This window comes from Anabrus simplex, chromosome X, assembly GCF_040414725.1.
Source record: "Anabrus simplex isolate iqAnaSimp1 chromosome X, ASM4041472v1, whole genome shotgun sequence".
NCBI classification, from domain to species: domain Eukaryota; kingdom Metazoa; phylum Arthropoda; class Insecta; order Orthoptera; family Tettigoniidae; genus Anabrus; species Anabrus simplex.
Window position 1 is genome coordinate 14,648,671 of NC_090279.1, and position 72,089 is coordinate 14,720,759.

The 72,089-nt window shown below is 41.3% G+C and overlaps 1 protein-coding gene across 2 annotated transcripts; it reads left to right on the forward strand.

The window, feature by feature from the left end:
• Positions 1–2,121: 2,121 nt before the first annotated feature.
• On the forward strand, positions 2,122–47,606 carry LOC137503165 (hemolymph lipopolysaccharide-binding protein-like). Of its 2 annotated transcripts, XM_068230641.1 has the most exons (6): positions 2,130–2,176; positions 7,140–7,265; positions 23,399–23,534; positions 26,714–26,824; positions 30,490–30,714; positions 47,444–47,606. In XM_068230641.1, the coding sequence occupies exons 1-6, from the start codon at positions 2,162–2,164 to the stop codon at positions 47,587–47,589; spliced, it is 759 nt and encodes a 252-aa protein (XP_068086742.1). In that variant the 5' UTR covers positions 2,130–2,161; the 3' UTR covers positions 47,590–47,606. The 2 variants fall into 2 exon arrangements, with proteins under 2 accessions (XP_068086743.1, XP_068086742.1); XM_068230642.1 differs by lacking the exon at positions 26,714–26,824 and having other exon boundaries at positions 2,122–2,176.
• The last annotated feature ends 24,483 nt before the right edge of the window (positions 47,607–72,089 follow it).

A 72,089-nucleotide genomic window follows, 5' to 3' on the forward strand; every position in this document is an offset into this window, starting at 1 on the left:
TTCTTTCCTGACCTATAAGAAGTTCTGGGCTCTTTATTCATCATAACACAGGATGTTTGCCTAAACTAACATTGTATATAATTACAAATATACCGGAAACAAAGCACTATCCCGTTAAATACACTGAATTAAAAATATTCACACTATATATACACAGTAAAATGAACTTAGGGTACTGCTTTTCACTGGATAAATAATTTTATCACTCAGGAATAAGATTTCTCGTGCAAACTGTATACAAATTAAAATAGGAACAGGCTTCCACAACGCGACTAGTATAAATACTAAGTAAAAAATGTAAACATAGAAGGGAAAATATGCAGCCTTGAAAATGCACTTGTGTGGCTAAAATAAATCTACTCTTGTTTTGCAACACATTTTTAGTTCCTTTTGTTGGACTAGTAAATTATTTCTTATTTTAGTAATTATTTTGACTATGAAGTAAACAAATGAAAGGAGGCTGCGTAGCTGAGTGTCTGTCGTCCTCGGAGGGAAATGTTTCGCGCAATATTCAAAACTCCGAACAAACAACTCAACAAGAACGAAGGCTGTGGCGTCTCAGTAAAAAGAGAGCGTGGACCGGACATGAAATCCCACGCGCTCTCCCTTTAAATAGCCACTGGGAGGTTCAAAAATGGCGCTGGAAGGAAATTTATAACATTTTCTGAAGGAGGGAAGATGGAGCTATTTTTTAAACACAAAACTCAAAAAGTGATTTTTCGACACATATTCCACAAATTTCAGTCATAATCCCCCTTAAAGCCCAAGGTGTCAAGGTTCTGAATCTTGAATTTTTTCACAATCTTGTTTTGTGTTTGCTAGTTGTACCTGTAAAAATTGTTAAATTTTGAGTTCTGAAAATATAACCTTCAGTTTAAGTTCTAAATTCAATTCTTGACATTGTAGTTAGACTCATTCACCCCAGCACCTTCTTTAACCTCTTTCTGCTCCACGGGTATCCCCGTATCAATAATAATAATAATAATAATAATAATAATAATAATAATAATAATAATAAATCGAACCCTCCTCTGTTGCTGTGGTTGTTGTCATTTAAACGCGGCAGTCGCACCTCAAAAACCTCGCCGAGAATCTCGAAAATGACATCGTCGGGTGCATGGGTGATTTTTGTGCGAACAAAATTAATTTAAACCGCAAGACGAATACAACGATCTAACTGAAATATATGAAAATGCTGTCAAGATTTACACACGTACAGGAAGCTTAAGAAAGTATTCACGTCTGTCGTAGCAACTGATATCAAGATTACAACCCTAGGTCTTCCCGTTTGATGCGACTGACCATTGTAATCACAGGCCCTTCCGTTATACTTGTAATATTAGCTACTAAACTCCTCTTGTACCTCTTCCAGTTGATGTTCCATAAACAGGAAATCAAGTCTCCAACTTCTCGTGGAACATCGACTTGGTCGCCCTCGTACCTGAACAAAGACGCTGCTGGTTTAGGGTACCAATATTGTTGTGAGTCGCACTCTAGAACTCATTAACAAGGCCACAAAATTGTAAATTTGGGAAAGAATGTCGATATTGTATAATTGAGTGGGTGAAAACCATAACGGTATAAGTGACATTTTAAAAAAAATGAGTTAAGTGCAGGATGTAACTCCGGGAGGATGTATCCTTTCACCAGTGAAGAGATACAAGTGATAGCGGTAATATTCTGCGCTCTAGTGATGTGTGGTATAACTACAAATAGCATGCTTTATATGAGTGTTGAAGATGTTTAAATGCCTTTTTCTCTGAATGACCAAAATGCTACTTATACCGTTATGGTTTTCACCCATTCAATTTTCTATCTCCTTTTCAGCTCACTGGAGGCCCAGACAGTTATCGAACCAAACATAAAGTTAAACTAACTGCTACCTTATTATTGAATAAATGTAAGATTCGTGGTCACAAAATGCAAGAGATTTGTTAAAATCTGGTCTTTATGCATAGTTTTTTGTTACAGGCTCGCACAGATAGTTTTTTTGCGTGATAAATCTCCGCTCGGTTATCGGAATATGACGTCGAAGGTTGGAGAGGTCATCCAGTCGGCAAGCGAGCTGGCTGGATTCAGCATGCGGGACTTTCTTACAACTCAAGTCAATGAAATAAATAGCAAGCCAGAGCTAAAGATACCACTATCAGAACTCGTAAGGATGTCGCTTCTCTTGGTGAGTGTTTGTTTATTTCTCTGTAGCTGATAACAAGGGGTCAAGGGAGAGTTGATGTCAGGCTTGGAGTGGACATTTTATAATAATAATAATAATAATAATAATAATAATAATAATAATAATAATAATAATAATAATAATAATAATAATAATAATAATAATAATAATAAGAGGACGCATCGTGGCCATGATCGTTAAGGCGTTGAAATCTAAATGGACCTGACAACGTGGTTACCCGGTTCGAGTCCCGTTGGTCGAAAGAACGTTCACCATCAGAATGTTGGCCGGCAGGGTAGGGGAATTCCTGGTGTCCTACTTTCATCACTAGATAAGCCTTGATTAAATTCCAAACGTCTCTGCAGTGCTCATACGGAGTGAGAGCATATGACGCTGCTGCTGGTGATTCGACCGTCGGATGGAGACGTTAAGCCATGAGCAGTCCCCTTGCTGCTATTCGACAAGAGGAAGCGTAGGCTATGTGCCGGCACTGGGTCTCACCCTCTCCTCTCTAACTATCATATTTCATCTCATTAACTTTTCTGATAAGAAAGGGCATTCGGTCATAACAAAACCGCCTCGACAGATTCATCTCACCTCATACACGACCCCGTAGAGGAAACGGTACAAGGGTTGGACAAATAATAATAATAATAATAATAATAATAATAATAATAATAATAATAATAATAATAATAATAATAATAATAATAATAATAATATTAATAATAATAATAATAATAATAATAATAATAATAATAATAATAATGGCGAATGTCCTCCGAGCAGGCCTGGGGTAGGTCTTATAGGCGACCTGCATGTCTCTGTGGATGCGGCTCCTACTTAAGAAGACATCACAAATACACGGCCCCCGATTAACCAATTAAGGTTAAAATCCCGACACGGCAGCTAATCGAACCCGGTACTTATTGTACCAAACCATTTCACCACTTAAGGCAGAAATATCTCAATATAGTAGTGGAATTTTCACAGAATTTGAGTGGAATATTTGTGATTGATGAATGTTTAAACAAGGGAACGTGATGTAACACAAAGGTGTGCTGTCAGTGGTGGAGACAAGTCGACGGAGAGAAAAGAGAGACTTTCAGGAGCTCATTTGCAGCAGGCACCAAGCTATACAGTTAAGTGCGGTCAGTAGGCACCAAGCTATACAGTTAAGTGCGGTCAGTAGGCACCAAGCTATACAGTTAAGTGCGGTCTCTCCACACGAGCTGAAGAGAGGCTTTCAGGAGCTCATTTGCAGCAGGCACCAAGCTATACAGTTAAGTGCGGTCTCTCCACACGAGCTATAGAGAGGCTTTCAGGAGCTCATTTGCAGCAGGCACCAAGCTATACAGTTAAGTGCGGTCTCTCCACACGAGCTATAGAGAGGCTTTCAGGAGCTCATTTGCAGCAGGCACCAAGCTATACAGTTAAGTGCGGTCTCTCCACACGAGCTATAGAGAGGCTTTCAGGAGCTCATTTGCAGCAGGCACCAAGCTATACAGTTAAGTGCGGTCTCTCCACACGAGCTGTAGAGAGGCTTTCAGGAGCTCATTTGCAGCAGGCACCAGTTAAGTGCGGTCAGTAGGCACCAAGCTATACAGTTAAGTGCGGACAGTAGGCACCAAGCTATACAGTTAAGTGCGGTCTCTCCACGCGAGCTATAGAGGAACAATCCGTTATTAATAGTACATTATTCTATGCAAGTAGTTCCACTTTTATCCTCCCGTCTCTTTGGCCGGACTGTGTGCCTAAATATTTAAATCACACTGGATAGAAGTGCCGTACCCGTCATTGGACTCTGGATCTTAGTTTTGCTGTTGGCTGAACTACAGTCGAAGGTTCCCCTTAGCCAACACGTGCGGGGTCTCGCAGATCCCCTCTTTTCTCGATCTTCCCTTGTATAAACATTTGGAGGCGGGAGCCTAATGATATGACCGGAGTAGGAGAGCTGCACATTTCTATTCATCCTGGTTAATACAGTAGACCCGCATTTCAAACGCTCCTGATCTTCTGACGATGGCTTTCCTCACACCAAGATATACTGCACTTCGGCAGTCTATTTGTACAGCATTCTTTCCTCAATGAATATGCGTGTAAAGTGTACTAAGAGGCCACAGAACCAGGACTGTGATGGTGCTTAGGTCATGCAAGCATAAAACTTGAAAGTATATCCCTGATAATGTCCATGTATAGAGTATTGTGTGTGTAGTATGAGTGTCCGTGAGGTGACGCATTACAGCTCAGCTGTTTGTATCCTTACTCCCAAGTCTTCCCAGACCGAAGTTCCCAATATTTTCATTACACTATTCCTTGACAGAAGCCACCCAGAGCAAATCACGCTGCTCTCCTGTGGATCTTTTCATGTCGTTCTTGAGTCAAGTAATCTTGGTGAGACCGAGCTCGATAGATGTTGTCGCTTAAGTGCGGCCTGTATCCAGTAATCGGGAAATAGTGGGTTCGAACCCCACTGTCGGCAGCCCTGAAGATGGTTTTCCGTGGTTTCCCATTTTCACTCCAGGAAAATGCTGGGGCTGTACGTTAATTAAGGCCACGGCCGCCTCCTTCCCATTCCCAGGCCCTTCATCTCCCATCGTCGCCATAAGACATATCTGTGTCGGTGCGACGTAAAGCAAGTAGCAAAAAAAAAAAAAAAAAAAATTCCTGGTGAGTCTCTCACACGCTGAAAGGGTCTTACCAATAACTTATACGGCTCTGGTTTACATCCTTACTGCGACCCCTAAATACACCCATAACCATATGAAGAGATCTGTAAAGCTCACCTGGGTACTTGCAGTTATCCACATGTACTACTTTCACAGCGTCGACAGAGTAATTAATATACAAGGAAACACCGCCGTCCAGTAACACTGCCTTGCAGAATTCGCTCTTAATCATAATATGACGAGACAATGCTTCACCTGTTCCATTGCAATGGTCTTGCTTTCTTGAAATGTAGCCACCTATTCTAGTCCAATAGTCCTCTCTTACCTGTACCGCCCTGTTGATACGCCCTGCAATGGTAAATAGCGATGCAGTCCATTTGGCCTCCTGAATATAAAATATCTGCTCTATCTTGCTTGGGTCCTGCTAGTTGATCCTCACGGAAATGAATTTTCCTAAACAAAAATGTTCTTCTATCAGAACAGTTTGACATTTTGAAGATGTGTCCAATATAACCATAAAGAATACTTTCCTCAGCTTCCGCTTATCACATTTCATGCCGGGGATACTATAGACTCTGAATTAATTCGGTACAGCTCCTTCATGCAAACTGCCAAGTAACTGGGGAAGTGCTCAGAGATAAATAGGTAGTTATGTCCAACTTCGTCACATTTAGAGAATATGTACGGTAGAATACTAGAGAAAAGTCGTAGGTATTTTATGTTCACCGTATCGTGGCCTCGTAAAGTTGTATATGCTGTCACCTGTGTGAAATACCTTGAAATGTCAGATATCCTAGTAGTTTGTCTTTCTGGGACAAATGTCCCTATTGCTCCCTGTTGTTGAAAGGACATTATCAACCTGAAGGGAGCTTGGGTGAGCTATCGCCAGTCAGTTTTCTTTCAATCATTCAGTAGTTCAACAATTTAATCAGCCTATCAATTTATACAACATCAAATAGATTGTCGAATCGAAATGTATAAAAATAAATCCTTCCAGAAAGAGCAGCTGTTTCTCTATTTAAAGAGTGAATTTTTGAGCCAAGGTTTCTTGTACTGATTGACTTTCGTGTGTATCATCTGATGGCGGATTAAGGGAGAGGAAGCGACTCAGTACCCTGAACATGAGCTAATTAACAACGTATGGCAGAACTTTAACTATGTGAATCTCGGGAGAGATTTCGATGTTTTTAGTAAGCACGCGACAGTTAGGGTGTCCGCATTTCTGTGAAATGTATGTAGGGCTTTCTCTGGTGTTTGGTTTCCTTAATATAGAGAGGGAAACCAGGTAATACTAAACTCGTTGGTAAAATACCCCTTCTGCGTTAAGGGTCTGTGATGTCAGGCAATCGTAAATAATGTATTATACTGCCCCGAAAACAGGCGTATTCTAAAATCATTGTGAACTACAATCGAGGGTTCGAGCCCAGTCTGGTGTAAAACTAGAAACCACGGTTCCTGCCGATTCGGTTTACCTTTTGCAAAACCATTTACGAATTGGATATCAGAGTTCGAGCCCCGACCAATGTAATGTGCTCTGGAAGCTGCGGCTTCTCTACGTGAATTATGAGTTTTCCATTTGTAAAGACTAGCATGGGTCATCAGACTGTGACAGACGCGAGTCCTCTCCCCAGATATGTTGTTAAATATCAGAGCTTTCGAGATCCTAATTGTACATTTCTCGAGCGTTGAAATTCCATTTCTTGGTTCACGTTCAAAGAGTTAGAAAGGAAAGAAAAAACAATTCCGAATATATTGTATTGGTAAATATTACCTGTGCACCTCACGCTCTCTGCCCCGTGCAAGTAACTGCAATCAGTGTTCAGTGAGAAACTACCACAGGACGAGTTCCCCGCACAATAGTTACTTGGACTAGATGGGACTGTAGTCTTACTCCAGTATATAAATGTAGGCCAAGACAGGGGGAAAATGTAACAAGGGACGTGGAATTGTCAGATAATTTGACATACGTATATTCCTTTAACAAAGTTCATTAAGCTCTCATGATTATAATTAAAAAGTAGTTTGGATCAAGTTCATAAATCTTTCTAGAATACATAAAACTGCACGGGGAAACAGACGATTACATTACATAGGTAAATACTGCGCGCTGTTTTGTTAACTGACCATCAAAGTTGTCAAACTGGGCTGACAACTAAGGTAATGTGTTTGTTTGACTGACGTTGGATAGATGGAACCAAAATCAGTGTTCTGCATTGAACTACCAACTTTTCTGTCACAACCTCCTTTAGAATGTCACTTCAGTCATAGTTAACTGTTGAACTCTGTACCTTTTCCAGGTTCTCTTGCTCCTGATGCTAGCAGCTTCACTGGCGAGCGCAGATCACTGTGCATCGTCCGTGGGCTCTAAGTTGGACGTGTCTGTGCATGGCCGCAAGAACGCCAGTGGACATTGGATGATAACGGTACCGTGTGTTCTCAATTGCAGAGTTGTTCTTCTGTGTTGGACGGATAATATTTTATGTTTATGTTATAAATACACGTGTTTTATTTCTTTATATTCAAAATGTTTGCATGCGCCATTTGAATTTAACACAACTTTTAAAGTACAGTAATACAGTTTGTGGAATTAATCTGATAGGTACTTGGTATCGAACCGCTGCCTTCGTGATGTACAGGTTGTTCTGTTAGTAGTATAATTGGATGGTTCTGGCGCCTCCTCCTCCTCCGGCTCTCGGGAGAGGCCTCCTCCTCCCGCGGGAAATTTGAATTTTGGCGGGAAATTTGAATTTTGGCGCGAGATTTGAATTTGTAAACAAAGCCACGTGCTTTTTGACAGCTGTCATCGACAACAACGCATCGCTAACCTCAGTACTGCCATCTTGACGGGCCTAAACCTCACTAGTGCCAACTTAACCTAACTAGCATGAGGTAAACAAACCCACGTGTTTTTTGACAGCCACGTGCTTTTTGACAGACAACAACGCATCGCTAACCTCAGTACTGCCATCTTGACGGACCTAAACCTCAGTAGTGCCAACTTAACCTCACTAGCATGAGGTAAACAAAGCCACGTGTTTTTGACAGCCACGTGCTTTTCGACAGATTTGTAAACAAAGCCACGTGCTTTTTGACAGCTGTCATCGACAACAACGCATCGCTAACCCCAGTACTGCCATCTTGACGGGCCTAAACCTCAGTAGTACCAACTTAACCTAACTAGCGCGAGATAAACAAAGCCACGTGCTTTTTGACAGCCACGTGCTTTTTTGACAGCTGTCATCCGCCATCTTTAAACCACAGAGCACTGTGCTGCCCTCTTGCGTCACCTGTCATCGGCAGTGCTGCCATCTTGACGGGCCTAAACCTTAGTGCTACCAACTTAACCTCACTAGCTGGAGATAAACAAATCCACGTGCTTTTTGACAGCCACGTGCTTTTTTGATAGCTGTCATCCACCATCTTTAATCCATAGAGCACAGTGCTGCCCTCTTTAGCTACTTACCTTTGAAATGTGGTGGCGGATAATTTGAAAAATGCTTTTCGACAAGTAGCCATCTTTAATCCAGAGAGAACAGTGCTGCCCTCTATGTGGTGGCGGCAAATTGAAAAATTCCACGTGCTCTTGTTTGAAAACAAACTCACGTGCTTTTTTGACAGCTGTCATCTGCCATCTTTAATCTATAGAGCACAGTGCTGCCCTCTTTAGTTTGAAACGTGGTGGCGGTAAATTCCACGTGCTCTTGTTTGGAAACAAAGCCATGTGCAGCTGTCATCCGCCATCTTTAATCAACAGAGCACCGTGCTGCTATCATGCGGGCAATTTCATCACCTGTCATCCGCCATCTTTAATCCACAGAACACCGTGCTGCCCTCTTTATGGCTACTACCTTAAGCATGTAGTAGCGGGCAATTTGAAAAGTTCTGTTAACTATCATCCACCATCTTTAATCAAGAGAGCACCGTGCTGCCATCTTTAGTTGAAATGTGGTGGCGGCAAATTCCACGTGCTCTTGTTTGGAAACAAAGCCATGTGCTTTTCTGACAGCTGTCATCCACCATCTTTAATCAACAGAGCACCGTGCTGCTATCATGCGGGCAATTTCATCACCTATCACCCGCCATCTTTAATCTACAGAACACCGTGCTGCCCTCTTTATGGCTACTACCTTAAGCATGTAGTAGCGGGCAATTTGAAAAGTTCTGTTAGCTATCATCTACCATCTTTAATCAAGAGAGCACCGTGCTTCCATCTTTAGCTAGATACCTTTGAAATGTGGTGGCGGCAAATTGAAAAATTCCACGTGCTCTTGTTTGGAAACAAACTCACGTGCTTTTTTGTCAGCTACCATCCGCCATCTTTAATCAACAGAGCATAGTGCTGCCCTCTTTAGTTTGAAATGTGGTGGCGGCAAATTCCACATGCTCTTGTTTGGTAAACATAGCTACGTGCTTTTTTGACAGCTATCATCCGCCATCTTTGAGCACCGTGCTGCCCTCTTTATCGCAGTAGATGTAAATTCGTCACCTGTCATACGCAGTGCTGCTATCTTTAGCTAGATACCTTTGAAATGTGGTGGTGGATAATTTAAAAAGAAAAATTCTACAGCAGTCCTCTCTCAACGCTAATTGCATAAGATGGCGGCTATACATGACTCCTTAAGGGTGCTTACGCAAGATGGCTGCTATACACAGGTTCTTATGAGACGCCCTTGGGATGCTTGCGCAAGATGGTGGTTATACAAGGCTCCTTATGAGACGCCCTAGTGATGCTTGTGCAAGATGGCGGTTGCTCTTATGAGGCGGCTTAAGGGTCCTTGCACAAGATGGCTAGAGACGCCCTAAGGATACTTGCGCAAGATGGCGGACACAAGATGGCGGCTATACACGTCTCCTTATGAGACGCCTTAAGGGTGCTTGCGCAAGATGGCTGCTGCTCTTAGCTTAGAGACTAACGTGTCGTGCTAGTTCGATTCATTAAATTTAGGGCTTAAATGCAAAATGTTAAATATCTCGAAAGCAGTGCATCGTAGAGCAAAACGGACAAAAAATTTTCTGCCCAATACCTCGGTTCGCAGTACGAGGATCAAGTAAAACATAGTCTAATGATGAGATCAACGGTTCGGTTCCTACTTAGGCCCTTTGGCATTCACTCTGTTTTAGCTTGTATTGAAGTAAGTCTTCGTAACATGATCAGGTCTAGCTATGGTAGAGAGTATAACGTGCCGTGCAGGTTCGATTCATTAAATTTGAGGCTTAAATGCAAAATGTTAAATATCTCGAAAACGGATAAAATTTTTCTACCTGATACCTAGGTTTGCAGTATCAGGAACATGAAAAAACATAGTCTAATGATGAGATCGACGGTTCGATCCTTACTTAGGCCCTTTGGCATTGGCAGCTATCTATTTCTACAAGATGGTGACTATACATAGCTTCTTATGAGACAGCTTAAGAGCGCTTGCACAAGATGGCTGCTGCTCTTATGAGACGCCCTAGGGGTGCTTGCGGGAGGTAGCAGCGACAAGACGGTGACTATACACAGCTGCTTATGATACGGCCTAGAGGTGCTCACACAAGATGGTGGCTGCTCTGATGAAGAAAGTTAGCTTTGCATCGTGCAGGTATCTTTACAGCACTAAACCTCATACCTTTGAAATGTGGTAGCAGGTAATTTGAAAAATTCGACGTGCTTTTTCTTCACAGCAGCTATCTTTAAACAATAGCGGCTATACAAAAGCTGTTAAGGCCTCCTCTTATGTCAAGGTATAGCTCTATCGAACAAGTTTAAACCTGCATCGGGATAGCTAGAGTAAGCATGTGCTGCAGTGATGACGTCATTATGCATGTTTAGACTTGCAAATCACTAAAGAAACATAACAAGACTAGAATCGAACACCGCACTCTATGCCGTTAACTTTATCATGTGATCGGAACATTGATTGAAGTGTTTAGAACACTAAATAAGTGATCAAGACTATAATAGAACACTGTACTCGATACAACATGTGTTTAGAACATGTCAGGGGATACCTTTGTTCTAAGAAGATTAGATTACCGCACATTCCTTGGCTAAAGGGCTAATGGGCTAAAGGGCTAATGGGCTAAAGGGCTAAAGGGCTAATGGGCTAAAGGGCTAGGGCGCCTCTCCTCTCTTTATCCGGGCTTGAGACCGGCTCTACAACTAGAGGCGGAGTTAACACCCTAAGGAAGGGAGAATGTTGGGAAATAATCTATACGAATATAGCTACTCGATCGACTATATACTACAGATGGATGACTTAGGAGAGGGTAAGCGCTTACTTAATAATACCAACACGACGTAATTCATGCTCTATTTCAAAAATATCTTCTTTGTACTGTGTGTAACCAGCATCATGATAGGCTCTTAGCAGTTGTAAACGTTTTACCAGTACGTTGGGGTCTTTACAGTAGCTTATATCTACATAGGGTAACAGAGGCTTGTTGTGAACTTTGAGTCTATATGCAGACAGTTGATGTGCAGGGACTTGTTTTGATATAATACGTGCTTCAGCAGTAGCGTTTCTAGGTACAAACATAACTTGTTTCGATAGCGATGAAGCGTTGAAATTTCCTTCTTCTTTACCTTGCATCTCTTCTTGAGATGTTTGCACTTCGACAGAACGTGTAGTAGGCTTAGGAAATGAAGTAAAATCATCAAGCTGTAATGGCAATGAATTTTCTTCTTCTTCTACTTTCCCTTTACTACTGTTTTGATCAACATCATTATCCTTATTATCATAATCATGATCTTGCCTCTCTTTATCTTGAAGTTTGTGCTCAGTAACAGAACTTGCAGCAGGCCTAGACAGCAAGGGAGAATTAAAAATCTCTCGCAGAGGTGTACTTTTTAAACATAAATCAGTGTTCGCTGGAATATGGTTGAGCTCTTTGTATTTTGTTCCCGATGAAGCTACATTACACGCGGCTTCATGACGTTGAGCGTTGTATGCGTTCTTGAACTCTCTTCTACAATGTTTGCATTGAAAAATCATCCTACATGATATCTCATGACGTCTCCTGTGATAGCTTCGGGAAAATGCTTTTCCACACTCTTCGCAAATATACCTAGAAATAGGTTTTTCCATGACGGACTTTTATCTTCTGCTAACAGATTCTTCTTTAAATCTACTCGACATTTGTTACTCTCTACTTCGATGATGCGAACAGCTTAGCGATTAATAGTAAACTAACACAAAAGCGTATAACCAAGGTAGCAACAGTAAGGTTTAAGCCCATCAAGATGGCAAGAGTGAAGTTAGCGACGTTCTGCTGTTGGATTTTAAATTCCGCGCTGTAACATGCATAAGGTGGCAGCCTTGAGGTTTACTGCCGTAAAGATGGCAGCAGTGAGGTTAGCGACGCTCTATTGTCCTTCAAAGTGAGGTTAGGGTTCGTCAAGAAGACAGCTGTCAAAAAAGCACGTCAAGAGCCCTTCCCGACGCCAACTGAACAAGGTGGCGCCCATACACATCATCTAATGAGACGACCTAGGGGCGCTTGCGCAAGGTGGCACATGTTCTTATGAGACGGCCTAGGGTTACGTGCGAAAGATGGCGGCTACACATAGCCTCTTATCAGACGGCTTAGGGGCGCTTGCGCAAGATGGTGCCTACACATAGATGGCTTAAGCGCTCTTGCGCAAGATGGCGGCTATACAGAAGCTCTTTTAGAGAAAGCTAGCTGACAGGCCTACTGCTCAAGATAGCGGATGTACAGAAGGTCTTATGAGACGGCCTAGCGGCGATTGCAAACGATTGCGGGTATACACCGGCTCTTAGGTCGAAAGATGATTGCCATGGGTGAATGCACAAGATGGGGGCTATACAGGGGCTATTATGGAGAAAGATTACGGCTATGGACCATTGCACAAGATGGCACACATGGGCTGCTATAAGAACGCCTAGTGCCATAGGAAATATATTGGTTACATTTAAACACCTAGCAGTCGATCAGATTATCGAATAAACAATGTAACTTGAAATTATGTTTGGGAATATACTAATTGAATCTGTTGGCATTGCTTATAAAAGCTTGTAGCTAATGCAGGAGCGATAAAGCCGAATAAATCGTGCTACACACATGATAGGGAATGGAACTCAGGGGCCACATCTTAATAGAAGGACAAAAGGGTAAAATGACTCTTCCTCCTCCTCCTCCTCCCCTTTCCTAGAGATAAAGGCCTAAATTGCTAATGGTCTGAAGGGCTAATGGGCTAAAGCGCTAATGATCTTATTAGAAGTGCAAAAATGTAAAAGAACACCTTCTCCTCGTAGGCATAAAGGTCTCAACTTCTAAAGGGCTAAGGGGCTAAAGGGCTAACGGCCTAAAGGGCTAATGGGATAAAGGGCAAACCGGCAAATGTTCTAAAGGGCAAAATTGCTTACATTTTTATAGTATTTAGGGAGCCTCTCCTCTCTTTATTAGGGCTTGAGTCCGGCTTTATAGCTAGAGCGGAGTTAACACCCTGAGGAGGGGAGAATGATGGAAAAGAGTCTGTACCAATATAGGTAATCGTTCTACTATATGCTACAGAAGGATGACGTAGATGAGAGTGAAGGTGAGGGATGGGAATGTAGGAAGGTGTTTAGGCTGTTGTGCTGTCGGGAGAGAGCTTGCAGGAAAGTTCTTCACTTTGAAGAGCTATTAGTCAATAATACCTGCACAACGTAATTCTTGTTGTATTTCAAAAATATTTTTATACTCTGAGTAACCAGCATCTTGACTGGCTCTTAGAAGTTGCAAACGTTTTACAACTACGTTGGGGTCCTTACAGTATCTTACGTCAACGTGGGGTGAGATAGGATTGTTGTTAATTTTGAGCCTATATGCAGACATTTGATGTGTAGGGACTTGCTTTAATGTAATTCGTGCTTCATCAGTAGCGCTTCCAGGTACAAAATTAACTTGTTTCCATAGCAAGAAACGTTGAAATTTTCTTCCACTCTATGTTGCATCTCTTTATTGGGATGTTTAAACTGCGACAGAACCTGAAGTAGACTTAGAAAATGAAGTAAAATCATAAAGCTCTAATGGCAATGAAATATTGAGATCTTCTCTTTCTTCTTCTCCTTTTCTTTTATTATCACTATTATTACCCTTATTTTCATAACTATGACATTGCCTCTCTTTATCTCGAAATGTGTGCTTAGTAACAGAACTTGAAGCATGCCAAGACAGCAACGGAGAATTAAAAATCTCACGCAGAGGTGTACTTTTTAAAAATTAATCAAAGTTTTCTTGACTACGGTTGAACTCTTTATATTTTCTTCTCGCTGAATCTACATTACACGCGGCTTCGTGACGTTGAACGTTCTATGCGTTCTTGAACTCTCTTCTACAATATTTACATTGGAAAATTGTCCTACGTGATATCTCCTGACGTTTCTTGTGTTAATCTCGGGAAATATTTTCCACACACTTTGCAAATATAGCTAGAAATAGGTTTTTCAACGAAGGACTTTAATTTTTTGCTAACAGATTCTTCATTGAAAGATACAAGTTAAATCTACTAGACACTTGTTACTCTATACTTCAATGATGCGAACAGCTTAACGATTACCAGTAACCTAACAGAAAAGCGTATAAGCAAGGTAGTAACAGTGAGGTTTAGCCCCGTCAAGATGGCAGCAGTGGGATTAGCGATGTTCTGTTGTTTAAAGTTCGGTGCCCATGTGGTTAAATATGGCAGCTGTTATCTTGACAGGTTCACAATTAAGTATTTAATTTATTTTCCACCTAGTCGATACAATGATTGCTTAAGGCAATTTTTAATGGTCAAAAGTGGCACGTGTTTCGTATATTATCAACATCTTCAGCCACATAACACTGTTTAGATGAAAAACAGTCCTTAAAATTTTAAGGACACTTCCTCTAAAGCATTACTTTGTCAATTTTATATATTTTTCATCTAAACAGTGTTATGTGGCTGAAGATGTTGATAATATACGAAACATGTACCACTTTTGACCATTAAAAATTGCCTTAAGCAATCATTGTATCGACTAGGTGGAAAATAAATTAAATACTTAATTGTGAATCTATTGAAGTGCGATACGGACCATGAAGCTGATTTTATGTAATCTTGACAGGTGTCAAAAAGCACGTGGATTTTATATTCCGCTCCACGACGTGCATAAGGTGGCAGCAATTAGGTTTAGCGCTATAAGGAGGGCAGCAGTGAGGTTTGCGATGCTATATTGTCCTTAAGAATGAGGTTTGGGTCCGTTAAGATGACAGCTCTTACCATGGCAGTTGTTACAAAAGCACGCGGCCAACACGTGAGTTTGTTTACACACAGGAGCACGTGGTCGCGACGTCACGGTCACGTGGTATGCTGCTCCTTCACCCGTAGTTCATAATCCGCGCGGATGTGGTTAGAACTTGTCAGAAAGCAGGTAGATTTTATATTTCGTACGCCTTCGTCGTTAAGATGTCAGCTGTTATCTTAGCATGTCCGATCTATGAGCACTACAAGCGCTACAAGTTCTGTTACTAAGCACACATTTCGAGATAAAGAGAGGCAAGTTCATGATTATGATAATAAGGATAATGATGCTGATAATAATGGAAAAGGAGAAGAAGAACTCAGTGTTTCATTACCATCAGACCGTATGGTTTTATTTCATTTTCTAAGTGTATTACACGTTCTGTCGCCGTGCAAACATCCCAAAAAGATGTCTGTCTGTTAGGTCACCAGCCCAGAGGCTGGTTGGATCCTCAAATAGCACTACCAAAAGTTATGCATTTATAAAGAAACCCCAAAAGCCAATGGCAGCACCATAATGAGGCGTACTAGGCAAGATGAGGAGTGAGGTGGTTTGCTATTGCTTTCCTCACTGGGTCAGAAAGTACTACTATTGCAGCACGACTGGCCCTGTGAGCAGCACCTTTCATAACACTCAGATGCACCCTAGCAGCTTCCATATTGTCACAGCCATGGATGTTGACTGGGACTTCGTAGGAAGCTACATTTTACTCTGGCCTGTGCCAAGAGATGGATGCAAAAGTACTGTATCCATAAAGAAATGACAGAAGGCTACCCAGAAAGATATGCAAAATAAAGTAGAAGAAAATTTCAACGCTTCATTGTTATCGAAAGATGTTAAGTTTGTACCTGGAAACGCTGCTGCTGAAGCACGTATTACATTAAAACAAGTCCCTACCCATCAAATGTGTGCGTATAGGCTCAAAGTTAACAACAATCCTACGTTAGCCCATGTAAGGACCCCAACCAACTCGTAAAATATTTGCAACTTCTAAGAGCCTATAAAGATGCTGACCTTGCATTGGAACCTGCATTGGTACACTACTAGACCTCGGGTGCTGACACATTTCTGGGAGGTGAACTGTCTTTGCTCCCCTACTGTCTCATTATCTACGTCAATTCTGATGTGATAAGTTTGAAGAAGGAACATTCAATATACTTAAATTAATGTTAAGTTATGCCTTTCAACAGTCACAATTATCCATGGAATGAATTTCAATCGCAACTTCTAGCATTCACTTAGCTCATTAAATTGATCAGCTGATGGGTTTGGCGCGCTTTCTACAGTACGACCTGTTTATTGCGAAGGCAGTGATCAAACCAAAACCTCATTTACATGTGCTAACCACTAACGGCTTTAGGAAGAGACAATAAATAGCAGTGAGGTATCCCATAGCAGAAGTAATTACATACATGTGTAGTGTATTCGCTGGGACTTGGGCAAGCGATTTAAATTATATCTGCCTTCTTCCTAATCGGCTTGCCCCAAGACAAGCAGTCTGCTTGTTCGCGACATGGTCACCGGATGCGCTAGGACTTAGTAGTTAGCAGAATTAATACTCACAGACTCTACTCTAAGGAGGCTGTGGATTTGGCCATTGATTTCAGTTAAGCAATCTCCGTATTGATTGTGCTTCTTTTGGGTTCGCCGACTGTTTGCGAAGTTTGTTAGTGTGTTTTATATATGTGATTGTGTTGTCCTCTGTGGCTCAGGTTTTATGACAATGTTTCCCATAAATTCTTAAGTTTAGCTGTGAAGAAGACGACAGCCACGTTGTTATAGTTTCTTGTTTGTCGTTGATTGTAAAATTTCGCCTTGAAAGGTATACTGTGTTAGTTAACACCACCTATGTGTCCTTTACACCAACTAAGGAACGGTAGCCATGTTTTGTTAGTATTCAAGCATCGTATATTTCCAGTTTTATTTTCAACGTTTAAGTTACTTGTTCTTTGTTATTGTGTGTGTCAGACAGAAGATAACGAACAATTGTCTGTCGTCTATGTAGGAAACCAGGTGACGCTAGATCCAATGTATTACTTTTTCTGTGAGATACGTCATTCGAGGATTCACGGATTATGTGCTGGCATCTCTGATGTGGAAGTTCAGGATCTTACTTGCACTACTGACTCAAGGTGTGGGCTGCGGGTTAGAATTCACCCACGGTAACCTCAGTCTGTCGTAAAAGGCGACTAAAAGGGGACCGAGTGGCCGTCGATATGTGACCCGCCTGAATGTCAACAGCCTCCTCCGCGGGTGGATGAACGAATTGAGGTTACGGCACTCTCTTGTCCTTGGAGTGAGAAATTGCCCCTAAAGGCGAATGACCTATACATATTGGTCAACGGCATGGAATGGAGAAGGCAACGGGAAACCACTCCATTAAGGATCCTAAGGATATCCCATGTAGAATGCAAACAATGGGAGCTGACATTAATGAGGAAACGTTGACTACTGATCATGGATTTCGGAACCCTAGATCTGGCAGGAGAGGTAAGAGCGCTTCTCAGGTCATTAGCAAGCGAAATCGCACTAAAACCGCCATGGAGATGGGAACATGGAATGTACGAACGCTATTGAAAGCTTGAAAACTGGATGAATTGAAAGACCAGATGAGGAAGTATGAGGTAGATGTATTAGATATACGTGAAGCAAGATGGAAAGGAAATGGAGACTTCTACAGTGATGAGATTACAGTAATTTAAGTTGCGCAGAGGAAAGAGGAAAGCATGGAGTGGCACTTATAATAAGAAGAAAATGGTCAAATAATATTTTTAGTACCTACCATGGCAGCGAGCGATTAAAGACGGCGAAAATTAATAGTGCACCTGAGGACTTGGTGATAATTCAGATATATTTTCCAACATCGGCTCATAATTTGGAAGAAGTGGAGACTATGTATGAGGTTACAGAAGTAATATTAAAACAAACTAAAGAAAAAGATAATGTCGCTATAATGGGCAATTTTAATGCAATAGTGGGATTCTGTACAGATTTGTTAAGGGATGCAGTACCACCGATGCAATCCATGCCACACGCCTCTTGATGGAAAAGCACAGAGAGGGACAGAAGAGTGTACACATGGAATTTCTAGACCTAGAAAAGGCTTTTGACCGTATCCCACACGAACTTATTTGGCGAGCTCTTCGCTGTCATGGCGTCCCTGAAGAGTATGTAAGCTGGGTGCAACTTCTGTATCGCAATTCCACTAGTGTTGTCCGGAGTCCTGCTGGAATCTCTCCGCCTTTCGATATCACTGTGGGTGTTCATCAAGGTTCTTCCCTTTCACCATTGCTATTCATCCTCTGCATGGATACGGCAACAGCTGACATACAGACTTCACATCCCTGGACCCTTCTTTATGCCGATGATGTGGTACTTGCACAAGAAACCCGTCCTGAACTCCAGCATCAGGTTCAAACGTGGAAGGACAGACTGGCTGAAAATGGACTGCACCTCAATATCCAGAAGACAGAATACCTGGAATGTGGCCCCCAAACCAGAGGTACCATAAGTATCAGTGAAGAAGACCTGCAGAAGACCATGCAATTTAAGTACTTAGGATCCGTCGTCACCTCAAACTGTGACACCACTCCTGATACTCGGATGAGGGTAAATGCAGCTTGGCTCAAGTGGAGACAGGTCACTGGAGTCCTCTGTGATAAAAAGATGCCTCAATATCTAAAGGCAAAAGTTTATAAGAGTGTGGCACGGCCAGCAGCGATCTATGGGACTGAATGTCGCCCCATGACGAAACAACAGGAGCAAATGTTGACAACCATGGAGATGAAGATGCTTCGATGGTCCATGGGGCTGACCCGATGTGACCACATAAGGAACACGGACGTCCGGCAAAGGTTTGGTGTCGCGCCCATCATAGACAAAGTGAGGGAAGCCCGTCTCCGCTGGTAGGGCCACGTCATGAGAAAACAGGACGACTCCGTTGCCAAAACAGCGCTCCACATCAACCCAGAGGGAACAAGACCACGAGGAAGACCGGCAAAGAGATGGACTGACAACATCAGGGCAGACATGCACAGTGTTGGCTTAACACCAGAAGATGTCAACGACAGACAGAAATGGAGGAGATGTAGCAAAGCAGCAGACCCTGCAAGTCGGGATTAATGCTAAGAAAGAGAGAGTGGGATTCCGTACAGGCAACAAGACAGTAGGAAATTTTGGTCTGGGGGAAGGAAATGCAAGAGGTGAAACTTCGGTAGATTCCTGCAGTAAAAATGATATGGTTATTACAAACACATTATTTGAAGTTCCTCTTAGAAGAGGTACACGTGGAAGTCGCCTGACAAAAGACGATTTCAGTTAAGGGCTTAAAGTCAGATTAGAACAAAATACGGAAGAGGAAAAGAGAAATGGACCAAAAGCTTTGCTGAAGAGATAGAAGAAAGTATGGAAAAGGGAAAACAGAATCAAATTTATAAGAAAATCAGTACCCTTCACTACAAAATTGGAACTAAATCTCCAGTAGTAAAAAATAAAGAAGGAATATTACTGGTAGACAACGATAAGATATGTGCTCGCTGAAAACAATACATGGAAGAACTGTACGGTGATTAGGACTTCAAGAATGAAAATAATCAAATTGAAGACATCAATGAGTGTGGAAGAGAAATGCAATGACCTCCAATCATGAGACATGAATTTTAACATGCCATTCGGGGCTTGAATGTAGGAAAACAATCGGTGTTGATGATATCCCTGGAGAATTACGGAAACATTTAGGTATCAACATAAAGACCAATTATTCAGAGTAATAACTGAATGCTACGAAAGATGAATCGTGGCAGAAGATTTCACACAATGCAGAGCCATTACTATACAGAAGATAGGAAGGGCAGGTGACCGCACCGGTTATAGGACACCTTCAATATTAACACATGGCTCCAAGATACACATTCATATGGTCAAGAGAAGAATAAACAGGAGGTAAGTATGTTGGAGAAGACCAATTTGGATTTAGAGAAGGCAGAGGAGCAAGAGAATCAATTCTGGCCTTACGCATGTTAGTGGAGAGAAGGATTGAAATTAATAGAACAACTTGTCTTACCTTCATTGACTTAGAAAATGCCTTTGACAATGTGAACTGGGAACTACTGTCTAGAACTATGAGCAAAATAGGACTGGACTGAAAGGATATAAGGGTGTTTAATCAACTGTATCTGAACCAAAGCACAAAAATAATCATCAAGCAGGCAGAAGAAAAGCCAGTATTATAAAAGGAGTTAGACTACACTGGCCGCAGAAAAATCTAACTGACTTGGAGGAAAATTTCTCCTCCAAGCCAGAGGACGAACCCTTTTCACTGCTAAGTTGGAATAAAATGAATGTAGAATCTAATAAAAGTGAAGAGGGAGAAGCTTTTCTTAAGAAACGGCTCTTTTCAGCGTTGAAGTTTGAGTTATTTAGTGAATTGTGGTGTTATAATTTGGAATAGGCCTAGTTATCATTCTAGTCCAGGTCATACTACTACTACTGCTACTACTACTACTACTAATAAATAAGCCTCTGCCTTAGGCCTAAGTGTGCAACTGCTCAATCAAAACAGCGCGTCATAGTAGAAATCGAACAGGTGGAATACTATGTTGAACCAGTGTGTTACGTATCAGCAGTATCAGAAAATGGATGAACCAAAGGAATAGCATGCTAAAGGAGAAAGATTTCAAACTATCCAGCTATTTCCAGCCGATATTCAGTCAGTCTGTTATACTCGGTTCACAGTAGTAATCCCATCTATCGGATATGAGTGGCAGCATAAGGGACAAAGAATATCACAAAAAACAATGGTCAATGAAATGATATTGCTGATCAATGTTATGCGCTTTCGACATTTAAGGCTTTCACATTTAGTTTTCTTCCGACTCTGAAATACCACTGTTATCACGGTCGGTACGGTAAAACTGAATGAAACATAAAAGATCGGAAATTGTACTCTCTATAATATTTGTTACGTAGTACTTTTCGACAGCACCAATAACACAGGTATTTAAAAATTAAATTTTAGGCACCTCCCCGTAGAATATATTTTCATCCAGCTTAGCCTCTAGTTTTTTTATTCCCAACTCTAAATACCGATTTTCATTAAATTCTGCTATCCCAATTTCTCGTGGCTCGACGTTGATATGGATTCAGTAACAAAAATACAAATTCATGAATATTTCTGTTATCACAGCTGGTACGGTAAAAATGTATGACAGAAATGATCGGAAATTTAATTCTATGAAACTTTAGTTATGTAGCATTTATCGATAGGACCAAAAATAATATAAATATTTCAGAATTAAGTTTTGGGCCAACCCCTAAACTATCATTACTTTCACTCAGCGTGAATAAAATTATTTATAGCCTAGATTGTAGTGACTCATCCACGGACTTCTCGTGATGCGTGTACATACATACATACATACATACATACATACATACATACATACATACATACATACATACATACATACATACATATATGCATTCCTACCTTCACGAACGTCAACAATGTGTGAAAGCTAATAATGTAATCGTTCCCTCGTGGCGTCACGTGAATAGAGGAGTCCCTCAAAGCTCTGTACTCGGACCTTCTCTTATCGCACTCTTTGTGAATGGCGTATCATCGAATTTAAGACATTGCAAATACTGCATGTACGCTGACGACCTTCAACTGTACACAGACTGTACAGCGCAAGACCTTCCGGAAAATATAGACCCACTAAACATTGACTTACAGACTGTTAGTGAATGGTCTGCTGCCAACGGCCTTCAAGTGAATCCTACAAAGTCACAAGTAATCCTTCTAGGCTATCAACATCAAATGGCAAGTATTAATAAACTTCCATTGCCGAGAGTAATCCTTCAGAATGTTGCAATTCCTTTTGTACCACAAGTGAAGAACCTCAGCGTTATCATGGACGAACGCATGATTTGGTCTGAACATATCTTACATATCTGCTCTTCATTCTTTATATAAATATTTATTTTCAATAAAACTGCCTGGATCCATAAGAAGTAGTCCAGCCAAGTCTTATCTATTACTACACAGCCTGGAGCCTTAAAAAGTAGTCCAGCCAGGTCATATCTACTGCTACAAAACCTGGATCCATAAGAATGAGTCCAGCCAAGTCGTATCTATTACTACACAGCATGGAGCCGTACCGGTATCAAGTAGTCCATCCAGACGTTATCTACTGCTAAACTGCCTGGAGCCTTAAGAAGTATTCCAGCCAGGTCCTATCTACTGCTACAAAGCCTGGAGACTTAAGAAGTAGACCAGCCAGATCATATCTACAGCTAAAAAGCCTGGAGCCATGTTAAGTATTCCAGCCAGGTCATATCTACAGCTAAAAAGCCTGGAGCCATGTTAAGTATTCCAGCCAGGTCATATCTACAGCTAAAAAGCCTGGAGCCATGTTAAGTATTCCAGCCAGGTCATATCTACTTCTACACTGGCTGGAACCGTAAGAAGTAGTCCAGCCTGATCATATCTACTGCTACACAGAGCCGTAAGAAGTAGTCCAGCCAGGTCATATCTACATCTACGCTGCTTCGAGCCATAAGCCAGGTGATATATAGTGCTACACTGCCTAGAACTGTAAGAAGTAGTCCAGCCAGGCTATATCTACTGCTAAACTGCCTGGAATGATAACAAGTACTCCCTGTATCTGTAATTTGCTGTTGATTTCCTCCACTCCTAACTTCTAAAATTGGTATTTCCTGTGTTAAGGAGATATTATCGAGGACTTAGAGTACGTCTTCAGTCTTCTTGGTGAGCTTAAATATTTCACAGCTACGCAGAGCAACCGAACACCAAATGTTATTTAATGTTTAAAAGTTAATTCTCGACATAGTTACGAGTTACCTCGCAACATTGGTCATTGAAGCTGGACATGCGACTTCAGAAGCGTCGTTTGATAAAGTTGGACATGTTGTCAAATTTTACAGCAGGAGGATGATGCCCAGAAAAACCGAAAACTCGTGCTTTATAAACACACGAACAATATACTGAATGAAATGACTCTGCGATTTTCAGAGTAATGTCTAAGAATAAGGAACAAACAACATGTCTCCAATTACCACTCTATGCTACGGCGAAACGTCGAATAAAACACCAATCATCGTTGTGTGATGTCGTAGATGAGCATAATGGCATTTCTTGTGGCGTGCAAAAAAATAAAAAATAATCACGAGTGTGATGAGGCAGGATTGTTCCAAATGCGTGCTCCATATCGACCTTGGAATTACAGTGGATTGTCAACTAACTGTAGGCTATAATTTTCTATGTCTAAGGTTTGCAATCTTCGTTACAGGTTGATACGCGGCGATTCACATCGACGGAGAACCAATGGGAATTAGCCGTGAATGTCCACCAAGAAAGAAGATCATGTGATAGCAGTGAAATTGAGCAGCTTGTTTCGGTGACTACTGTACATCGACCAGTACACGGTAAGACCAAGTGTTGTAATGAAACTCTCATACACACTCGGTATCCCTTAACTCAAAGAAGTAGGACCCCAGTGTTTGTGGGCGGTTATCAGCTAGGGGGCGCGCTTGTGTCAGTCTCCTACCTGTTCGATATAGGAGACTGGACAACGCGTTCTGATATTCCGGAGAGGATTGGAACTAATTACAGGGAGCGAAGAATAATAGAAACTGTAGTGGTCAGAATAATGGAAGCAACAATCCGCCAGCGAGCGGGTAGGCGTGTAGTCTGCCTCTCCTACATCTTAATGTGTATATAGCGCAGGCAATAGTAGTCATTGTTCTGGAGGAAATCAAAGAAATACTAAATAAGAGCAGTGGAATGTAGTAGATAAAGTAAGGTGAAGCGGGTGATATTGGACTAGGGATTGTAGTGATTAAGGAGGTGGAGGAATTTGGGGAACTAGGAAGTAGAACAACCAATGACAGGAGAAGCTAGCAGGACGAAACCATCTACTCACCATGAATATACCATTCAGGCAGTCGTTTATGGAAGTATTTGTCTGAAACGAGAGACTGCATGGTATAGCAACATGCTAAGCAGAGAAAGTGAGTAGAGGCCTTTAAAATGTGGGGTTACAGAAGAATGCTTAAGGTAAGTAATGGAAACTCGTGTCCTTGCCTTGAGGGCGTGCAGTTTTTACCAGCCGCACTCTCAATGGAGGTGAGCATATTTAACTATATACCTGTCGTCCTGCAAACATTAAGTTTCTCAAAGCAGTGGGTATAAAAGTGTGGGCACACTTGAATTGCAAGTAATTGCGCTAACCGTTACACTATGGAGCTTAAGACGAGATTGGACGATCATAGCAAAAACGAAGAGCAGGTGACTGGACAGCGATATGGGATAAGCTTAGGGTTTCGACGGAGAACAGGAACAATGTACAGGGTGCGATGAGAGGGGAAGTTCCGAAAGACAGGTACGCTAACTTTTTCAGGGGAAGGAAACTGAGGGAAAAGGGATCAAGACAAGGGGAATTTTCACTAGAGTATCCGTGAGGCACCGCTGGTAAAACACAGAGGGAAAGAGGGGGATTTGAAAATGTTACAGGTAGTAGGGAGATCAGGGAAAAGGGAAACGTAGAGTAGAGGGCGTGAAAGAGGATCAAGAGAAGGAGAAAATGGAGGATGAAGTAGGATCTGCGAACATCAAAGAAGATTAGGGAGAGTAGTAAGGGAGGGGATCTAATGAGGTGGATGGGGTCGATGCTCTGGTCATTGAGGACTCTATAGTTAGGCTCAGGAGAAGTGCGTGGAGGAAAGGGAACCGAGGTAGGAGAGTTAGGTTAAGTCAGAAGTTGACGAAAGAGTAGTGTAAGGATTGTGTGGTAGTTTCAATGCTGGTACGAACAACGTACGACAAGCAGGAATAACTACCGACATAGAGTGGGATCTTGTTATGAAGCTGAAGGGAGATAGGATTATGATTATTTGGATACTTTCTAGGAGGGATATTGAGTGAAGGGGTACTTATGATGAAACTAAGGAGTAGGTATGTGTGAGACTGGGAGTGAGATTTGTAGTTCATGTGTGTGTGTAAGTGATGCGGAAATTTCTTTCGGAATTGGAGTGTTTATTGTTCAGATCGGATGCAACGGATACGAGAGGGAGTATTTATACGGATGAAAGAAGAATGTGTTATCTATTAAAAAGTTAAACTTGAAAAACGTGTTCAGAAAGCGATATATTCAGGGTGTAGGCCTACTGACATGGTTGGCTTGATGCAGACGAGGAAATATTTAATGAGATGTGGATAACGACAGAGAGTATAATGTGATTGTAGCAAAAATGTTAGTATGTACATTAATTGCAATTCACAGACAGAGGTGGACCTCCATTGGTCTCTTGGTGTAGCGTGTCCTTCAGTTTCCTGTCTGTTGTGGCTCTTGCCTTTCTTTTGGCGACAGTTTCGTTCGTTTTTTTTCCTTTGTGGTTAAAAATGAGCGAGGAGTGTTGCTCTGAAGGAGAGCTGGAAGGAACAAACTGGCATATTGTTATCCCTTCGTCCCTGAACTTCTCTACCAGAAGTTTGAAATGAGCAGAGACCTTCTTCTCATCTCCTGTAAGACCACTCTACTGGAATTAAACCTGTTGAGTAAGATTTATGATTTCCTTTCACTTTAAGCTGTCCCTGACTTTCAAACAACGAGGAAGGTTTTAATATGGTACTCGGGCTGTATCAAACATTTTAAATTCCTTTGAAGGTTGAAAATCTAAGAATGTTTCCTGTTTTTAGCATTTTGAGTATCCGTAAGTTGTGGGAGATCCTTACATCTCACTGCTCGGTGAATGCTGGGATGGTACCTATTTGTCAGGGTTCCCTCACCAAGTGTCAGATCATACGGTGATCGTCTCACTGCTGCAGGACAGCAAGAGCAGGCCACATGTTGTTAGCTGTGTTCCAAACAGAATGGTTCACACGTAACTCTCCTACGGGAGTTTCCAGTGAAGACTTCCAATACACGCCACCACCAGCGAACCATGTCCTATAGTTACAGACATTTCCTCAGCTCAGAACTCGGAAATTTATGTTCACATTTTCTTTCAGGTCAGACCGAATATTAAATTTTTGATTTTATACTCATAACTTATTTACGTGGCATCAGTTATAACTGAGACGATTTAGAGCTTGCTGTAAAACCAAGGTTACTGTCGGTAAAACTGACAGCTGGAATGAATGCCCTGAGTGAAGGAGACCTAAGATGTAATATTCCCGTTGCTTTATAGCCAAGCTTTGAAAATACAGCAATATGTAGTGATATCAACTGAAATTACCTTCATTAGTAATCAAAATAAACCTTATAGGTTTTAAGCTTGTCATTCTGTGTAGAAGGATCTAAGTTAAAATGTAACCTTCTTTCACCTTCAAGAATGATAAAACAAACCAAATACACCGATCTGGAGCAGCATTATCATAAAGAGTAATGTTCCACACGATAACAACAAACATCTAAAAGACGGGAGAAGCACATACTTTTACCAAAACTTGGTACAGAGCTGTTTTTATACATAACTGTATTTTGAAGCAGACATTGCTGTGACCGTGAAATAATTATGTCCGGATTTTACTTACAGAGACTATGATAGATTTTCGGGATTTTTGTTTACCAGAAATTAATTATTTCGTGCGTTTTTTGTTCCAGGTACTTCTACGAATACTACACCAGCTATAGATACTACATCCAAACCTACTACTACTACACCCACTAAAACTACAACAACTACTACTAAAGCAAAGTCATGCCCTCATTCAGGTGAGTTAAGCAGATTATCCGTGAATGGTGTAAGAGGGACCTACGCTGTCCTTGTAGTAAAGAGAATATGATAAACATGTTGTAGGAAGAGAAATGAGAGTGAAGGCGAGATCCGGTGAGTGTTCCATAGCTGAGCGACGTATCGTAGCCCCACACGCGAACCGGTGTTGCTATCACGTGGAAACAACTGTAGGATTGTATTATACAGGACATGGGTTCGAAATCCCCCAAGGTGATTCCGTGGCTCCTTAGTTCTGCACGACACAAATATCAGGGTGTGTACATTTAGTACCTTTACACGTTTATGGCACTTTCCTAGGGTGACGTTATCTGAGTTTGTGTCATGTTGTGTGGGAGGAAAGCAAACAAGAAACTACCCCATAGGAACCACCAGGGATCCACACTTCCTTACTTCTAGTTTCCAAGTGAAATGCAATACGTCCACAACCTAGCAAACAGCCCCATGATGTGCTGAACTCTGGATGTAGGCTTGTCTCTCTCCTCAGCTTCTAGATGATGTACTTCACATATTTATTTACGAGCACTCGAACAGCAGATTGCAATGGAATACTCCGAGACTCAGTTCACATAACGGTGCTGAATGGTTATGGTAAGTGATGGGAACTGGTGTCCTTGCAGGTCTTTCCAGCAGCACTCCCAATGGAGGTGAGCATATTTAACTAAATATCGGCAGTCCTGCCAACATTACATTTCTCAAAGCAGTGGGAAGAAAGCATGGGCACACTTGAACCGCTACACTACGGAGTTAACCCGGACAGAATGTGAACTACGGTACAGTACAACACTCTGACTGAAAAATCACGAAACCCGTTGTTAGTGATGTCTCCCTTTTGCTGTGCTATCAAAAAAGTAAAATGACTGCTTTGTTCCTTCTGTAACGTCTCCGCGATGTGATATGGACACAGCCTCTCACAGGACTGCAACTAAGTATCACCTCTGCTATTATCCGTTGTAAGATGAATTTGTATGTAAACGAATCGATCAAAACTTCTAATTCCTACAACTTCCCTTACATCACATTTTTAGTGAACATAACGTTAACGGAGATAACTGCTTAGATCTCGCTAAGAAGAGTTACTCTATGTAAAAACATGCACCCTACCACAGAACCCTGAATGGTTACACACCAGTGACGTATGTCCCTCCATCTTCCAATCTGAAGGACACAAACATAAAGATGATCAATATTACGTATGAAAGGAATAATTATCAAGAAATTTTTCTGAAATATTAAATCAAGAGACACGTGAATCTTGTAAAGTTTTTTATATAGATAACTTGCTGAAGTTTGAATTACAGGTCATCTCTCTGTCAGTTATTCCATTCTTCCCTCGCGGTTCCTTGGGCACGTGGAGAACATGTGGAAGCTCTTTATAGACCTTGAGGTAGACAGTGGTCAAGCAGAAGTTCTCCATTTATCTCTTGCGCTCGGTAACTCTTATTACTTTACTTGGTACAACTGCGGATGCCTTTCCGATGAGTGGCACAATATGTGCGGGTTCAGGACGTTCTAAGACGATATGACTTGACCTTTGATTTCTTTGACAGTATTCTCATAATTCGTCCTGAGAACGGCGGTTCTTCCCAAGTGTGGATGCCGTTGATCAGTGCTGATGTTCTCAGTTTTACTGACTGTCATATGTGCTCCTGTTTTGTGTGAGTGCTCGTTTATTCTACACTAATGTATAACATGGGCCTCGCAGGCCAATACAAAACAGCTGCATTTTGTGACTTATCAAGGCGTAATGAGGTAGAAATACTCATAAATGGAGTGTTGCCAACCGCTGAGATTTAACTTTTAAAATATTGCAAAATAATGTCTCGTGTCATTTAACCAAAGTTGTACAAATGATGAAGTTAGTAACATGTCGTTCACTTTTAAGAAATCCAATGTGGACCACATTCTAGTGGTTCTATTGCTCGCAACTATTGGAAATACAGTACATAGTAGAAACTTTTCAGTTGGAGAAAAGCCCCCTCTAATGAATGATTAATGTAGATTTTGGTGGCTCCAGAGTTATTAATAGTGAGCAAATTGAGGTGGCAAAAAAACAGGGGAGATGCAACGAAATTCAAGAGGAAGTCATTAATACATAGTGCGTCTTGAGTTATGTCTTACTGCGCTTGAAGACACTGCCGCATGTTTCGTACACATAACCGATCATCTTCAGGTAGCCATTTAGAGCAGTGGGAGAAGGCTGTCCGAGGAAAGGACACATATCCGACTCATAATTTGTTTTTATGTGTAATATCAATTTTTAGCATTACTTCTTGGTAAAAGTAAAGTAATTTACGGAGATCGATGAAATTTCTCCCGAGGACAGTTAGGAAACGTAACTCTCCAGAGAAGGAGCAATCCACGCGGACAGATGTTACTATAAAAATACCGAATCTGAACATAAGTCAACAAGAATAGGAAATAATTATATTCTATACAATGTTAAAGAAATATCAACTGAATGTTAACAATGGAATGCATTGCCTTGGATTCTCTTCTTTTAAAACAAAATCACCCAGTGGTTTTCGGCACCGCTTAATCATCACGACTTACCGCCACTTTGCCTCTCATTTGAGTGAAGGGTCTTAAATGATCGTGCTACTGCTGCCATAGTGCAATGTTTGAGTGGAAGAAGGAGCATGGACGTTGATATTACACGAGCTAAAGCTTACAGAAGGAAGTATGTTTAGCTGTGAATCATTACAAGTGAAGGTTTTCTTACTAGGAAGCATTTATCTCAGAAAAATGAAGATCAGTTGGCATATCATGGTCTGGCTTCATGTTTGTTCCCTGTGTGTTCAGCTGGATCCAGCCCAAAGCAATGCGTGCTGGACTGAACGTCACCCCTGGTGATATAATAGCAAACATTCTAATTCATATCATCATACAATTAGAGCAGGCGGGTGTAGGAATCATTGGTTTCAAGTCACATGGTAGCCAGTAGAATAAAATGTTACGGAAATCGTTAGCAATATCCGGCAACATAAAGAATCTAATATGTCCAATTTCCAGTCCAAGTTACTCAGCAGAAAACTGGGCACTTTCAGGCGCGCCACACATACTTAAGTATCCATGACCAAGTACAGGAAATACGACGGTGATTTCCTTGATTATTAATTTTTCCAAGTCAGCTAAATCATCTCGAAAATACTCCGAACGATCCAGCTCCGGAAATGAGCTGCACAAATCAGTTTATCACGTAGATAGAAGCACTGGTCCGCCTGCTGGGCAAGATGCTTAAGGCGTCCCGTTGGTCGAAACAATTTTCACCATCACAATGTTGGCCAGCCGGGTGGGAGAGGTGCTGGTGGATTGCGTACAAAAGCCTGGATTCATTACAAACCTCACCACATTGCTCATTTAGAGTGAGGGCGAAGTTGAGCCATGAGCAAATCGCTTGCTGCTTTATGAGCGAAGTAGGCTGCATGTCGGCACCGCGTTTCACCCTCTCCTTTTCCGCTATCGTACCTCACGTCCTTCACTTCAGCTCATCAACTCCTCTTCTGAACGCTACGGTGTCTCCTGATCATATCATGCATCGAAGAGTACGACAAATAATGAAGCATCGTCATTTTCATTCGTAGGATGGTCTAAAATCTAAAAGTGTGAACGAACTATTTAAATGTGATGTTCTATCTGCCCACAGGTTACCGACTGTTTGAAGGTTTCAACTGTTATAAGACGTACCGTGAAGGAAAGAGTTGGAGTGACGCCAGGGAGCAGTGCAAGAGAGACGGAGGTGATCTCATGGTATTAGAAAGTGAACGAGAGAGAAGCGAGGTGTTCCCTACAATGTTCGAGAGTGTGATCTGGTACCCCTGGATGGGAGTTTACAAGCCCGAAGGTGAAGATCGTTGGGTGACTGTGAAAGGTGAGTTCTCTCTAGCTCTCTTCTCCTCATGAATTACCGAATGTCGGACGGAGGACATTTGTCATATTAAACAACAGAAGCCGACATTTAGCTGTAGTTAGCGATGTCACTGGCTGACGACCACACCGTATTGCCTATAATCAGGGGAGGAATGAAGAAGTCCTGCCCTCAGTAGCCCAAGCGGTAGGTCGCTGGCGTTCTGAGCCCAACTTGGCAGGTTCGATCCTCGCTGAGTTCGGTGGTATGTCAGTCTCATGTCCGTAGATTTACTGGGACATAAAATAAACCCTGATGGATAAAATTCCGGCACGTTAGCGTCTCCCAAACAAAACGAATGTAGTTACTGGAACATTAAGTGAATAATATTACTTATTTCTAAATGAAGCTAAAGAGTCGTAAAGTGAGGGTATGAGGACATTCATCTGTCGGATGGGGACGTTAATCCTTGAGCAGACCTCTCGGTGCTCTTTGACAGGAGTAGGCTATGTGCCGCATCAAGGCGTGCAGGTTTATCACGGACGTCAACTAGAGAGTAGGACACACTGGGGTCGTGGTAGGGACATCATCATTATAGACTGCTGTAGCCTCGTTTAGTTCCACACCTCTTGTCTTTAAATAATTAGAAACTGAGTCCTGATCTCCTCTACTGCTCTTACCCTCGATGGCTGACTACGTTATTCTCGCAGGTAACCCATCATCCTCCATTCACCTCACGCGACCCCAACACCGGAGTACCGCTTCATCAATGGAGCTTATGCATCACTTAGAATTTATCCTCTCATTCTGGGTACCTTCCTGTCATTGTTCCCACCCGTTTTTTCTGGACTTCATTCTCGTTATTGCAATGTATTGTAACAGGAACGCCCGTACTTCAGTTTATCGGAGAGCATGAGGAACGACAAGGCGTGTACGGCCCATGCTAAGAGAGTGAGAGAGAAGGGTAGTGAAAAAAAAATTCATGATTAAGTGGATCCTTCAGTTTATTCAATAGATATGCAAAGAATTATGTCACCTTTTACAGCTGAATCGTGGGGTTGTCCCTGACGGCGTGGAGAGGACGTCGTCCTGCGGCGGCTGCGTCGTCTTGCGGTCGGCGTCGGCGTTGTCTTCCGTCGTTGGTGTTTTCTCTGTATTAGTGTTGATGACTCGAACCTGAGGCAGGAACGGGGAAATGTGGAGCTTCCACATTTGACGTCATGGGGCACTGGTGTGACACTTCTCTAAGGCGAAGCACGCCGAAATAGTTCCCACAGTCAATGATGTTGAACGCACTTTAGCAGCAAGGATAAAGTTAGAGTCACAGTTCCACGAGGATAAGATGGAAGGAATTATCGTATTTGGAATAATAAACAAACGAAAACAATCTAGGACCTTCCGAGGTGATTAAGCACTTCATAAAGAAAATTAAATTTACCGGGTACAGTCTCTGCACTGTACTCCATCAGCACAATACACTTGTTGAAATAAATGACAGTCCAAGTCCCATTATGTCGTAACACAGTTCAACGGATAGACACAGTCTTTAAATGAAATGAAGGTCGACACAGTCTATGCTAGGAACACTGTCGCTGTTTTCACACAGTCTTTAAATGAGATCAAGGCTGGCACAGTTTATGCGAGAACACAGTCTTTAAATGAAATCAAGGCCGGCTAGAAACACTACCGCTGTTTTCACACAGTCTTTAAATGAAATCAAAGCTGGCACAGTTTATGCGAGAACACAGTCTTTAAATGAACTCAAAGCTGGCACAGTTTATGCGAGAACACAGTCGTTAAATGAAATCAAAGCTGGCACAGTTTATGCGAGAACACAGTCTTTAAATGAACTCAAATATACAGCCGGACCGAGAGACGAATTATGTCGTGACGTGCTTATTTGCACACACTCACTGAACTTACGGCTTACTGCCGACTCACTCCACTCTCTGCCTTCAGCACACTGCCGCTGCATACCGCACACTCTCTCTGCTTTACCCCAGGCTGGCGACTCGCTTATATTGCCGAAGGCCGGTGGGCGTGGCTACACATGTGGGCCCCAAGAATTTTTTGTATCTTGGCCATCTTCACACCGATTGACACGAAATTTCGGCTAGCAGCGTTCATTATTCCTGCCTGCAAGGTGACGCTATTGAAATATTGATATTATATTTCGTTCATGCAGCAATACTATGGAACACGAAGGAACCTTCTGCGTGACGTCGTTTGTCCTTGGCCGGTGTTCTAGAACGTCGCGAACTTGCTCGCAGTTCCCACTATGCCTGTGCGCTCGGCGCAAGTTTTAAATGCTTACGGCCGGGTATTAGCGAGCTCCTCTTAATAAAAGAATGAAACGTGAATGCTCGTAGGGCGTTCCCGTTTCATCTCCCCCCCTGCTCGGGAAAAAGAAAATTGCTGGGCGATTTTCTTTTCGCTCATCTTCTAGTAAAGTATTTCAAAAACTTGAACAGTCTTCTCACTATAGCCAGAGGATTAATGTAAGGTGTGACGCATTTTGATATGATTCCATCATTCTCCATCTGTTTAATGATGACCCGTGCTTCTTCCAAGTACTTCATGGGTATCGGATAAGGCCGTTTCTTATAAGGTGATGTGTCAGTAACATCTAAGTGGTGCTTGAAACCCTTAATGACTCCAGGTTTCTCGGAAAATACATCTGGAAACTTCTTGAAAAGCTCTTGGATCGCCTTTATTGCTTCATCATCGTAATCTGGGCTTTCAGCTACATTGGCGTAAAGCGTGAAGTTGTAGTGGTCCTCGTTCAACTCATCATCGATAATGGACGCCATCTGGTCCTCTACGGGTCTCACTTCCTCGGGTCGCCCCTCTTCGTGGACGCTTTCTTCGACAGGCAGAGCCTCGCTCATCTTGCCTTCTACTATGTCCACCGGGGTCTCACATTCCGGATTCTTCACGTCATTATAAGTAACCAACTGTAGCCCTACAGATTCGACGTGGAAAAATTTAATCACATTAGCGGGATAATCAATGATTTCCCCATGTTGAATAAGAAAGTCTCATCCAAGGATTAAGTCAAATTTCATTTGCGTCAAGATCAAAAATAGATGTTGGAACTTAACACCACCAATTTCTAACTCAAGAAACGCTTGGAATTTGCATTTAATAGCTTTGTCAGGAACTATGCCTTTAACCTTAACTTGAGCAACCGGCAAGATGGAGATGGAGGTCGTCTCCTGCGCCACATCTATTAATTTCTGCGAAATTAGTGAGGCTTGCGATCCTGAGTCTACTAAAGAGTGGACAATCATATTGCCTAACTTAATGATAATGATCGGTAAGCCGCGTTGTATCTGAGGCTGTCGTGGTGTTGAATCCTCATATAGTAAATCTGCATCCTCTAAATACCAATGGTTAATGAGTGCACTACATACTACCTCTCCTCCCTCCGGGTTTTCAGGCAATCTCTTTATTGCTTCGACAAAGTTTTTTTTTTGGTACCCGTAGCTCTTGGATCCATTTCCGTTCTCTCATTTCTTCTCTGCATCTCTGCCTGGTATTCCAAAGAAGCTGCTCCAGGTAAGCCCTCTTCCCTGTTCTTATTCCTTACATATTCCGTAGTCTCTCTCCAACGTTTCTCTAATTCTTCCCGCTGGGAGTTCCTATTATCATTGGGTTGGTTAGCTGCCTGTCTCCATGAAGGTCCAGGTTGAAACTTAGCCCTCCCTTCGTAGGGACGATTCCTAGATCTTCTGTACCGAAACGGAATATCTCGGCGAGTTTCTCTTTCTTCTCGCGGTTCTGGATTTACTTGAACCGGAGTCTTCATTTCCGTAAAGTTGGTTGTAGTTTCTTTGGTTCGACCTGCTTTTGCTGCGCTCTGAGTGTGCGCAGTATCGAGTCTCCTCAGGACGTCATCGAGCTGCTCCAAGTCCTGGACGTTTGCCGCCACCAATATTTCCTGAACATTTGGTGGAAATTGCAGCGTTATGACCTGAATAAGTTCTTGCTCCGGTAAAGGAGGGTCGAAAAACTGCATCTTTTTAAGCTGAGATATGAGATAATCTGAATATCGCGAGGAATTAACGGACGTGTTATACTTTCTAGAGTATAATTGAAGTTTTATCAGGTGCTGAGCCTCAGCACTCCAAAATCGTCTAAGTAAGGCTTCCTTAAACTCTTCGTAAGTGTTAATACTGAATTTAAAAGCGGTAAACCACATTAACGCCTTGCCTTCTAACAATCGAGATGCTATTCGTAAACGACGGTCGGTCTTAACGTGATTTTCTTGAAAGAATTCTTCGAGGTTGAGGAGAAACTCCTTAGCAGTATACTCCTCCTTCCCCGAAAATTTGGCTGGTTTTTCCTCAGTTATTTTAAAAACTGTGGAAACATTCATGGATTCTCCACTAGTGTTGTGAAGGCTAGATGATGAAACATCCTGTTCGATTTGCGATACTTTGCTGTTGAGAACTTCTATACCTCCTTGGAGTTCAAGTTTTAGGGTTTTAATTTTCCCCTGTACAGAATTCTCAATTTCCTTGACCTCCTTTTCTATGTCGGTCTTGACTTCTGCTACATCGCGACAGATACGAGTAATCTGCGTGTGAGCATTATCTAACTGAGTCTTAACACGTTTATCGGCCTCCTCTTGCTGACTTTTCAGAAGAGTAATTTCGTTTCCCAACTTCATGAAATTATTTTTAACAGATTCATGAAGTTTGTCTTGAATAGAAGCGATTTTAGTTTGCGCGAGAGATAATTGAGCATGGGACTCTTGAAATTCTTCCTTTAAGCTTTCTACTTCTTTAAGGACTTCCTGCGAAGAAGACGGGAAAGCAAGTTTTAAGTCCTCCGCCACTTGTGTTTTTATATCTTGCTTAATGGTTTCTAAGTCACGTGTTAATCTTTCATTTATTTCCGTAAACTTAGAATCCATTCTTTTGTTAGATTCTTTAAATATTTTTTCAATTTCGGCACCTGCACTATTGAGCCTACGTTCCAAATTATTATTAACTTCTGCAAACTTTTGATCAACAGATTCTGTCAATTTTACAATGTTGGCATCATTAGCCTCCCTTAGTTGAGTGATATTACGATTAGTTACTTCATTAGCCTCCCTAAGTTGACCTATACTAGCCTTAGTGTCTTCCATACGACTTTCCAAGGCCGCGTTAGATTCAGCAATCCTACGCCCGAGATTAGTGTTACTTTCCGTAATCTTGTCATTTAGACTGATTTTTAAAACCTCAATGGCAGCTAGTATATTTTCCATATTAATGTCGTTATTTTCACAAAATGCAGAAAATACAATCATTCACTTCATACGTAAAATCACCATTATTGTCCAATAGTAAAGTTCAAAATTTCACCAACACAAAATATCAAACACTTGTGCATAAAATTAAATATCACCATTATTGTCCAATGGTAAAGTTCAATGTTTCACTGACATAAATATCAAACAGTTGTGCATAAAATTAAATATCACCATTATTGTCCAATGGTAAAGTTCAATGTTTCACTGACATAAATATCAAAATTTATATAAGACTGTGCATAAATATTATGCCTGAAATGTTTTACATAGCAAGAGAAAGAGAAAAAAAAATAATAATCACTTGTGCCATAAACTTAATCAGAGTTCTGTGCCAAAAGTTTAAAATTTCGTCAAAGTCATTGAATTGAACTTCGTAAAATTTTAACACATTCACTGAACTGGAATTAACGTACGTACTATGCACTTTTATTTGAATTGGTAAGTTAAGATATCACTGATTTCAAAGTTAATTTTTATCACTTTACTCTCTTTAATCTGGCCCCAAAGTCACGGGTGCCACTATTCACTACGTTCTCTCTGTAACAGGAACGCCCGTACTTCAGTTTATCGGAGAGCATGAGGAACGACAAGGCGTGTACGGCCCATGCTAAGAGAGTGAGAGAGAAGGGTAGTGAAAAAAAAAATTCATGATTAAGTGGATCCTTCAGTTTATTCAATAGATATGCAAAGAATTATGTCACCTTTTACAGCTGAATCGTGGGGTTGTCCCTGACGGCGTGGAGAGGACGTCGTCCTGCGGCGGCTGCGTCGTCTTGCGGTCGGCGTCGGCGTTGTCTTCCGTCGTTGGTGTTTTCTCTGTATTAGTGTTGATGACTCGAACCTGAGGCAGGAACGGGGAAATGTGGAGCTTCCACATTTGACGTCATGGGGCACTGGTGTGACACTTCTCTAAGGCGAAGCACGCCGAAATAGTTCCCACAGTCAATGATGTTGAACGCACTTTAGCAGCAAGGATAAAGTTAGAGTCACAGTTCCACGAGGATAAGATGGAAGGAATTATCGTATTTGGAATAATAAACAAACGAAAACAATCTAGGACCTTCCGAGGTGCAGTGATTAAGCACTTCATAAAGAAAATTAAATTTACCGGGTACAGTCTCTGCACTGTACTCCATCAGCACAATACACTTGTTGAAATAAATGACAGTCCAAGTTCCATTATGTCGTAACACAGTTCAACGGATAGACACAGTCTTTAAATGAAATGAAGGTCGACACAGTCTATGCTAGGAACACTGTCGCTGTTTTCACACAGTCTTTAAATGAGATCAAGGCTGGCACAGTTTATGCGAGAACACAGTCTTTAAATGAAATCAAGGCTGGCTAGAAACACTACCGCTGTTTTCACACAGTCTTTAAATGAAATCAAAGCTGGCACAGTTTATGCGAGAACACAGTCTTTAAATGAACTCAAAGCTGGCACAGTTTATGCGAGAACACAGTCTTTAAATGAACTCAAAGCTGGCACAGTTTATGCGAGAACACAGTCGTTAAATGAAATCAAAGCTGGCACAGTTTATGCGAGAACACAGTCTTTAAATGAACTCAAATATACAGCCGGACCGAGAGACGAATTATGTCGTGACGTGCTTATTTGCACACACTCACTGAACTTACGGCTTACTGCCGACTCACTCCACTCTCTGCCTTCAGCACACTGCCGCTGCATACCGCACACTCTCTCTGCTTTACCCCAGGCTGGCGACTCGCTTATATTGCCGAAGGCCGGTGGGCGTGGCTACACATGTGGGCCCCAAGAATTTTTTGTATCTTGGCCATCTTCACACCGATTGACACGAAATTTCGGCTAGCAGCGTTCATTATTCCTGCCTGCAAGGTGACGCTATTGAAATATTGATATTATATTTCGTTCATGCAGCAATACTATGGAACACGCAGGAACCTTCTGCGTGACGTCGTTTGTCCTTGGCCGGTGTTCTAGAACGTCGCGAACTTGCTCGCAGTTCCCACTATGCCTGTGCGCTCGGCGCAAGTTTTAAATGCTTACGGCCGGGTATTAGCGAGCTCCTCTTAATAAAAGAATGAAACGTGAATGCTCGTAGGGCGTTCCCGTTTCAGTATATTACAACTAACGTATGGACGAGATATCCAGAGTCCTCCCAGCTTGCACTCCCACACAGCGAAGTTTTCCTGAAAACAGACCGTTCCATACAAGAGCTCACTGCATTAATTTTGCTGCACGTTGCTTCCTGGCAGAAGTTCCAGTTTTGTATCTCCGACCTGACATTCAGTTCTCGAAACTTTCCTAACTAACAGACATGACTTTATTCTTGGCAATAAAAAAAAGCAAAGACATCTCCGTACAGGCCACGAAGGCCCTGGGAGTGGTGGCAGGTAAAGACTTCCACTATTCGTAATCTCGGCACTTGATGGGGTAGAGTTGTTAGCTCTACGCCCGGCCGCCTTTGACCCCAAGAATTAACCTGGTACTCATTTTTGATGTAGGATGAGTGGACCTCAGGGCCATATGCACCTCCGGAATTGGAAATCTAATTTCCTAAATTTTACGACTTTCTGACGTGGATTCGAACCCACGTCCTTCAGGGCGAACCGAGTACGCCTTTTCCGCCTCGGCCAGGCAGCCTCTTTATTCTTGGTAATGCCAATATTAATGTCGGACTCACTGCACCTATTTTATTTTCCAAGAAATTAGACTGCAGGATTTCAGCTCTGTCTGCCATTAACACCAAAATGCTTACGACATTTCCGCATCCCTGGCGCTTTATACCTTCCAGTAGATGATCCTTGTAAACTATGAACAACAACATTGAAGATTGCAGCCATATCCCACCCAGTGGCGGCCGGTCAGTACGTGCTACCGGGCTCCAGCACGTAGCTTGGAACTGTAAGGAATATTATTTATGTACAGTACAATTATCCTGGTGCTTTTTCGTTGTTTTGAGTACGATATGAATTTGTGTTTTGTGCAAATCAGGACGAGATCTGTCGAACACCTAGCGCCGTTCTCCCGGGGAACAAGGCTCGTGCTCATGTGAAGTGAGCCCTTGCCTGTAGCCTGAAGGAAGCAATACGCAGGCGCAGCCAAGCTTGCAACACTCCCCCTAGCCGGCGGAGTATACCGTAAACCGGGATCAACTTTCACTGATCCCGTTTATAGTTACTTCCTCTCCCGCAAGGGGGTAGAATTACTCGATGTCTCCTGCTACCCGGAGCGCAGCGAGGGATCCAGTCGGCCGTGCTTATGTTGAACGTGGTAAGCGAATCTGCCACTAGAGAGTAGCATCGTCTGGGTTCGAAAGTAAAGCGTAAGTGGAGGCAATCTATCTCACACATGCTTATTAAAATATCCATCTTCCTTTTGTGTCAAAAATAAGGAATTTGTAGGTGAGTCAAAGAATCTTTGACTGACCCTAAATGTTATCCCGCATTACAATGTAATTTACTCTGGTGAAATTAAATAGCGTATGGCTTTTAGTGCCGGAAGTATCCGAGGACATGTTCGACTCGCCAGATGCAGATCTTTTGATTTGACGCCCGTAGGCGACCTGCGAGTCGTGATGAGGATGAAATGATGATGACGACAACACGTACACACAATGATGGTTAAAATTCCTGACCCTGCCGGGAATCGAACCCGGGATCTCTGTGACCAAAGGCCAGCGCGCTAACCATTTAGCCATGGAGCCGGACATTTACTCTGGTAATAGGGGAGGTCTCAATGAATCAGTTGGCAGCTCTTTCAGTTGCTTTGTGCGGTTTTTAATCTCGCAGTTATATTACTGGTGCGTGTTTTTTCTGTCATTGTGTTAGTGCTAAAGTTTATACCAAGATTTATCAAATTATTTATCCACTGCAGTGTATATAAAGTGAAATTAAATTAGTGTTCTTAGTGGGGATCTATATTCCCACGATTCTATTTGCACTGATGTAAGTTGCGCCATTAGGTTAGTAAAAACAATATTTCTCCAATGAATTATTTATCTCGTAGACAGTTGTCGAAGAATTCATCTGCTTCCAAATTAATGTTGTTTTTGTTTGTTCTGAGTTATAAATTGTGAGAAAAGTTGTATTATTATTATTATTATTATTATTATTATTATTATTATTATTATTATTATTATTAGTAGTAGTAGTAGTAGTAGTAGTAGTAGTAGTAGTAGTACCAAGTTTGAAGTATGAGTTGTTCATCATGGCAATATGCAGATTTAAAACAGCGTATTTAGCTTTTTTTTGTAGCACGTAGGACGATTTTTTCACGAGCCGCCACTGATCCCACCCCTGTAAGTACCTTGAATCAAGAACTCGTTCTACCATCAACTTTCAATGTCAACATAAGTGAGTTTTATTGCTCCCAATAATCTAGGCTTAATCCCATATTCTCCCAGTGTGGCTGACATCCTTCCCTGATGTACTCTGTCATATGCCTTCTCTAGATCTACGAAACAAAAACAAAACTTGCTATTCATATCATAGCACTTTTTACTTATGTGACGAATACTGAAGACCTGACCATGAAAACCCCTCTGAGGTCTGAAACCACACTGGTCTCATCCAACACAGTAAAAGAAATTTATTGGTTTCTCCCTCCAAAAATACTAGTGAATACCTTGCCCGGTGCACGAAGGAATCACCATCATCAGTGTCGTTGAAACACCTTGACGGTTCTAGCAGTCCTCATGCTTACAAATAGGTGCAATTACTGCTTTCGTCAAATCAGAAGGACCTTTACTAACTTTCCAGGCTCATTTTATTACTCTGTCAGCTTGGTGGTTCGCGACGTCAAGATGAATACTTCCTCTTATATTCCATCCACCTGTACCATTATCTGTTCGGAAGTACTATGAGTTTACCAGATTAATCCAAATTTTTTTTTCCTTTTCCGTACATCATAAACTGCCCATCCTTTTTCAACACTTGTTAAAAGCATTTGATTTCCTCCTGTCCCTTAATCGTTATCACGGCTTGCCGAAATATCATTATTTCCTAACTCTTCCTAACTCGCCCATTTCTACTTTATTTGTTATGTTTTCCCCATTACTGTGGGTTGATAGATTAATATCGAATACCATTTCCTTCACTTCTTTGCTTCCAAAGAATCCTGCACTGTCAAAACTAATTGGAAATCCTTTACTCCCGGAGGCTTGATTAAAATATTCTCAGCTCGGTAAATTATGTGAAGCAGGCTGCTCATCTACTTACACATAGTCCAAGTGAGCGTCTCTCCTCTGACAAGTTAGCGACCTACGGTTGATTGTATAGTCCTCGCCTCTTGAGCACAAGGAGCGCCATGATTCAGAATATGTCCGAGGTGCCCAATACTACTCCCGACTCTCAGTACAACGTACTCGTCCCCTCAGTCGTTGCCCATAGTTCAAGTACTAGGACGTGACTGCAGTCACTCACACGACAACAGTACCCTGGGGTCATGGTTGGACACGAAAGAGGTTCAACAACGAAGCAGCCGTCAAAAACGCCTTCGAAATATCTCTCACCATCAGACGGTCTATCAACTGGGAAACGGGTGCGAATGCTCCTGCATCGCGTAGGGGAAGTGAATTGCATTTAGTGATGCACATCCTATTTAATAAAAATTCCTCGTCATGGAGTTCTCGTTGTGAGAAATGTCACTACCAACTAGCAAGTACAGGGTGTTTCTTGATCACCAACACATTCATGTGCGACGATAAGTATTACAGGTAAAGCTCGTAGACAAACAGCCCGAGTGAATAAGATTGTGTCGCTTCCTGTTTAAATGTACCGCCTGTCGTCATATTTTATAATTCTCTTTTTCACACACACTACCAATCACCAGCAGCTGTCAGTTACTCCGATCTCTATTTATAGTTGACGTTGTGTTTTACCGATTTATTACTAAACATTTCCTTATTTTCTCTGAATCACTTGAAGTAATTCGTGAGGCAGGGCCCAGAAACTTGCTTAGAATATCCATATTTCCATTTTTACGGCTAGAATGTACTTTTCGGTACTCGCTCAGATGATCTCGAAAACAATATTTTTATATAATTATAACGAACGGTTTTGAACGATGACGACCGTATGTAAATGCTGTCTCTGTTTCAGGATATATATCGCCGTGAATTACCTAGAAGGATACGCGTATGACCGTTATCAGCGTCATTGATATTACTGAGCAGAGCCAGAGCAGGAATATCTTTACTTTGACACGTGAAAATATTTGAGTAGCCTTCGCAGACTTTAACAGTTCTCACAAGCAGCAAGCAACAACTTCTAGATTGCCAGATTACCAGGTCTCATTTACATCATAGCCAGAACTTTATATTCCTCCAATATGCTGATTTATCTCCGTCACAAATGCAGAAACGCAGTCCTGTGTTTTGTCGCAGATTTTCTCATTTCTGATTGGTAGAATGTGTGGCCTTGTCCTTACCGTTTGCACTCAGAGATGATGAACAATTCCGGTGGGGATGAAAGAGCACTTGTTTGGTCATCACATCCTCCTGAGACACATAGGAGGTCATATCTACTCTCTGGTGGGGCCACACAATTTTACAGCCGGATGGCCTCCCTGATGTGGGAGAGGTGTTCTCTATTGTGTGAGCTGAAAACTTTGTTGTGAGGACAAAACGGAAACCAGATTTTGAGAAGTACCGAATGCATCTCACAGTGGACAAAGACCAAGTGTTCGTAAACCTCCGCTGAGAAACTCCTTGGTGTGTGTTTTGTACTTGAGTTTTTTAAATTATTGATGTAAATAAGGTATTCATATCTTCAGACCATCTGAATTAGGATTCCTCGGTCTCAAGAAGTGCACAACACCTTGCAAATATATGGATCTTTTTGTTCAGCAAATGTCTACAAAGCGGAATAATCTCCGAGGACTGGAGGGAATTTAGAATAAAGACATGATATAAAGGAAAGGACAAGCCGACAAACCAATCTCACAACGAGGGATTGCTCTGGAGTATAATATCAGAAGGACAAACGAACTTCACTGACCATCAAATATAAGAGTATCAATTCAGATTAAGAAGTAAACGATCACCTTCACAGGCTATAAAATGTCTACAGGAAGACATCTGGGCGGCTTAAGACACCCCAAAGGCCAATACTGTACAGTCTTCACATTCGACATAGTGGACAGGAACAGTATGGACCCCATGACAGAAGACAAGGCAATTGTAAAACTCATAGGAAACTCCTATGACAAAGCAATGTAGCGATAAACGACGGGATAAGTATATCAAAAGAAATCCTTCAAACAAATGGAATAATTCAAGGTGACCCAGTTAGTCCCTCCTGTTTAACATTGCTACATCGGACGCAGAAAATCCATTGAAAATATGAAATCGGTGTCGCTCTATATATATCCTCATGACATGGTCCTAGGTTCGCAGACCGATAATGACCTTAAAGAAGCCTTAAACAAACTGAACATTTGAGCTGAAAACAACAAATTCGTCATAAACCAGGAAAAAGCATACATATGGTTTTCCGAAGAGGGGCAGGTTACCGACCGAAGACAAGATGTTACTAGGAACAAATACTTAGGACTAACTCTAGAGACAACAGGAACGTCATACAGGATCCACATCAGGGAAAGAGCGATAAGAGCTATGACTCTGTTCAGCGCTAAAATAGTACCAATTATCACGTACGACTTGGAACTGATCTAGGAATTTCTAGAGACAATAGAAAAAGTAAAAGCTCGCTTCCTAAAATGAGCCCTCGGAATTGCCAAAAAGCGCCCTCAAGGCTTGCGTATGAACCTGCAAGAGAAACCTCCTTCAATGAGGACTTGAGATGTCACATAACCAGCCAAGAAAATAATTATTGACCCTCCGACGAGACAAGCGGACGAATGTAGAAGAGAATTTCTAGTCTACAGATGCCATGATTGATAGAGGATGGACAAAAGGAAATCACGACGTGCGTTCTGCACTGACAAGCCTGGCGATACGTGGATACCACCACAGAATATGCAAGAATACGAAATACCATGAACCCAACAAGGACTCTTCGTGTAGTTTGTGTGACAAATAATACTCCTCCTGTTGCAAGAATCCCAAGAGAACACTGCTATATTATACCAGAGAATAAACACCGACACTTCCCCATGTGCATTTGTATGCTCTTATTAATTAATTAATTAAAAGTGCCCACATGTCTCGTCGTGAAAGTATAATAGATACGTAGTGTTCCTAACTTCGTCGTAATCGCCAAGAACTCAATGGTGTCTCTCTGTACTCGAACGTGAACAGTAATTTACAAATTGAGATGCTAACACTTCAGAGACATATGAAAGTTGTGTGGCAATGTCATCCATATCCTTGATAACGACTACGGAACCTTCTGAACCTCAGACCAAGTAGTGACATCGTCGATAGTAAGACGACAAAAGCCAACTTCGCTGTTCTAATAGTCTCTGTGATGTGATCCCGGAAATGTTTTCTTCTGAACAGATGACGTCTAGACGTGAACCGCGGTGTCTTCACTTGACCTCAGGCTAACTAATCGATACATATGTACTTGCTCTCTTCACCTTCCGAAGCAGTTTCTACTTTCTGGTGCGCTTGAATTTTCATATTTTTTGTGATATTTGAAGCCATCTCCTTCCCGTTTCTTCTCAGTTATAATAAAAGAAAATGCTCGAATTTGTTGTGAATCTCACTGTGCTCCCTTTTCAGCTTCCTTATTGCAGCTACTACAACCTCCGTTGCTCTTTGAGTCTGCGACTTGCACGTTTCGCATCACTGTATTCCCAACAAGTACAGTCTGACACTATCACTCCACTGGGGGTGATATTTTCACTGTGCCTTTGTGTATTTCGTTCATCGCAATTATGATTCTCATCGCTTCACTTCGGCTGACTTTTGGGTGGTTCACTGGTTTGTATTGACTTTAGATATGTCTGTGTCTGTTATAAAATGTGCACTACGGGTGACAGATCGGGATGGGCATAGTTTCGTCAGTGGGCGTGCTCAATGAAAGTAGAAAAATTACAGATGGGAAGGAACCTCCTAGAAAACCATCGCATGAAGGAGTCTTGTTTATCTCTGATGTTACTCAGTGGAACACAGCAGGGCAAATTACGATATCCAGGTGCTACCAGCACGCCAAGTGCTAGATATCGGTGGCTGTGAGGATACCTTGGCCATATCTTTCATGTATTAAATCCCTATTTTGTTTGTCATTCAGGATGATATTGAAATAATGAGAATGTTTCCACAGTTATAGACAGACGATCATTTCTGCGAAGTGATTCCCTCGTGTGAATATGTGCATAGCTACAACGGCACTTCTGTTGCCTTACACAAAGTTACTGAGGAAACGAGAATCATTGGCACCAGTTACACATTACAAGATCTCGAACTATTAAGTGTTAAATACTACCTCTCAGTGAATGGATCATTTGCACTATGCAAACCATGTTATCTCCACAGTATGTATTAAAGACTATTAGCATACATACATACATACATACATTATCATTATGGACTGTTATGCCTTTCAGCGTTCAGTACTTCCAGGGGTAACGACTATCTGTCTTTTGTTTCATAAATACATTAACATGTGTGGTTCTTATTTCCAATTACTTGTCGTACAGCACTAGTCGTTTATAATGTTGTGAGTTTCTGACAGCACGGCGCGATTCTTACTAAGTGGACATTTTAGGTCAACAGATGTATAAAAAACTTCTTCAGACGACAGTGCTCCAGGCATAGTGGATTTGATCATGGTTTGAGGAGCATCAGCATGTACTTCAACTTCTTCTCTGGCCTATTCAATCACTCGAACCACTGTGGTACGTTATAGCGACAAGACTTCATCGCCTGTGAGGCAGCTCGGTCAATATTTAATGTCGGCATTTGTTACTTATTACTGTTTTCAGTTATTGAGTGGTGGTATGGTGGTATTTGTATTTTATGAGGAACTAAAATTGGGCAGCCATCCACTAATGGAGCAAAAGAACGAAAAGGGTCGACACTTCGAGAGATGAAGGTATCGGCTAAAGAAAGGGAAGGGGGAGATGCAAGTCTCCTCAGGTATCGAAAATGTAATATCGCCGTGGTCGAACAAGAACAAGAGTTAACCTAGGATAGATGAAAGTGAGGAGCCAGACAAAATTATGTGGAAGTAATGCCAGGACTCAGCTAACTTCCCCACGGTCACTAACTCACGCTCCAAATGAAGAGCTCCTGGGGCGCATTTTGTTATCCACTTACGATTGGCAGGGAATACCATGGATGTATTATATGGTCCCTACCCACGGGGTCGTACTTATCGGGAAAATAAAACAACAATGTTCTCGCAACCTCAAAACACTCGGATAAGAATTACGAAACTTGAAAATGTTGAAAATATACCGAAAGCGATGACTGTGTCTTATAAGGGACAGACTATTTATTAATAGAATTGTAAGAATAAGTACATCAAATCAGAATAGAAATACCGCGGTGCGTAATGATAGGGAATACAATTCAATACAGAAGAGCGGAACAGAAAGTGGAAATGCACGTAATAGAGTCCAGGTGCAGGAAGAAGTTGACTGGCAGCACACGGCGTATCGACATGAAGTACCAGCTTCGTAACATCAAAGTTATCGGATTGAAAACTAGAGCACGAGATAACATCCAAGACTTCGTCATAAATTTCCACAAAGTGCTTCAGCTGCCTGTGAAAAGCGTAGATAAAATTGACATCGCTCCAATTCGTGGATCTGTGAACATATTCCGATCTCATTTACACGGACCTGGTTGACTTCATGATAGCAATATGTAATACCAGTCTGACGAACCACTCACGTGGCAAGTTCTTGCCATCAATAGAAATTATTTTTAGAATAAGATTACTGGTGGCTTAACAGTGCAGTCAAGTAGAACATCAGTGAATATTGTTTTAATAGGAATACCAGTGGGAGACCATCCTATATAAGCACTAATCAGAAGCGGTCCGGCACTTCTAAAAATTGAAGGTACCGGAAAGATAGAGAACCCCACGACGGTCGTGATTATGAAAGACTCCCAAGGCCATTGGTGTCGGACTAGAACAAGTGTTGACCCAGAGAGGTCGCACAAGAAAGATAAGAGAGAGGAGCCTGACAAGAATTTAGTGGGGAAAATGCCAGGCTCAGCTAGAGGAACCGTGGTCGTCAAACCACGGTCTCAGGTGAGATCCAGTGGTTGACCTTTTAGTGTCCTCTTACGACAAATAGGGGATAACGTGGATGCTCTAATAACTCCCAAATCCACTGGGGGTCCTGAAGGCTGAGGTTCGAATCCCACTCTATACTGGGTTGATATTTTAATCCAGAAATGCGCGTGTTGTCAGGAAGTCCATCTGGCCGTAAATCTGAGGCGAAAACCAAAATGAGCCTGGGGTGCTCCAGTGACCTCGGAAATAACTGGGATAATCTGAAGAAAGATAAAGTGTTATGGATCTACTGTACGACACTTGTGTCCTGTGTTTCAGGTGAGCCTGCTCCCAGCAGTTGGTGGTGGCCTGGTGAACCGGATAACATAGCTGGTAGGAAGTGCGCCGTTGCTCACCGGAGAGGTCTGCTGTGGAACACCGATTGTGCAGTACTCTGGTCCTTCATCTGCGAGATCCCGCTGTGAACAGATCTCATGTACTGTGTTGATATATAATAAAGATACTTGTTAATAAGTCGTGACGTTCTTTCTCCTGTTTCAACACTAACTACAGGGAAACTTTACAGAACAGCGAGGTCATCAGTCGTGTATGTTCTAGGTTCCCTTAAAAACAACAAGGTAATCAGACATCTAATATTCTACCTTTCCTTAAAACATCAAGGTCATTGGACATGTAATGTTCTACATTCCCTCAAAAGTAACAAGGTCACCAGAAATACAATGTTCTGCCTTCCTTTAAAAACAATAAGGTCACCAGATATGTAATTTTCTACCTTCCCTCAGAAACAGTAAGGTCATCAGACATGTAATGTTCTGCCTTCCTTTAAAAATAACAAGGTCACCAGACATGTGATATTCTATATTCTGTTAGAAACAACAAGGTCATGGGACATCTAAAGTTCTACCATCCCTTAAATACAACAATGTAATCAGGCATGCAATTATCTACGTCCCTTAAAAACAACAATGTCATCACACACATAATGTTCTACCTTCCCTTAAAACAACAAGGTCATCAGTAATGTAATGTTCTAACAACCTCTAAAAACAACATGCTCACCAGACACATGATGTTCCACCTTCCCTGAAAATCAGCAAGGTCATCAGACACGTATAGTTCAGCTTTCCCTTAAAAACAACAAAGTTATGAGACATGTAATGGGTTACCTTCTTTTATAAAATACAAGGCCATCTGGCATATGTAGTGGGCATTGAGGTTTCACGCCATTGTTGATAGAAGTGTGCAACTGTGGTTTTCTCTACTGTCTCTCGACTCGTTCGACACTTCACTCAGGGACCGCCATCATTCTGGAGCTCAAATGTAGAGCTGATAGTCTACGCACTGCGATGGAACGACTGCGAACAGAGCGGCACTCAGTAAAGATCTCCATGATTTTGAACGTAATACACGAACCGGAAAACGCATGAGGGACATGGAGTCCCCTCAATCCCCTCTGTTTTATGGTGAAAATACCACCAGGTACCGTTCTGAGACATTCCCAGGTAAAAATAAAACACGGCGACTAAGTGCTAATGCCGAGGAGCAGCCTCCTGAATTGTGATCCACGGCAGACCGTCACACACGTCAAGAAACCTCGCTCATCGAAGGCCCGCAAAAGTCTTCCATTATCCATCCCTACAGGCAGCTTTCAGAGGCCATTTGTTGGGCATAATCTTTACCTGGCTTGGGAATTGGAATCCCAGTGCCCTTACGCCATATGCTGTTGATCAGTCACTCAAATGGTTATGGATTTTGTACGGCCCAGGAGACGCTTTGCTGCACTCCTCAAGTCCATCTCCATGAAGGGCGCCTGAGATGGTGTGCCACAACCTCGAGCTTTATGGCCAAAACTGAACATACCTGCCGAAAGTGACGGGAGATGGAGATGAGTAGGTGAATTGTGTACTCCGACGATACGCGGGAGTTCTGCCCACACTTGCGATGATGGAGTATGTGCCGTCACGGAAGACACATACTATACCTGCCATCTCGAATCCTTTAGGCCGTAGGTGTTTAATTGCTATATGTTTGGTCATCTGACTAATTGCGAGAGATGCCGGAGGAGGAAACACTTGTTTGCTCTGCCGCAGTCGCAATTCCCAGCGTGGTTTTCAACAGACCCGCAATCACTTGGCGTTTGGAAAATGACGGCCAGTTTTCCCATGAGGTAGGCAGTGTTTCGGCACTTCGGACTGTCTTTGTTATCGCCATCCATTTGCTATGGTGATGTTATCTGAGTTTGCGTTACATTGAAGAGCTAGGGAAGGAACGCAACTGGAAAGTACTCCAGTGTAACTACGGGGGGTCCAAGAAGACTTACGTACTTCAGGTTTCAAGTCAAAAGTAGCACAACCAAAATTCAGCAAATTGCCTAATCATTTGCTTGCATCACTGAAATCTGCAGGACTCCCAAAGTGAGGGCTGGTGCTGTTCAATGATGAAAGAGATGAAATAATTCTACTTTTCTACTTAAAACGAAGTTAGAACTGTTGGTCTTGTCGTTCCGTTTTCCTGTCACTTACTGACTCAGTTGGTTCCATGGAGCCTTGAGAAACCTGGGGAAGCCTTTCCCTGACCTTCAGGTAGACAGTGGTCATGCGGGAGAATTATATTTCCTCTTTGGGTTGTTGTGGTTAGGCTTGAGTAAACAGGTGCTGAGATTCACAGGTCCGCGGACTGAACTCTCGCAATGTTCTCCTCAGAGGAATTTTGTACCGTCTTTTTGACATTGAACATTGCTGGGTTTAGAATGGTTCTCTATCAGTAAGCTAACAGACTTCCACTCTGCAGCTTTGCTACAGCCTCTTGAGCTTCTGCGGGGCAATGTGCGTCTGACACTAAAAGGACACTCTTCAATTTTTATCGGCATAGCAATAGTCAAATGGCAGAATTAACGGCCTGGTTGGGTCACACCTACTGTGGGTTGAGGCGATTGATAACAACCAAGTTAATCCTACCTTTCGTAAGAGACGACTAAAAGGAGCCCTAGAGGTTCTTGATTTGGGATCGCTGGTTGACGACCACTGCACACTTAGCTAAGTTCTAGCACTGCTTCAACTTACTTGAGGAACGCTCCTCACTTTCATCTGTCTTACCCGAATTTCCTTGGCCAGCACTAGTTCTTTTCTGACCCCTTAGGTATTAGGTATCTTGCCCTGGGGGTATTTCATTTCCAAGGCCTTCGTGGCCCGTGTCTTTCTTTGGCTGATACCTTCATTTTTCGACGTTATCATTTTAACCTCTGTTTAGTGTTAATAGAGGGTGGTTAAATTATAACCACCACCTCCACCACCACCACCACCACAATGGTTTCCCTTGAGCAGATGCCAATGTAGAACTTTAGGGTTGTTTTGCGGTGAACTGTGATCATGGACACATTTCGGGCAGAGGTTTAACAAGCCACTAAACTCGGTATCTGACGGATATTTCACTTTAACTTCTGTCCGAAGGCAGTGACTTCTATGTGAAAGATATCACCTTCTCATCATTGTTTTCGGAAGCAGTTTCTAATTTATTTACAGTCACGTCGCGAATCTCACTCTGTTGCCTTTTCAGTTTCTTCACTGTACCTACTGGAATATCCGATTTTGTCCGAGTCTGCCATTTTTCAGCATTCCCAGCAAAGGCGACACGGCTGTGTGTTGGTGACACATCACATCACTGTCTAACACACTATCTCCGCCTTCATCACAACTGGGATGCTCATGGCCTCTTGCTCGCTCATGTTTCGCTGTTTTGTGTTTACAGTAGTCGCGAGAACATAACGGTATCTTATTATCGGCTATAACATGTGCACTACAGATGACAGATCGGTAATATCGGGATCATGGAGATGGATGGGAATAGTTACACACACAGGAATACTTACAATTAAACAAAATATTAACTATGTGGTCCTGGGTTCAAAATCTTGTGAGAAATAGCCGTGGACCATTAGTCTCTTAGAAACCAAGGACTCTTGTTACTCTCAGTGAAACACAGCATGGCCGCGTGGTACCCAGCTGTTTCCTAGCGGGATCGTCTATAATATTGTAGGTCTTGACGCGCCTCCTACTGGAAGACACGGAGATGATCTTGCTTTGCGCAGCACCAGGATCAACTTCAACTTCTTCCCTGCCTATTCAATCATTCTACGGCCCACATCCACGAGGGTTCCCGAAAGGTGAGGTTCGAATCCCGGTCTACTCTCGGTTGATATTTTAATCTCGAAATGCACGTGGAGTCTGGAAGGGCATCGGACCGTAAATCTCCGGCCAAAAGCAAAATTTTCCTTGGGGTCTCCAGCGACCCCAGAAACAACTGCGATATTCTGAAGAGAGAATAATTGTATGGATCTACTGTGCGACTCTTGGTGGCGGTCTGGAGAGCCGCTCCTCAGGGCTGCGGTCTCGTACTTTAGCCCTCATTTTCGTTTTGCAGAATATTATCTCTGATATCTGGAGTCTTTGTAACATGCTGAGTTGTGTCGCTGTGGTGGATTGTCAAATATTTCTATTTAAACGGAAACAGTTTATATGAGTCCAACTTTGTCCGCCGCAGTAAGAGAGAATGTATAAACAGCAGACAGGTCCTAAGTTGCTTTTTCGCTAAATAGCAAACAGAACTAATAATAGCTCTGTTGGTAATGAGGTACACATATGTTGAGCATTCTGCGTACAAATTCTTTTAAAATGGTGTCACGTTTCTATGTAGGAAAATAAAAGTTTCGTTCTATATATCTCTTAGTCACGGCTATCCATCATCGGTTAACCAGATTCACGTTAGTCTCGTGACTGACTGAGATCAATGTTCTAGCTGTGAGGCGTTAAACAATTGCTGGTAGGCCTGAGAGGAAGACTGTTATGCTACCGTACTGAGGTATGGTGAGTAAGGTGGCCGTGTATTGTGCGACGTGTGGACGTTAGAGTGGCCCTTAAAACCCATACTTACCAGTACTGACATTGACACCTGCACTGCGGATAGGTAACATTGTCAGGCTACACATCCACACATTACATCACAGCATGCAGAGTTACAATGTAACTTTGTCAGGCTACACATCCACACATTACATCACAGCATGCAGAGTTACAATGTAACTTTGTCAGGCTACACATCCACAAATTACATCACAGCATGCAGAGTTACAATGTAACTTTGTCAGGCTACACATCCACACATTACATCACAGCATGCAGAGTTACAATGTAACTTTGTCAGGCCACACATCCACACAGACATCACAGCATGTACGATTGCAATGTAACTTTGTCAGGCTACACATCCACACATTACATCACAATGTGCACAGTTACAATGTAACTTTGTCAGGCTACACATCCACACAGTACATCACAGCATGTACGATTGCAATGTAACTTTGTCAGGCTACACATCTACACAGTACATCACAGCATGTACGATTACAATGTAACTTTGTCAGGCCACATATCCACACATTACATCACAATGTGCAGAGTTACAATGTAACTTTGTCAGGCCACACATCCACACATTACATCACAGCATGCAGAGTTACAATGTAACATTGTCAGGCTACACATCCACACATTACATCACAGCATGTACGATTGCAATGTAACTTTGTCAGGCTACACATCCGCACATTACATCACAGCATATACGATTGCAATGTAACTTTGTCAGGCTACACATTATATCACAGCATGCAGAGTTACAATATAACTTTGTCAGGCTACACACCCACACATTACATCACAGCATGCAGAGTTACAATGTAACTTTGTCAGGCTACACATCCACACATTACATCACAGCATGCAGAGTTACAATGTAACTTTGTCAGGCCAGACATCCACACATTACATCACAGCATGCACGATTGCAATGTAACTTTGTCAGGCTACATACCCACACATTACATCACAGCATGCAGAGTTACAATGTAACTTTGTCAGGCTACACACCCACACATTACATCACAGCATGCAGAGTTACAATGTAACTTTGTCAGGCTACACAACCACACAATACCTCACAGCATGCAGAGTTACAATGTAACTTTGTCAGGCTACACATCCACACATTACATCACAGCATGCAGAGTTACAATATAACATTGTCAGGCTACACACCCACATATTACATCACAGCATGCAGAGTTACAATGTAACTTTGTCTGGCTACACAACCACACAATACCTCACAGCATGCCGAGTTACAATATAACTTTGTCAGGCTACACACCCACATATGACATCACAGCATGCAGAGTTACAATGTAACTTTGTCTGGCTACACAACCACACAATACCTCACAGCATGCCGAGTTACAATATAACTTTGTCAGGCCACACATCCACACATTACATCACAGCATGCAGAGTTACAATGTAATTTTGTCAGGCTACACATCCACACAGTACATCACAGCATGTACGATTGCAATGTAACTTTGTCAGGCTACACATCCACACAATACATAACAGCATGCAGAGTTACAATGTAACTTTGTCAGGCTACACATCCACACATTACATCACAGCATGCAGAGTTACAATGTAACTTTTTCAGGCTAGGCATCCACACATTACATCACAGCATGTACGATTGCAATGTAACTTTGTCAGGCTACACACCCACACAGTACATCACAGCATGCAGAGTTACAATGTAACTTTTTTAGGCTAGGCATCCACACAGTACAACACAGCATGTACGATTGCAATGTAACTTTGTCAGGCTACACATCCGCACAGTACATCACAGCATGCAGAGTTACAATGTAACTTTGTCTGACCATCCATCCACACATTACATCACAGCATGTACGATTAAAATGTAACTTTGTCAGGCTATTACCCATCCAGAATTTACATCCACACCCTGCACTGTTACTAGGAAACGTGGTCTGGGCATCCATTCTTATATTACATCACAGACTGCTCGGTTGTATGAAAACATTGTCTGGCGATTCATCTAACCTCCACATCACAGCCTGTACAATTTCTTGGTGAAAATTTCTGGCCATCCATCCATACCTTACATCAAACCTGCACGGTTAGTAGGTGACACTGTCTGGCCATCCATCATGGCCGGACTTTACTAAGGCCGTCACATTGGAGATCCGACAACGTCGCTTGGAGTGAAGCATATGACTTCTGTGTTCGTAATTTGTAAACAAGTCTAACGTGGTGTATTATTGTATTTTGTGTTGAGCGTGAATTAACTTGATGGCACTGTTTACATTCAAATTATACTGAAGATATTTTATGTGTTATAGTTTAAAAAATTAATCTACACGCTATTTGGCATCCTGGAACGGTATTACGGCAAAGTTGAGCTTTCTCATGTTTCAGTATGTATAAGAGTGACAATCCACACCGTTGTTTTAAGCCATTCTGTGTTTGTATTTTTAGAATTGAGTAGTTAGAAAGAGCAGAATGATTGTGTTATTTTATTTTACATTGCACAAGTATAACAACTAAAGCTAGGCTTAATTTCAGATGCCAAGGCATTGCTGTGTTCCTTCGTGCTCCAGCAACTATGATTCTAATAGACATTTGTGTGGTGCCAATTATAATGTATCTGTTTTACAAGTTTTTGAAGCTGAAAAGAAGATAAGAGTGCAGTGTTTGCTAGGATTAAGGTCTGCAAAATATAAAGAAATATATTTAAGCAAGGACATGTTTGAATTAGATTCCGATTCATTGAACATAACTGACGAAACAGATATACGCAGTGAATTTTCCAGTGTGCTAGTGAAAGTAAATGAAATAGAAGTAGACTTTGATAACATGTTTCCTGTCATTTACGTTTCAGATAATGTAGCTTTAAGCTAGCCAGTAAACTTAATTGCAGGTACTGCATCTCGAACATATCAAATGAAGCAGTGGAAAATGGCATGCTTAATAGCTTGAACAGAGGTGGATTATCGGTCCCATTAAAATTGCTCTTAAGTGTGTGTACAAGTATATATAAGATCATGCAGATTTTAATCTCTGAGGAATATGAAGTAGCATTCTTCAGAAATTTGTATGGATTCAGCTTGCTAGGCAAAGTGTAAGTGATACAAGGGAGTGCTGCTCATATTGTGAAAAACCTCTATATTAACTTATCTGCCTACCTTTGCCCTATTCTGCAAATATTTTGATCAACAACTACACGAAACATGTTAATGATGGTGATGCCATATTTAAGAGTTCTGGCAAGGAAAGGAAACTGATGACCCTGGAGTAACTTGATTTAACGTTAACTGAAGTAGTGAGGTGCAGGAATATAATCAGCTGTGTCTAGAATTATCTATTATTTTCAAGTGCGACTAAATTAAGGGTGTTGTGTCTAAGTAAATAAAATAAAAATTAAAGTATTTAAAAACGAAAGTTGTTAAATGAATGATTAATCATCAAGAAATAAGAAAGCAAATTCAATTATTTAGTAAAATTTATAGATAAATAGTAGCAAAACAAATTTTAACTAAGCTAAACGAAAATAAATGATAATTCACTAAACTATTCTAAGATAAAATTTAACGATCTTGAGAGAAATAAATATGGACTAATCTAGGAATATAAACACTCAGTTCAGTGAATTGTCACATTTAGCTGCTGTCACTGTCCTAAGGAATGTCACTCAGCCGGTTAATTCTAATTTTACTGCCATCTGGTTTCTTAATAATGATGTCTCCACTCGAGGTCCAACAATTGCTCTGATTAAAGCGGAGAATAGCAGCCTTAAGAATTGACAGTCTGGTGGAGGTTAGATCCTCGCGAATAGTTACTGGGGTGTCTTTCAATTTTCGCTTATTGCGAAACACTTCCTGCCTTGTTCGATATGATGTGAATTTGACAATGATCGGCCGAGGTTTCCCTGGAGATTTAGGTCCGACTCGGTGACTCCTATCAATGTCTTGCAAATTCACATTCACACCTATCTCCCTAAAAACATTTACTGCAAGTTCGTCCATATTTTCACTTACACTTTCCTGTACCCCAAAAATTCTAACGTTAGCTCTTCTACTGTATTGTTCCAGTGAGTCACATCTTGCAGAAAAGTCTTCCCTCATCTCGCGGATTTCTTTATCCCTGCTCTCAAGTTTTGCGCTCAATTCTGCCACAATTACAGAATTGAACTGGAGAGATTTTTCTAATTCCTTTATGACGAGTTCTGTCACACGCTCCGATATGGCGGCTACTATCTTTTCAAGAAACTAACCAGAGCTGATGGTTTCGTTTAGTATCCTGGTGACTGCCTCTTCAACAGGGTTGGCACTGCTGCTCGGGTCACTGGTGTTGCGCTTGCTGCGACCCATATTGCCTGAGATCACTAAACTGTGAACTGATTGTTACAATGACTGATACTCGCTGGTTTGATTCAACACTGTATCACACACTCGTGTACCACTTATTATATAGCTACCTTTAGAATAACACCTTCTAATTCACTTAAACTGAGGAGCAGGTCTTACGCACGTCCGTCACCCATACCATAAAAGATAAAGGATTGTATTTTTTTCTAGTTGTAGCCTTTCTCATCTTTACCTTGACGTATTTGTTTCAATTTTCACCTTGTTTTATATGTATCCAATGAAAACTTCTCCTCCAGCAACGTCTTATTTGAGAAAACATCATTGAAGGTTAACTTCCCATATGTTACAAGTAAGACTCCAAGGAGTAACAGTACAGTGTTCACAAGTTTCAGTGTCACGGCCTTTAGTGCAGTCTGGCCATGCTCCATGCCACGACGAATTCATCAATGTATTGGAGCTCGTGGTGGGCACATCCTGTAATGATTGTTGTGCAAACTTGCCGTCAGAGGGACCTGGAAGTGTAATCATCGAATCACAACCGAACACTCGTCCTGCATGTTCAATTGCAGCAATGTAGCACCACTCCTTCTGGGTGTTGCAATTTCCATTTTCTTTGGTGTATATTTGATTCATTTCCATACCATAATATTTTAAATTTCATAACCATTTCATACGCACAGGATGAGAGGGGTAATGGAATAGACCACACCGCCTTCAACTCTACGCCTAGTGTCGGGTAGTGGAAAATAATCCGACTCCCTGACTACTCTGCGTGAACGAATTTCTACTCAGTTTGATTACAAGGCATCTGACTTTCCGTTTTCGGAGAACCTTACAAAAATGTAATCCTACTCCTCACTATGTTTAAGGGTGAGGAAATGCCATCACAGACAGATGAACTGTATATACATCTCGCCAGTCATATAGGATTTAGCAGGCAAGTGTAAATCACCTGATATTTCCCCAGCAGTGTGTTTCGTGATGTAAAATTGGCTACCTGCCATGTATAGCATAAGTTGAAGCCAAGTGATATAAGTGCTAGTGTGACAGCAGGGCGAGTATCAGAGGAGATGCTGTGAACGCGCCGTTACCGATGTAGTGAAGCGCAACAGCTATAGCCGGCCGTTAATATTATATGAGAAAAATTTAATGTACAAATACACTTTTAAAGGTAGTGATTCCAACTTACCATATTAAACAATGAATACCCAGTTCATATGTGATCTCATAATGCAATTAAGTTGCCAGCAGAATAGAACTCTCTACCATTGTGCACTGAACTGTCATGTTCAGAGTTTGAATCGCTATTCCTGTCACTACCAACATGTATGAGGAGTTCTCCGAGCTACACATTCCTCTTCCAGTACTCAACTCTTAACTTGTATACAAATTCATACCCATTCCATTCCTCACTTGTAACGGCTGCAAAGGAAGAACACTGTGGTGATGCACTCTTTATCCCTGAGTAACTGGTACATATTTTTGTCAGCAGTTAGGTGCTTCACAGTACTCCAATTTGTGATTAGCCAGTTCTCTTAATTCGTATTTACTGCCATATGTTGAAGGTACTTCATTAATCTGATGGGTGTAGTACTTGGAATATTTCTTTTGCTCTTATATTTAAGTTTATATGAACACATAAAGGAATGACATAGAAAATAACTTACTTTAGATGGTCTTCAGAAATGAACACAAAAATTAAAATCAAATAGTCCATTCGTAACTCTCACAATGGTTTCATGGGCTGTGAAATAGTGGAACACCCTCTTACATTATTTTAAAGACGTAATATTTATTATGAAATGTAAACTTCTCGAACATACGCATCGGTAATTACTTAGTATCTATTTCTGGAGCAGAAGTCATAGAATCAGATGTCGAAGAGACTCCCACTATCCCCCATTTAGTGTAAATTATTCACTTCACAGATATATACACATATCTCTACAGTGGGCAACATTAACATTGAATCATACAATAATGTTTACTCAACGAAGCAGGCAACGTGATCTTGCTGTCACTGAACTGCGACTACCAGAGTCAAGATTTTGTCTGTCATAAACGTGTTAGATTGTTAATAACGTAATTCTAAATACAGGATGTAATGAAAGTAACATGAACATACACTTCTTTAACATGGCATTGCAGTTTATTTTCTGGGTTATCTCTGAAATATTCACGGGCCCATGATTTCCTCTTGGTAGCTATCAATATGCGCTCTAAGAACTGCATCGCAGTCAAATGATTAGGCTTACATTAAATGACTGACTTTTACTCGTAGGTTAAGTGTGATGTTGCATCCTACTTACTTCCCCGTGAATAGAAGGCCAAACTTCCATTCACGACACAACCTGTTGTCCCGTTGCGCACGCTGACAAAGCCTGTCGTTCTCAGTGTGCCACGTAACTGTGGTGTAAGGTGCGTGCTTATGTCCTCGAGAGCCTCATGAGGCACGCTTTTGTGAGAAAAGCATTGAGAAGTTTTCGAGAATCTTGTTACCTATCCCTAGTGCACAGTGACAAAGCATATAACTAGAGCTATTCAATACTGGCTTAACGGCAACGTCTCCCATGAGACCTGGGTGAGCACTGACCTGCGTTCACTGTTCGACAACATTGGGCAATCTTCACTTTTATTGGCTTGTGACGGTACACTCTCCTGTGCAGATTAGAAAGCTATTGGTCTTGGATGACTAGGGCCAGAAGAGCAGGCAAGTTATCGAGAAGTTTGCATTTCCCAGAAGTTTCATTTGGAGTTGCTGAGATCTAGGTATGGAGGTACAGGCCTCACATGTGGTATTGGTGACTTGATCCGGCATGTGGAATGCGGTATCAAGAGTTTTAGTTCACACTGAAAAGCTGAGAAGTTAGACATTTGTGGCTTCCCCAGAACACATTAGCCATATTGAGACACAACACACCGCAAGGGACACATTCCTCTACACGATCATGATCGTGTTGATCACCAGTCATATAAGTGCAGAAGTATGGAAAATCACAGATGTTGATCTGGAAAAGCAAAGGGGATTTGGCTAGGACTGAGAAAGGAGAATGCCTCATACATTTTGTGATTTAGACAATAACACTCCTTCAATTCATGTTTATTACTATTAATTTGCAACATATAAAAGAAACAGAAGAAAAATTCTACTCATGGCATCTCTAAAATACAAAATGAACTAAGATTAGCACAAAATCACATAATTTCTGTGTCACAAAACAATCAAGATCTCGCAAGTTAACATAACACATCTTGTTCCACAAGCTGTAAAAATTCTTCTTTCTTGAGGAAACCACTTTTCATTGCTCAGAATTTAAATCCTGACCTTCTTGGTAATCAACCAATAGTAATGTTATCCAGAAATTATGCCCCACAAAAAAGATATTTTAAATGTTATTTAAACACCACTACTAAAATAAGTATGTTTTAGATTCACACAAAATACCATTCCTCATTCAATTCTGAAGAGTTCGAAAGAAATACCCTACACAGGGTGGCGCAAAAGTCACTGGACACTGATTTAAACAAAAGATTGAATTTATGTTTCATTACAAACACAAACAATGCTAACTGTATTCCGTCTGCATGAATACATCTTTCAAGTCTTACATACTGTATGGCATAGTGTGGTATCACTGTCCAAATCATGAAATGCGTCGTGTATGTAGTCTTTTATTTCAGCAATGGTCCTTAAAGACATCACGCAGGAAAAGTCCACAGACGTGATATCTGGTGAACGTGGAGGCATGTCACCCTTCGACCAATCACTTTTCTTTGGAATGTTTCATGTAAATAATCGCGGACGGCAGTGACATAATGTGGTGGTGCCCCATCACGTTGAAAGTAATTTTCTTGAAAGTTTTCAGCACAAGTCCTGATACCAAGTAATTCTGAAGCATGTCCAAATACTTATCCCCTGTAACTGTTCCGTCAAAAACATGGTCCAAATACGCCAAATAATGATATTGCCCCCAGACACTCACACCAGGTTGATTTACTTGCTCTTCTAAGAAAAGAGCTTATTCTCAGTATACCAGTACGTGCATTTATGACCGGTTAACTTAAAATTGGCCTCATCTGACTAAAGAATGCTATTGAAGAGGTTAGGACCATCATTTCGTTCGCCAAGCATCAATTCACAAAACTTAAGACGATATGGATCGTCTTCAAGTAACTCATGTCGTGAACGTGGTATGTTAATTTTAAACTTATGTTTGTGTAACATTCCTTGCACTGACATTCGTGATAAATCCAGCTCACTTGCTAATCGCCTGGTTGATTTTCGCGGACTTTGGGTCATAGCTAAACTTACACGCAATTCATTTTCCTCAATTGTGACTGTTCTTGGGCGGTCAGGTCCTGGTGCATCCATAACAGATCCATGTTCTTCAAAACTATTTCGTACGTCGTAAACTGTTTGTCTAGATGGTTGTTTTCATCTAAAGTGTTGTCCCCATACATTAACAACTGCAGTAGCACCACTTTTGAAAATGACACAGTTAAGCCAAGATTCGTTCGTAAATCACATCAATGCACATCATATTATAAGAAAAACAAAAATTACATAGGACAATGAAATAACATTCCCAACAAATACACATTCACCAGCCTAGTCCTACTTGAAATACACAATTGAATGTGTATTTATACGAAAACCATAATTATTGATAAACAATTTGGTATGTAATGACGCTACCAATACGGTCAGGGCGACGACATGATTAAATTTGAATTTTGATATACCACAATGAAATAAAATGTACCATAATTTATAAGACAACGTTAGGCAATCAAACGTAGTTAATAATATATAATAAGAAGTAGGCTATGATGAGGAAAATCGCGCAGTAAGGAAGGAGCTAGGCCCAAAAGAAGATGACCAGAATAACAGTGCAAAATAATATATAAATATATTTTAACAAACATAAGTTAACAACCAGATAAAAATTTGGAAATGGAAGAAAAATCTAAAAAAAGATGTGCCACATTTACAAAAGTATACAATAAGCATCGAAACCAGAACCCTGAAAAGAAAAGGGACGCATGGGAAGGGAAAGGGGACTAGGATGAAAATGGATCTTCTTCTCCGGGTAATTGAATTGTTTAGCAGTAGCAATAGATCATAAATGAGAACTGAAGAAGCTTTCCATTTTCTAAATAGTCCGTAGCGCAGTTCATAAGTAGAAAGAGTCTATGTGAAAGTTTTTAAAGCGAAGCATAGCCACTCGACTGAGTAAAGTATTTATATCAGGCAAATGCCAGAATGAAGGTAAAGTCCAAATGTAAACAAATGCGTTATAAGCCTTGCTCACCGAGTTGCAGCAGATAATGTCCAGCTGAAGTTGACATAATAACACAGCACAGTTGTTAGCGTGTGTAATCCACCACTCTGCCACGTAAGCCCGACTCAAAAATGGATGGGCGGAGAGGGCAATTTAAAGAGGAAAGGAACTTTCCAGAAACGAAGCGAAGGCATACACACTAGCGAGTTCTAGAAAGAACAAAGTCACGTGGTGCACAGTACACAAGCACGGCAAAGTGTAGCACAGCTGACGTAATCAGTCGAGTTGACAGTAGATGAGCAGTGTACATCATGCGGCGAGCGTGGAGTAGAAGCAAGCAGCGCCAGGCAAGGTAGGGAAACGTAGAGTATATACGGAGATCGTAATAGCTAACACCTTAATGCACATTTCAATCACCGTTTTCAAACTCATACTGCAATGACACTTATCAAGGTTACATAAACTGCTCTCAATTAGCAGAAATCATAACACTACCACTGCCTCTGTTAGATTCTGTAACTTAGGAAAATCGGGTTTGTAACTGTAACCAATTAACACATAGAAAATTCTGAACAGTTTACAACACAGGACATGACCATCAATGATGGACACTTCAAACCACCTCTCTACACTACTTTGGAATAGATCACCCCTTCCCTGTCACTATCCACAAGCAATTTATTTTCAGCCTGCAACATTTTAATGGAAATTGGAAATATATTGAACATCTCCCTTGGTAAGTTATTCCAATCCCTGACTCCCCTACCTGTAAGCGAAAATTTGCTCCAATTTGTCCTCTTGAATTCCAGCCTTATCTCCATATTTTAATCTTTCCTACTTTTAGAGACACCACTCAAACTTATTTGTCTATTGATGTCACTCCACGCCATCTCCCCACTGACAGCTCGGAACATACCACTTAGTCGAGCAGCTCGTCTCCTTTATCCCAAGTCTTCCCAGCCCAAACTTTGCAACATTTTTGTAATGCTATTCTTTTGCCGGATATCACAAGGAACAATTCAAGCTGCTTTTCTTTCGACTTTTTCAGTTTCTTTCTCCCTTCAGATACAAGTAAAGGAGAGAGATTATTGAACATATTATCAGTTTGATTATATCTGGTTATAACTTCAAGCTTATCCAGTAAACATAGAGGAGAACTAATGTGCTCAGCTATGTGAACAGAAATTAGGTCGCTTTCAAGCTCACTGCTGAATTGAGAATAATAATGTTATTATTTATACTAACTAATTCTATGGCTTCCATAATCGCCGAGGAGTGAGAATTTCGTCCCGCAAGAATTCTTTTACGTACCGGTAGGTCTGCGGACATGAGACTGTCGTATTTGAGCACCCTCACATACCGCCGGACTCGAACCCGCCAACCCGAGCTAGTCATACATTCTCTCCTTCACCAGCTTAAATTAAATTTAAATATTTTCTGCCTTTATTTTGGTGTACGCATTATTATAACCGTATTCTCAAAGAGAGGGCGGAGGAAGGAGAAAGGGAGAGAGATCTAGTTTGTATATTTTATTGCAATTTCCGTAAGTTCAAGGGCATACCACGTAGGACTTATCTGTCCTTCCTTTTGCCTGGATGCTACTTTAGTCTTCTTCTTTCTTCAATAAGCAGTAGGGGACGGGGTATCATTTTAAACATATTTTTAGCTTGCAAGTTGGTGTATCTCAAGCTTTCCACATTAGGGAAACCCAGAAAATCTACAGGAGCACTAATGAGTCAATCACAATTACCAGATTTTTATATCACTATCACTATCACTATCAGCCATATTCAATCGTTTTTACGATGTGGCCTCTTTAAGTCCGAAGCAAGGTAGGTTTTCATGAGGTCTCTCCATCTGGGACGGTCTTGAGCGATGTTCTGCCAATTGATCCCAGTAATCTTCCGGATGTCTTTATCCCATCTGTCCGGTGGTCTTCCCCTTGGTCTGAGATGATCTTTCGGACACCACTCAAGCACAAGCTTTGTCCATCTACCATCAGTTCTCCGAGCAACATGGCCTGCCCACTGCCATTTTAGGTTAAATACCCTTTCTAAAATGTCACTGACCTTTGTGACTGACCTGATGTAATCTGCTCTCTTCCTGTCTTTCTTCGTTAAGCCTAGCATGAACCGTTCCATAGCTCTTTGGGTTGTTCTGAGTTTTTAAATCACACTGATTGAAGACAGGTTGTAAGGCAAGAATGGCATAGGAAAGAGGGCTGGGACTTAAATGAAAGAAAGCGGTCTTTGACTTAATAAAGGTACAGCCACAGAATTTGCCAATAGTGATAGCGGGGGAATCACGGAGAAACAAAAAGAACTTCAGATCTACCGACTGAGGGTTTCGAATCAACCACCCCCGAAAGCAATCTCACATCAATATGTTCGAACTGCAGAGCCAATTCACTCAGTTTCTTCTGACGCGCAATACCGCATGGGCTTACTCTCTCCCAAATTACCATTTATACCTGTATATGGATCTTCAGTTCTTCAATTATACATGTAAGTAAGAACATATCGTACTGTAATGAAAGATACTTCCCTAGTCTGTAGTCGGATTGGTGCAGGTATAATAAACCTGATGATGCTTTTTGTTTTAAGCGGCTTAATATCTAGGTCATCAGTCCCTAATGTTATGAAATTAGACGAAGTGTAATGACAATTCAAAAGTTCAAAATCATCCACTGACCAGAATAAAAAGCGTGATGATGAAGAATAAATGGGTGGATATGCATTTAAATCAATCGGTGGATCCGACCCAGAAACTATTATAAACGATAGTATTACTGACCAAGGGACTGCTTCTAAAGTACAATTCTGAATCGAGGATGCTTGTTGTCTAAAGGGGTCCAATAATCTGGTCAACGACCCCTATTAAGTACACTTATGGCTAGTAAAGTAGAATCATAGTACTTGTCATCTTGCTGTACTAATCAAAAATAGCGTAGACTCACGGTGTTCCACACATTATGGTACTACACACAAGTATTTTACTTCCCACAGGTAACGCAGACCTATGGTGTTTCTCACATTATGGTGCTACTCATATGCAACGCAAACCCATGGTGTTCCTCCCCTAGGTGTACTAATCATGGCGCCGTTATTCCCGTGGTGTTCTTCATGTAGTGGGTACTAATTACAGGCAACGCAGACCCACGGTGTCGCTGATATAGTGGTGCTAATCACAGACAACTCCCAGAACCGTGGTGTTTCTCATAATGGTACTAATCACGGGCACTAGAAAACCCATACATAGACTCAACAGATATTGCTACTAAACACAAACCTGTTGTGTACCTAACATAGTAGTACTACGCGCAAGTAAAGGTGACCCATGGAGTTCCCCGCATGATGGTACTAACCACAATTAGTTTCATGGCTCTAACTCTACCATACCATGGTCGCTCCTTTTAGTCGCCTCTTACAACAGCAGGATATAGCGTAGGTGTATTCTTCATCTGCGTCCCTCACCCACAGGGGGTGTATAACATATCTATTTGGGAAGAAATACTTTTATTCTGTATCTACATCATAAAGAAGTCTTGTTGCCATAGCAATAAATATATGCAATAAAATACATGAATTCAAAGAGATAAGCATAATTTACTATATTGAATATTAGTTTATGTACATTTTAAGAGACGCGTAATAATAATAATAATAATAATAATAATAATAATAATAATAATAATAATAATAATAATAATAATAATAATAATAATAATAATAACTACAACGAACGTATGCAATAAAGTAAATATAATGTACAACATGAAGAGCCATTCCATGGTCACTGAATTACAAAGCAGGGAGTATGAATAAACAAACACAATAAACATGTATTTACAAAGCAAAAAGCAAAATCATCTCCACACAAGCCATATAATATCCTATAAGAGGGAATGAACATGAACATGATTACTAATTATTATTTGTCAGAATTACAATATGTGCCTTGTTTGGGATCACTTCGTAATTATCTGATTTCGGAATGTTATAGGTTGACTGTAAAGAGACATTGTAATAATAAAATCGAGTTAAAAACAAAATTAAAGGACAGGTATGGAAATTTCCTTTTTTATTTTCTATGCAAATTCAGGTCAATTGGAAAACTGTACGCATCAAGAAAACAAAATTTGATTTTTCTTACCTTCAGGGATGGAATCTGAAATCCGTATTATAGGAGTAAATGGGCTTTTACTATTTATATGCAACTTCGATAATTTCAACGTTCATTCCATTTTGTGTCTCTCCTGTTAAATGTAACTTTGTGGACGTGTCCTGTTTTCCAGATGACCGACTCAGTTAGTGCCAATTGCTCAGCTTGACTTACATCAGGAGAACTTTGCTGTCCACCACAGGAACTGACTCTAGAGATGAGAGAACTCAGTTCTTTCTGATAACTACTAACAGTAGAACTTTGCTGTGTACCACAAGAACTGACTACTAGCAGTAGAACTTTGGTGTCCACCTCAGGAACTGAGTACATAGATGACAGAACTCAGTTCGTTCTGATAACTACTAACAGTAGAACTTTGCTGTGTACCACAAGAACTGACTACTAGCAGTAGAACTTTGGTGTCCACTACAAGAACTGAGTCCTGCGATGCGAGAACTCAGCTCGTTCTGGTAACTACGGTACTAGCAGTAAAACGAGGAACTCTCAGTAACGTTATCAAGTCTAGCCGTTACTAGGAACGTACAACTTACCGGAAGTTCCATGGAAAGGTAAACATTGTCGCGCTAGGAAGTGAACAATGCCATTTACACTTCACCAGTGTTGAGTCTTTGCATTTGGGTAATGCGTTGAATCAATTGTACATTCATTTCAGTCGAGATAACATCTAAGTTCTCTTTCAATGAGAATTCAAGTGCTTTCAAAAGATTCCTGTTCGTTGAGATACGGGTATAAATGTCATCTATCACCAGTGAGAGAAATTTGGCTACAGGTGAACAAAACACAGGGTTCATTCCTTAATACAGCTACGAGGAAGAACGGAATCACTTTGGGCTGACGAATTAACCTGGTACTCATTTATGGAGCAGGCTGAGTGTACCTCTGGGCCATGTGTCGCTCCAGAAGTTGAAATCTCTTTTCTCACATTTCCCAAACCCACGAACTTCCAGGAGAATCGAGGACATTTTTAACACCTCGGCTATGTAGCCCTTGTTTGAATTGTGTGAAGACAGGTGACGGTCTGGTATAAATTCAGGATAGTTCTACCTCTCTCGGTCGGCCAACGAGATATATCCACGTGTTGGGCGCTTTAATACACGTGACTAAAAGGCAACACGGTTGTTCATAGACACGGAAACTGCATTTTATTCGTCGTAATTTGACCTTGAACGAATTTTTAACTTTACTCTGCACGTTTAGCAGTTACAAGAGCAAACAGTTATTTTACAGAATATCCTCAGGGTGGTCGTAAGAAAGGCGATTGTAATAAACAGTTCCACACCGCGGGTCTTAAAGTCTCTACCAGTAATAACAAAGTACATAAGAAATGTGTGTGGATCCGTGAGAGGAATAAGAACTACCAAGTATCTCCAGATATATTCATCAAACAAACTGCAACTTCTGGTACATTTTTACCGCACGAGCTGCTCATCTTTTGAAAGCAGCAGTCATACATCACAATGAAAACAATAACAAGATATTCATAGCACAGCGGACATTGAGCAGGTACGATAATTGCTTGTTTTAACCACTTAGAATATAATGAATTACTTGTAACTCCCGTAATGGTCCACATTGTTTATTTTCGTGTTATATTACTCGACTGTAAGCACTTCTGAGACGAAGAAGGGAAACACTCACTCGGATCATGCACTTAATACTGACCGTTTGATAAGAGGTTCTCTAGCGAACAACAATCCATGAGCAAGGGAGCTGGAGGGAAGGTTTTACGTTGATCAGTCACAGGCAGTGGGTGGGGTGAGAGCACAAGATTTTCGCTATCAGTCAAGTAATAGAACGAGAGGAAGAGACAGTTATGCTTATGGCAGACCACCAGGGGATCAGGGACATATTATTACAGAACTGATCAACACCTTCCTCTCTCAACACCAATCAGAGATGAGGTGAAGCTATCGATAAAATTAAGGGAACATACAAAACTAATAGCGTCACAGTCGGAAAAGATTAACAGTTAACCAAGAAAGGTCGGAGAGTGAATAGAAAGTTAGCAGGCTCACACAAATAACTGGATAGTGTGTCAGACCCAGCTACGAGTTCCGTGGTCACCAAGTTTAGAGTCAAGGAGAGGTTACATCTTCTTTCTCTTACTTAGGATTACGTGATTCAAAGGTGGACGATTTGTTCTACAGCTGTCCCGTACCAGTTCAACATGTCGCATCACTAATCAGATAACTTGGTGACACATAGAGTTAGGCGCCCCCTTTAAGTCCCTTCTTATGACCGCGCACAAAGTCATTCTGCTCGGTCTGTCCCTTTTTACTGCATTTAAAGAGGATGAGCTTCGTAATACAGCTATGTTTAGAGCAGGATAGCAACCACTGGGTCCCGACCTGGGCCAGACAATATTTCCATTCTTCTTGTCTGATATCTCTTAGCTAAGAGCTGGTCTCATCTCACGCATAGTGAATCCCTTACTTCCTCTGAACATGTCTTCATTGCTCCAAGAAGCGGCCCGTGGTTCCTTAACACTCAATATCGTTTGTTTACTTATAACGGTGATCTGCAATGGGCAGTGCTGGTGTCTTTTGCGATACCCTGTCACGAGTTCTGTAAGATTCCACACATCTTCCCGCATCTTTCAGGGGTTACAAGGGATCATCCTATTGCTGCTTTTGTTTATCTGCACGCTGCATCGTCCTGGTTAGTGCTCAAAGCCTTCTCGTTCAAGGAAGAACAATACTCGTAAATTGGGGAGGCTTGGCACGAGCTCGCCGTGGCTCTGAATCTGGACGTAGAAAACTCGTGTGTTCTGATTCTCTCTGCATGAACATACGTCTTTTACGTATAGATTATCGTTCGCCCTTCCTTTCTATATAATGGCTGACGATCTACGTATATACTTATCAAAGTTGCCCAAGTGTGTTTTCTCTTGCTTGGTGTTCTTTTAATGACTTTCCCTCTAGCAAGCAATTCTGCCTCTTAACGGTTCTCACTAAATACACTTAGCCCAAGACCCCGCTGTTGAGTGAATTACTCAGATTACTACTGTACAGGGTGACCCACTAAAACCTTTCACCGCATATATATCTGGAACAATAAGAGATATTGAAAAATGACTTTCACGGGCATGAAGGCAGGGAAGGGGCTAATTAAAGTAATTAATATGAGCCAGTCCAAAACGTAGGAAAATAGTATTTTCAACATAAACTTACGTTTCATCAAACAGACACTCTGGATTATTTTTTGCGCAGTCGTTAACACTAAAAATCACATAAGTAATGGCGTTTGCTTCATCGCAATAGGTCAATTACATCCCGAAATATTGCAACGTGAAGTTGACGCTTGAGATAAACGAAACGTGCAGCAGTTGCACATCCCGAGAGTCCCGTGCGAACCTCACGGTTATCTTACTCGCGATATAATTGCCGTATTACGATGCGACAAGCGCTGTACTTAATGCTATTTGCACTTTTGTTACGATGGATGAAAATAAGAGAAGGGTTTCCTGCTACAGCAAAATGATGTGTAAATAACGGTTTCTCTCTTGCGTGTTTTATTTACCTACACAGTACAGTGCAGTACTCTGTATTGTACTACTTCAGCATGAACATAATTCGTACAACAAGGTTACTGTAACGGTCAGTGTAAGCCGACCCATTACGCTACCCAATACACCCCTCGCCTCTGAAGGTCTGTACTGGAACAGAACGATATGACATCACCACTGTGTAGTGTGCGAAAGGTTCTCTACGAAGAAGGTGGACTTGTTGGAGGTACGTTCGGGTAAATGACAGTGGTGTACTGTACACAGTAATTGGTATCAATGTTTTAAACGTGGCATTAATCGAACAGCTTGTTTCCTTTCTCCAAGTCTTCCCAGCCTAAACTTCGCAACATCTCCGTAAAAAAACAACTCTTTTGTCAGAAATCCCCCAGAAGAAACGGAGCACTTTCTGTTGATTATTGCCTTTCTCTGATCAAATAATGTTATGGTCTCATACTTTCATTGTGGCCTTGCTGGAAATTTATATGCCCTCTCCTCTACAACCCCTAAATAACCTCACATCATATAAGGAGATCTGTAAATTTCATTATCAGTCCTGTTTATGTGATTACCACAATGAAGATCTGTTGTTATTATTATGATTACCTAGATACTTACAGAGATTCCCATGGTGAACTTTCACCCCATCAACACAATAATTAAAGCGGAGAGGACTCTTTCGATTTGTGATACACACAACTAGACTTTTCACCCCGTTTACCAACGTAACATTGCCTGAAATTCATCTTAAAATATTGTCAAGGTCGTTTTCCAGTTACTCAGAATCCTGAAACTTATTTATTATAAAGAGCCTTACCCCTTATTTTAGTTCACTATTTATATATATCAGAAAATAATGTTCCTTACAATACTGCACTGTGGGACCCAATCCCATCATTATTACAGGATAAAATAAAGCTTCACCTACTCTAAAGCTCTGAGTTCTATTTTCCAGAAATACACCAGACGTGGCCAAATTATTAGGGTAAAAGATATATTTCTATCATTATGTAAATTATCGACCTCTATAGCTTCATCCTTGAACTTGTTTGGTGGTAAAGTTACCCATTGGGATATCCCTGTCCTCATTAATGTTTTTTCTCATATAGTGGCTACAGTGAGAACCACAATGTAATTTCATTATTCAAATGGTTTTGTGTCATTTTTGTTAGTGCTCATGTTCTGTAGTTTATCGTCTATATCTGCATGTTGTTGGTGTATTAATTTAAATAATGTGACCTATTGTTAAGACTGTGCATTCTGTAAGTTACATGCATTACTGATACTATTCACGAGTTCAGTTGATATTTTGTTTAAGAGTGGTTCTAGTGAACTGTCTAATTTTGAGGTTATGGGAAGCTAAAAGGACCCTTCGCCATTAAAGGCTTTGTCAGAGAGCTGCTTGTTGAGAAACGAATACCTGCCAACTTTTGAAAAGGGCTATCAGTAAAACTCACGCGTGACGAAAACATCTAAGGATTTTCGACATACCACGGCTTGACGAAAACAATAATACTTCTGGGTTACAAAACACAATAATTCATTCTTTAAACAGGACATTTCAATGAAATCAAATCCGCTTATATCATGGACAAATGATTTGTAGAAGAAGATAACAATCAAGAAGAAATCCCTGTTAAACAGCAGCAGGCGTGGTGAATATAAGTTTGGATCATACATACCAGGACTTCCCTGAAAAATTAAGCAGATATGTGATAACTGAAAAAGGCTTTACACAATAAAACTTGTTTAACGTAACACAGGCAAGAAATAATATAATACACACTGCAAATCACACGCTAGTTCGACTTTAGAGCCATAGTTGTGGCATTTCTAGCTTCCTGCGAAAAGTCTCGAGAAAATATTTTGTCATAATAGGGACCAGAACTCCTGGTCTTCAAAATAGTAATAGACTCCAGAAATTCATTGGACATGGATGATCAGAACTCTGTTCTATTTTTCTTCACAAGTTTGAAAACACGTTCACATTCTACATTGCTATGGGATATGGTGAGAATAGAGAGCATTACCCTAGAAATTCGGTTATACTTAAGAAGTCAATCGGCTCAACGAATTCTTGATATTTGTACCCAGCTGGAACCACTCGCAGCATCTTGATTTGCAACGATAGTGTCATCTACCTGAAGAGCTGTGAACTGCCTCTGAAGCTCATTCACCATTTCATCTGTAGTTTCACTTTCTTCCTTTCTTTTCCAAGAAAAAAAACGAATGGAAGAAAACTGTGCATCTTCAATTTAGTCTAACCTAGGAACTTGAGCATGCCTTAACACATCATCCTTGAGTGGAAACTCGTTGATGATGTAGTCACAGGCAGTACAAAAGTAGTTTCTCAGTGATGGCAAGAAAAGGGATTTATCTGTATACTGGAGATCATTCACTATGTTCGAATTCTGAATACCAATAACTAACTCATCATCACTTCTTTGATTTTGAATCAAGTTGAACTCAACTTCTAGCAATGAGGAGCTTTGGACAATTTTGGGCTTAACAAACTTGGTGAAGAACTGCTTTAGCAAATCCATTAGAAGTTCTAATAAAAAGTGAACTTGTGGGGTTAAGTCTGAAGGGCAACATTGAATTTGTCAAATAAAGGAATAGTCACATGAAGGAAAGTGCAAAAGGCCTTGTTCAATTTTGAGGATAGGAACATAAACAATTCTTCCACACGTGTTGTAGCAGAAGTCTTGCTTTTTAGGATGGGTTCGTCAC

Bases quoted from the DNA above. Each gene is read 5' to 3' on its own strand.
- LOC137503165 (XM_068230641.1), top strand. The intron at 26,825-30,489 runs GTGAGTTAAGCA...ATCTGCCCACAG, and splicing joins AAAGTCATGCCCTCATTCAG to GTTACCGACTGTTTGAAGGT. The intron at 30,715-47,443 runs GTGAGTTCTCTC...CCTGTGTTTCAG, and splicing joins TCGTTGGGTGACTGTGAAAG to GTGAGCCTGCTCCCAGCAGT.